This window comes from Nuphar pumila, chromosome 5 (assembly GCF_984573655.1).
Source record: "Nuphar pumila chromosome 5, dmNupPumi1.hap1.1, whole genome shotgun sequence".
Taxonomy (NCBI): Eukaryota; Viridiplantae; Streptophyta; class Magnoliopsida; order Nymphaeales; family Nymphaeaceae; genus Nuphar; species Nuphar pumila.
The window spans coordinates 39,810,349-39,882,437 of NC_143253.1; the positions used below are offsets into that span (position 1 = coordinate 39,810,349).

The following is a 72,089-nucleotide window of genomic DNA, read 5'->3' on the forward strand; positions in this document are numbered from 1 at the left end:
TGGCTTCTCAAGGTGATATCTCCTTCATCAGAGATCCGATCGACAATCTGTAATAATCAGTGGGTTCATCATCATGTCTAGTATATCCTGTAAAATTTTTAGATTTTTTATGTTGATCTCAATTTTTTCTCTGTTAGAAAGCAAAATCTATTTTACAAAACCCGTTATGCCTTGTTTAAACCGTAGATCAACTTGTGCAAATGATATCTCCCTCACCAGAGATCCGATCGATGATTTATAAAATAGAGTAGCTTTATCTGTGTGTTTACTATCATCTGAGAAAATTTTTAAATTTTTGAACATTTTTTGCTATATTTCCCTGCGCCCAAAACCGGATCTGTTTATTTTAACTCGTTATGTATTCGTTGGAATCAAGTGTATATTGTCGAAATAATATCTTCCTAACCGGAGATGATTTTTCCAATCTGTAAAAAGAAAAAATTTTGTTAATTTATCTAGTTTTTTTCTAAAAAAATTTATTATTTTTTATGGTGGTTTGATACCTAATTTGGGTCTGACACTATGACAGGTACGTGCCCATCGGTAAAATTACATATTTTTAAAGTTTTATGTACTTTTTGCATCAAAATAATCCCCAAAAAATATATTTTTAATTGCAGTTTAATTTTTGGGTTATCAGAAGTATTCATGTTGATTTTTGGGAGTTTCTGAATTTGATTGATATGTTGTTTAGTTAAATCATAAAAATGGAGTGCTTGCAGAGTTCTGATTCAATTGAAACACTGCAAATTTCATCTTCTTTTTGCATATTTTAATATTTTTGTCCATTATTTTCATATTTTTAGTATTTTATCAGGTTTATAATAATTTTAGGATGCTCTCAAACTGATTTGGCATTATTTTGAATTCATTTGAGCCTTAAATCCAAAGTTTTATAAAAATCTTTTCTAAAAACCCTAATTTCATGGTCATAGTCTTTTTTTAGGGGCATTTTTGTTATTTTTTCCCAAATTCCAAATTTCGAAGTTGCTTATTTTTATTATTTATTTTATTTTTTATCATCTTTTATTATGTTTATCTCAAAAAAACATGGAAAATGGCTTATATCTGGATAAATCCAGCAATTTCCATATATTATTGGATAAATACAGAAAAGCCAACATATGTCAACTAACAAGTTTGCTAGTTTTGCAGAGACATTCAAGATTGTATTTTCTTTATTTTTTTCTTTATTTTAATTTAATTAGTGATGTAAATTAATTATAAATTTAGAATAATAATTTACTTTTCCTGCTTAGAATAGGGTTGCATTCCATATGGTTTATTTCTTTCAATAAATATCAATTGTGTGATGGATGATGATTCATGCATATTCAAATCCACCATGGTTTACACGAATGTCACATGCACTAGCTTCTAAGGAGTTGATAAACTCAGTGGGTTTCGTATTTGTGGCCATAGTCAGAATCCGAACAAAACTCAAATTTATCATCTTCTTCTAAGCCACAAATGACTACACTCTTAGGCATTTTCAGAAATCATAGCATATTTTTCAAACTTTTCTAAGTATTTTCTTTTTTCAGAATCACATGAATTATATTCAATACATATTTGTGGCCATAGTCAGGGATATATAAAGAATCTATTTTATCTAAGTTCTATAAGGCACAAAAAAAAACTCTTTTCCAAAGATTTTCTTTAAATTCTTCAGAAAATATTTTCTCAAATTGCATTCATGCATCATCTAAGTTAGATTGCATCATGAAAAGACTTTCACAGGGCCACATGCCCATACCTTTTGATGTTTTCTAATTTAATCTCAACAAAAATCATTTTCCTCTAAGTCTATCTCCAAAATTTGATTTTCTCAAAAAGGTCTTCTTTTCTTCAAAAATCGATTTTTCTTTTCTTCATAATACTTTCTCAATGTGATTCATGATTTTCAAAGTGTCCTTTTCCAAGTATTTCAAGCAAACATTATGTTTTCAATCTGCATTTTTCAAAGTTCATAACACATGTCTGATTCTTTGTGCATTTAGGAAATAGAACATCGATTTAGATAAGTTGAGCAAAGCAAAGCACATGATTAATCCTTGGTTCGATTACCCCTGGTTATAGAGCCATGAATGATTAAACCTCGTATCGACAGGCGAGTCACATTCTTCGGAATTATTCTGCATTTTAAAACGGAGGCGAGTTATTTTCAAAATCTTTTTCAAATGTCAGTTTAACTTGCAAAAGTAAAATTTTACAACGATAACAGGTTTGGTGATCGTGATGGGACCTGTCTCCGACTAATCAATCTTGTGCTTTACTCTATTCAACTTGTTAAAATTGTGTTCTACAATGTCAGCTCTATTTCATGTGAACCTAGGAGCCTAGAATCAAACTCAGCTGACATGGAAGCATGTAGACTTAGGCATAGTTTGGTAGGACTGATTGAGGAGGCATTATTCATGCTCACTTAAACTTAAGTCAAATACTGTAAAACCCACAAAATTTTGATAATTATCAAATTAAATAAAGGATAAAATCCTTTGAAATAAATATGATAAAATGATATAGAGTCGATCCAAATGGATCTTGAAATCCAAACTGGATCAACTGAATCCAGTATTTGGATTTGGATACGATGAATGAATTCGGATTCTGGATGGATCCAAAACCCAATTAAAATCCAATTGGATCTTAAGGGATCCAAATAGGGTCGAACCTCAATCAAGATCCAGAAACGTAGTTAGAAAGTTTAGAAGATCTAAAATACAATTTTTATCCAACTCATATTTGAAATTCATCGAAAACCAATTCGTATATAAAGGAATTAAACAAGGCCAATATCGCAACTAGAGGTGATGTGGTGTAAAGAGGTCTTGCCTAGTTAGGAAGCAACCTAAGTTCAAATCTCAATAGCCAACCTCACAGATTTTTTAAAGTGGATGTGTCTTTTTATGTGAAAACTTCCATTTCAGGGATTTAGACGGATTGTCATAATAGGATAAAAGAATTTTAGTTGTAAGAAGGGGAAACTAAAGAGGAGTTGGTGCAGTGGTCAGGATGGTTGGCTCACAGGGAGGAGAACTCAAATTCAAATCCCTTGAGTGCGAGAACGTTTTTGCTAAAGAAAACGTTTTATTAATAAAATCCATTCCGCCATAACGAGGTTAAATACAATTTGGTTGCAGGGATTTGCACCAAAACAATCAATAGAGCGCTAGTGAGTCTTGTTACCCCTTAGGGAGAAGGACCATGGTTCAAATCCTCTCGTGCACCAAGAACTTTTGCAAAAACGTGAGCCTTTTTAAAAATACGTTACAGAATAGAAAAGAGCTAAATAAAATTTCGTTACAAGGAATTACAATGAAAACAATATTGGCGCACTGGTGGGGTTTGTTACCCCTTAGAAAGGAGACCGTAGTTCGAATCCCCCTGTGCGCCAACAAGGAAGAATATTTTTACAAAAATAATATATAGTAGTTTTTTTATTGAAATTGAATAAGAAAGGACGTTTCAACTTCACCATTTAAGACACTTAAATGAGGATTGGGGTGACGCCCAAGGAAAATGGGTTGGGCGGTTTCTCAAAGGAGAAACCCCACAAAAAAAAACTTAAAAATGGAAACCGTTTTGCCTTGGGAAGGTTACCATTTCCCACAGTTTTTGAAAAGGAAGAAGGGGGGGGGGGTTACGTACAGTATTGAAGATGGAGGGGTGGTGTTTTAAGAAATTTAAGAGGCTCATTTGTGGGAGGTGAAGGGGCAGCATTCAAGGGTGTAAAAAAAAATCGACTTTGGATTATTTCCCTTTAATGCTTTCCCCTCTCAGCCGTGTGGTTTTATTATTTCCTCCCTCTTCTCATTTCTTTCCCTCTTTCATGTCTTCTCCTTCTCCCTCAAGCCTACCCTCTCAAGCCAGCCATGAGACCCACCTTGGACGAGCCTTCCACCATTGCTTCTGGAAAGAAGTTAGTGCGAAAAGAATGGACATCCACCAGAGAAAAGAGGCTATTGCTGTCGGGTTCACGCTCTCACGAGGTAGGGTGCAAGATCTCTCTATGCATGTGCATAGTGCCATAGTGGCACACACACACACACACACACACATATATATATATAGGTATAGGTATAGATTATCTAATTAGATGCAAAAAAAAAGAAAAAATATTTTTGTTTGGAGTTGTTATTAGCCTTAGTTAAGGTGGATGTAGCCTATGTCTCTAGTATTTAGTTGTCTATGCCTCTACGTGTGAGAGTAAACATGAAAATTTTTTATCTCAACATAGATCTGTGCATTTTCATCATTACCATGTGATTTATTTTTTATCCATGTAAATTGAAAATAAGTATGTCTGATCAGACCTTAGCATGACATAACATGATTTAATTTGTGAACTCTCTTTCTTATTACGTGATTTTTTTTTATCCCTACAAATTAGAATTAAGTATGCCTTTCTTCCTTTTGTTTTGGCTTCCTTTGAAGTTTTGTGACATGGGTTGCTCTCTTTGGGAGTGTTTGGATGCACCCATTTTTCCAGAACATGGAGATATGCTTAGACGTGGCACTGCATTGTGAAACAAAGTCCGCTTTCTATGGATAAATTTGTGTCCTCACACGCCATTAATGGTAACAATACCTAGTGAACATCTCGTGGTTAACTTAAAATTTAACAAAGTGCCCATAATCTAGCAGGAGTGTGCTTGCATTTATTTCCATTTGTGCTTAAATCTTATTATTATTATTATTATTATTATGAGTATTTTGGATCTGTATCTAAAGATTCTAAACTATTGGTATCCCCTTTGCCATTGGGTTGTAAGATTATGCTTCCATAAATACATGTTTCAGGTTTTGATATATTCAATACTGGCACATCTTGCTTCGGACTGTTGTTTTGTCAAGTTAAACATTGAAAGTTCCTTAACCATCCATCAACCCAAAGAAGTACCAATTTATTTGCATCATATCTATTGTTTGTTGCGGTCTCTTGGGACTATTTACTCAAAGGTTTCATGTCCTCCGTCACTGTACATGTTTGGCATTTGCCTTTCTTTTCTCTAAGATTTTCTTTCATTAAAAATATATTTCTATAAATAAACCACATGCTTTATGCGCTTAGTCTCTTGCACCTGGAATACGAAAACAATGTAAACATGGAAATATTTAGAAGTCGGCCTTGTAATTTCTGTCATAAGTCATATTGTTTTTTTTTTCATGAACTGGGGATTAATTAGGCGCTCCTCCTTAGTCGTAAAGTTAGTGAGTATCCCATTTGTGCATCCTAATTTAAGGGTTTCTCTTTTCACAGGATGCATTCCTCATCCTGATCAATACAAAAAGGAAGGTTTGCAACCATTCTAATTGGTTGTCTTACACAAAAATTAACATATGTACAACACAAGCCTTGGGAACATCCTAGGCACAACTTGTTTTCCTTCCACCATCGCTTTCATTTTGTTTATCCACCATCTGTTAGGTGTAGATACAGTCATTATCACCCATTCCTTCAAGGTCAGACAAAACAAATTAAAAAAATAAATAATGCAAATCGATTATGAACACAAACCCAACCTGACAACAAGAAAATCATTTTCGAAGAAAATCATTTCTGAAAAATATGAGCCTAGAACCAGAGAAATTCTTTTGTGCTACATATGTCGAGCCTCGGCTCGAGTATATCAGCATAGCATGATTGGACACAGATGATCTAAGCTTTAGAGTTAGGGTTAGGGTCCTACAACTATTTCAAAACTTGTGCATCTAGAGTCAGCTTTTTAGGGAATGTTGTATGTACATACTTATTTTTGCAGGATGTGATTGAATGTATCTTAGTTATTTCTTTTTATTCATTTTATTTACTCCATATTTTTTTCTGAAAATACTGAACAATTTTCAAAATCCCTTATTTTCTATTTATTTTCTCATATTCTTTTTATTTCCACAAAGATTTTTATCAAGCCCTGGATGATTTTTGCAAATCCTTTGTTTTTCCTCAAAACTCCACGCAATTTTTCATCCTTCCTTTCTTCTGGATCTCGAATTTCCAACTTTATTTTGATCCTGTCTGCTATTTTCCTCAAGAAAAATCGTGTCTTTCTCACGGATTCTAATCATGTTTTTAAAATCTCTTCACTTTATTTTCTAGTGAATTCCATGATCATGGCAGTAGAAAATTATTCGCCCACCTTTCCTTTTGGGTTTACCTTAGTTGCGTACTTTCTTCATCGAAGCAATTCCAGCGGCGACCCAATCTCTGGTAATGGGATATCCTCTCGAAATTGCCAAACCTAATCTCATCAGATTTTCCTCTTCTCGTTTTTCATTCAAATTGTTTTCCTAAAAAAAAATCCTCATCCTGACCATCCCCTTTGTCCTATAGAGAGTATCAGCATTGTTGAATGGTTCAGACCAGATTAGGCAAGAAAATTGCATCATATTAGCGCGTCAGCAATATTAGCAGCGAGCAAGAAAGGATGAGTTCCCCAAGCTTGGCTAGAGGACAGGGTCAGCAAGGTGGCGATGACATCAATCCTGCCATGTATACTTTATTCCAGAAGATGATGGCCAAGATGCAATCAGATCAAGCTGAGACTAGCTCAGAAAAGGTGTCACCCAGAAAGAAAACTAAGGGCAAAACCATCAGGAAGCACATCAAAATCACCCAAAAGAAGGTTCAGCAGGACAATCAGTCTGAAGGGGCAGATTCCGAGGAAGAAGCCTCGGATAAAGAGCAAGAGGCAGAGCTTGAGTCTACCAAACAGACCAATTAGCAATCAGCAGTCAATGATCTGATCCAGCTTCAACTGAAGGAAGTGACCAGGATGGTCAAGGACCTACAGGTATGTGATAAAAGCAAGAAGGTCTACATCAGTAAAGATTTCTATGATGGCCTTGAAAGGGATGACAGTATGAAAGATCTCCCCCACAAATTTGTCAAATTCGATGAGATTGGCGATCCCAATGCTCACTTGGCCATGTTCTTCGCAGAATGTAACTGACTCAAGAGAGACAATTGGGCCTTGTTCAGATATTTTCCACGCTACTTAGAAGGCACTGCATCTAAGTGGTATTCTGAGCACATCAATCCTATCGAGCTGCAGAAGTTCGATAAGGTAGTCAATTTTTTCATCGAGTGATTCTTATTTAACACTGAGGCATTGCCAACGCTCAATCATCTATGCAATATGAAGCAGAGATAATGAAAAAGCTAAGAACTTCATCTGCAGATGGAGGTGCACTTGCAATAAAATGAGAAACCCCTTCTCAGAGGAGCACGTGCCCCAAATTATCCTCAACAACTTCTCGTAGCCCTTGAGAAGCCTTATTTTTACCTCGCCTTCCAAGTCTTTCATTGAACTTACTAAACGAGCTGAGTGGCTCGAAATGGGAATGAAGAACGGAGTCTATGAGGGTATCACCCTCATCAAGGTCAATCAAGATTCAAAGAAGAAGACAAACTTCACCCTCTCTGCCACCTTGAGCAGCAATGACAACAAAGATAGCAAGGACAACCATGCAGGTCAGAAAGAGAAGTCTTCTAAGCAGAACAACAAACATGTTCAGTCCAACTTTCAGCGGAAGGAAAAGATAAAACATGATGGTTAGGGTAACGATCGCATGTTCACTCCTCTAGAGCAGTCACTCGACGAAGTCCTTGAGTATATGCTAACCAAGGAATTAGTAAAGCTTCCAAGAGCCATAGACCCTCCCACGACCATGGGAAGATTCATGCATCACTTCTGCAAATTCCACTGGGCAGTAGGACACGACATGGACCACTACTTCATCTTCAAGAACATCGTTCAAGACTGCATCGACAAGAATGTTCTTGTTAAAGATAAAGAAGACACCAGTCAGTCGTCCTGATCGAGCTTTTTCTTGATCATTCAAGAAACTGACAATGCTAGTGCTTTCTCATTTCTGTCATTTTGAAGGGATGATGTGATCTCGTTTACTTTTTTTGATTTGTCATTCTTTCTTCAATACATCAATAAGATATCAATTTTCTTCATAGTTGACACCATCTTCTTTATATATTGTCGCCCTTTCTTCTTCTTTACAAATATCTTCTTGCAAGGAGTGACCTCTTTTAGAGTGTCTCCCGAATCGATCAAGAAGTTTGTTACCTTGTTACCCTCAGAGAGCGTTCATCAAATTCCAGTTATATACCCTTTTGTTCAATGTTTTATTCCCTAGTCACACTGGGGCATCTTTTGAAAATTCATTTTTACCTTAAAATGTCCTGTATGCAGGCAGGATCAAACAAAATCTCTCACCATTCATTGTTATCTATTCACATTCATATATTTGCATTCATTTATATTTGTTTGCATTCATTTGCTGTCATTTGCATCAAATTTATTACCTATTCAGGACAAGGGATAATCCTGAGACCCCGACAAGTTGTACAAGTCATCGTGAGGGCGAAGATTGAAAATCTCTCATCACAATCATTAAGCGCTTTTCAAACACTGATATTTTTCAAATTCAACCCTCGGGTTGAATCTTTCATCAAAACCATTTTCACCGGTCATGCCAAAATTAACCTTCGGGTTAAGCCTTTTCCTAAATCTGGTTTTTGTTGGTTAATGTTTCTAAACTCAATCCACATTGGTCTAGTTTTCCTTTAAAGATTTGAGTTCTGACTCGAATTTTTCAGTTGCCTTTAGGATTCGAGTTTCGACTCGAATTTTCTTTTCTTTAAAACCTAATTAGTTTATTTTTTCCTTCAGAATTTAAGTTTCGACTCAAATTTTCATTCCTTTAAAACTGAATTGGTTTAGTTTTTCCTTCGAAATTCGAGTTCTGACTAAAATTTTCTTTCCTTAAAACCCAAATTGGTTTAATTTTTCTTTGGGATTAGAGTTTTGACTCAGATTTTCTTTCCTTAAAACCCAAATTGGTTTAATTTTCCTTTGAGATTCGAGTTCTGACTCAAATTTTTTTCTCTTAAAACCCGAATTGGTTTGATTTTTCTTTGGGATTCGAGTTTTGACTCAAATTTTCTTTCCTTAAAACCGAATTGGTTTAGTTTTTCCTTCAAGATTCGAGTTTCGACTCGGATTTTCTTTCCTTCAAATAGAAACTTTTTAGTTTTCCTTTGAAGTCTCGAGTTATGACTCGAATTTTTCAGTTTTCCTTGCATGATTTGAGTTCTAACAAGAACGTTCGTTCAAAACCAACTAATGAGTTGGACTTACCTTCAAAATTCAACGTTATGTCAGGACTTACCTTCAGAATTCTAACTTCATATTCGATTCACCTTCAAAATTGAGCCTTATATTAGACTTTCCTCTAGAATCTCACGGATGTGTCAACTCGATGTCAAATAATTTCGTTCACTAAAGATCTCAAGAATATTTTGCCAATTTGTCATAAAAGAAAAACAATTGTTGATCTCAAAATCTTTATTGCATAAAAATTTACCTCATATTACCTTCAATATTCCCTCCAAAAGGACAAGACTTTTACGAAGAAAGAAGAAAATTCAAGCTTTTTTCTGTTGGTCAACTAAAAGGATGAAGAAAAATCCTCGATATTACCGGCAAAGGAAAAATTCAATGATGTTGAAAACTCATAAGTGAATTGATATTGATCATAACTGTGGCATATTTTTAAATACTATTCTTATGGTAATAAGGCAGTGGAAATATCCTATGTGATAAAAAGAATCCACTCAATATCTCTCATATCATTCAAGCCACAATCAATTATCTGCAAAAGGGATCTCTCAATCATTGTCAAGTTGAAGACTGGTGGATGAGTTAGACCCTCGGGGCCAAAGGAGACTCAGATCATCTCTAAGTTGAAGGAGTATGTGATGTGTTCTCCAAGGAAAAGTTTAAATCATCACCAAGTTGAAGGCAGATGCGATGAACCTCCCGCCAATCCCTAAAAGATATTTGATCACTGTTATCATAAAGAAATTTTTAATCCAATGAGACAATTTTATCAATATAATTCTTGGGACTAAAGAAAATGCAGATCATCTCCAAGTTGAAGGAGTGTGTGACGTGCCCTTTCAGGGAAAATTGGAACATCACCAAGTTGAAGGTTGATGTGATGAAATTCTTGTCAAATCCCAAGAAAACATACTTTTCATGTCTCAAAAGAGTGCAAAAAATTATCAAGAGATTTCAATTAAAGAGACAACATCAGTATAATTTCTGGGGCCAAAGAAAACTCAAATCATCTCTAAGTTGAAGGAGTATGTGATGTGTCCTTTTAGGAAAAATCAGAACATCACTAAGTTGAAGGCTGGTGTGATGAAATTCTCACCAAACCCCAAGAAAGTTCAATCTATATGTCTCAAAAGAGTGCAAAAAGATCATCATGAGTAAACCTCATATATCAAACTACCAGGACCGCCAAGAATCTTATTTACCTATGTGACATTCTTTTATCAATATCCTTTTCATAAATTGCTTTTATGATACTAAGAACATTTTTCTTTCTTTTTATATCAAAGAAATGGATAGCTTCCTTGAAGAAACACAACAACAATAATTTGATTTTTTATTCTGAATTCTACAAAGTTAGCCCAATTGAAGGTAATACTCTAGGCAGAAGAGGAAATATTTTTTGCACAGATGTGCATATTTCAATTATTTTGAATCAACTGCAGTCTTTTTTACTTTGACAATATTTTTTAGCTATTCTGATATGAAGCAGGAGCTCGATGCCCATTTTGGCACATCTTGGCATCACCTTAGGCCTCCTTAAGAGAGTTGCCCTATTCGTCTTTCGTGTTATCGAAAGATTCGCCTCACTCCTCTCCAAAAGGATAACCTTAGTCATCTTTCGCATTGTTAAAAGATTTGCCTCACTCTTCTCCGAAAAGATAGCCTTAGTCATCTTTTGCGTTGTCAAAAGATTTGCCTCACTCCTCTCTAAAAGGATAGCCTTACTTGTCTTTCGTATTATCGAAAGATTTGCTTCACTTCTCTCCAAAAGGATAGCCATAGTCGTCTTTCGCATTATCGAAAGATTAACTCACTTCTCTCTGAAAGGATAGCCTTAGTCGTCTTTCACGTTGTCAAAAGATTCACCTCACTCCTCTCCAAAAGGATAGCCTTAATCGTCTTTCGTGTTATCGAAAGATTCGTCTCACTCCTCTCTGAAAGAATAGCCTTAGTCATATTTCGCGTTGTCGAAAGATTTGTCTTACTCCTCTCTGAAAGGATAGCTTTATTTGTCTTTCACGTTGTCAAAAGATTCACCTCACTTTTCTCCAAAAGGATAGCTTTAGTCGTCTTTAGTGTTGTCAAAAGATTCGCCTCACTCCTCTCTAAAAGGATAGCCTTAGTCGTCTTTTGTGTTGTTGAAAGATTCGCCTCATTCCTCTCCAAAAGGATAGCCTTAGTCGTCTTTTGCGTTGTTGAAATATTCACCTCACTCCTCTCTGAAATGATAGCCTTAGTCATCTTTCACGTTGTTGAAAGATTCACCTCACTCATCTCTGAAAGGATAGCCTTAGTTGTCTTTCACGTTGTTGAAAGATTTGCCTCACTCCTCTCTGAAATGATAGCCTTAGTCGTCTTTCACGTTGTCGAAAGATTCGCCTCACTCCTGTCCAAAAGGATAGCCTTAGTCATCTTTCATGTTGTTGAAAAATTCGCCTCACTCCTCTCCTCTGGATAGCCTTATTCGTCTTTCGCATTGTCGAAAGAATCGCTCTGCTTTTTTCGGATTGCCTTATTCATTTTTCGCGATGTTGAAAGAATTACCACACAACGCCTTATTCATCTTTTGTGTTGTTGAAAGAATCACCCTTGCCCCTCTTTGAGAGAGTTGCTTTATTCATCTTTTGCAATAACAAAAAATTTGCCTTATACTTTTTCAAATGAACTGCCTTATTTGTCTTTTGCACTAACAAAAAATTTGCCTTATACTTCTTCAAAAAGAATTGCCTTATTCATCTTCCAAGATTGTCTCCTACAATTTCATTTTTCTTACCTTTTGCAAACCCCTCTCGAATCTATTGTGCGAATTACGAAGGTTCTATCATGGTTTCTTCATTTGAGGATTTCGTTATCCATACCCGTTCAGGTTAAGGGTTACACCTGAGCCTCCTCCGTGAGGTATCTTTCGCCTCATCCAGGTTAAGGGCTAAGCCTAAGCCTCATTTCAATGAGGTGAATTTTCTTCTCCATTCCTCAATCCCTATCTATCACTATCACCTGAATCAATTCTTTCATACCCAGTCAGATTTCCTAACTGGGGCATTTTTATAGCCCAAATTTGGTGTGCTTTTCTTTTCCACTAAGCTTGACTTTCAATCGGCTTAGTAGCAAAGAGAGGCATATGTAAACACCCCAAATTTTCCACCTTTGCTCACAAACCCTTTCCTCTTGCCATTGAGGCCCACTCTCGGAAGCCTTCAGGGAACCAACCGGACGACATTTGAGCCAGGGCTATTTAGAGCCTGAATTTTGTCCCAAATTCAAAGATTTCAAAATTCAATCTTCATTTTGGCTCAATTTCAATCATCAATTTTTGCCTTCGAACATGAATGTTCAGTTCTTTGTTTCTGCTAGGGGGGGGGACTTCAAATCCCTCATTGTGGGTCTGCATTTTGGATATCATTTCATGTCATCTCATATTATTTCATATCATTTTGTATCATTTCATTGCATTTCATGGCATTGCATGTCATTTTTGAGATCCAACACTTTGGTTTTTCAAAATCTTTAATTCAGATTCGAGTTTTAAAACCCTATTTCGAAATCAATTTCAAAAACCTGGGTTTTTAGTTCAATATTTGCCTTTTGTTAACCTCCGGGGTCTTATATTTCAAAATATCTTCCTTACAAAGCGATCTGGATTCATTTTTAAACTCAATTTTAACCGATCTCAATTCTCAAATAAGACCAATTTAGGTGGTGTCACTTCTGGAGCTCTTCTTTCATCCAAATTTCTAAAATTTTAGAGTCCTAGTTGGATCAGGATTCTATCTTTTTATATTTTTGAACCCTTTGAAAATTCTATTTTGGTTTTAAACCAAAAGAAGTCTTATTCCTAGCCTATTGCCTTTATTTTGGCCAAAATCTCAGAGTTTCAGGTAGACTAGGACTCTATCTCAGAGTTTCAGTCGAACTAGGACTCTACCCTGATTTTATCCTTTATTCCCGTTTTTCACTTGTTTTTAAAAACCTTCTCATTTGACTTTCAAAAAAATAAAAATCTTAGAGTTTCAATCGAACTATGACTCTACTATAGAGTTTCAGTCAGAATAGGACTCTGTCTTTCATCTTTATTTTCACTTGTTTTCAGCAAAATTTCTCAAAATCTTTTATTTTGGTCAAAATTTTAGAGTTTTAGTCGGACTAAGACTCTATCTCAGAGTTTCAGTCAGATTAGGTATCTATGTTTCATCTCTATTTTTACCTAATTTTAGAAAAATCTTTCAAAATCTTTTGAAAGAAGTCAAAATTTTAGAGTTTCAGTCGAATCAGGACTCTGTTCCAGAGTTTCAGTTAGATTAAGACTCTAACCCTGTCTTCATTTTTTTAGAAAATATTTCAAAAACTTCTTCATTTATCTTTCAAACAATCAAATTTCAAACTCTAGGACTTTATTGTAGAGTTTCAAAATTTTAGAACTCTGCCCCAGAGTTTTAATCGGTCTAGAACTCTACTCTGGTTTTCACATTTTACTTTTATTTTACTTGTTTTTTTAAAACAATTTCAGTTCTAAGAGTTTCAAAATTCTGAGACTCTATCCTAGAGTCCCAGTTGATTAGGACTCAGACCCTTTTCTCATATTTTGTTCATTTTTACCAATTTTTAAACAGATCTTTCAAAACCTCTTTGTTTTCTTTCAAAAAAACCCAAATTTCAAGACTTTCAAAATTTTGGGACTCTAGTCTAGAGTTTCAGTGAGTTTAGAACTCTGTTTTCAAAGCTTCTGATTCTCATCTGGTGATTTCAACTATGTTTCAAAACCCTTTTGAGTCTTTATCTCAACTTTTCAAAACCCTGGTTTGGGGCCCACACAGTTGGTGCCACATCTGGAAGAGTTTCAATTCATTTAGGACTCTAGTTGATTTAGAACTTTGATTTTATTTTCAAACTTTCTTTCAAAAAACTCTCATTTTTAAAACCCTTTATTTGAAAAACTTGATTTTTAAAGCAGTTTTCAAACTTTCTTTGAGTAGGGCCCACCCTGCTGGAGTGCAAAACCCTAATTTTCAAATTCCTTTCATTTCATATCTTTCGTATTTCAAAAAAAAAAAATATTAGTTAGTTTAGGTGGCCTTTTGAAGTTTTTGAGAAAAAACGTTTTTAACCCCTTGATTTTCAAAGTTCCAAAATCGTTTTATAAAAAACCAAGTGGGGCCCATAGTTGGTGGTGCCACATTTGAGGATATTTAAGTTAGTTCAAGTTAATTTAGGAGTTTAGAAAAATCCAAATTGATTTTAAAAACCTAACCTTTATTTTCACTTTTTAAAACCTCATTTTTAAAACCTTGAAATTAGAACTTTTAAAATCAAATGTGGGCCCACCGTAGGTGGTGCCACATTTGGATTTTTTTAGGTTAATTAGGACTCAATTAGGTTTAATTATGGTTTAATTAAAGAGTTTGAAAAGTCCAACCCCACTAGAAAAATCCCCCCCCCCCCCCCCCCCACACACACACACTAGCACTTATCTTAATTAATTAACTAGTGTTTTAAAATTTTTGAACTCTTTAATTAAGAGTTTTAAAAAGCTATAAATAGGGCCACCTAAAGGGGGTACAACCCATGCTTTCTCATCCTCTCTTCCTCTCAAAAATTTGTGATCCTCTCCAGCAACCTTCCTCTATTGCTGCAGCCCAATGTAAGTTTCTTTTCTCTCCCCTATTATTATTTTTTTTAATTTTTTATGCATTTTCAGCCATTGTCGCCCCCACCAAGCATGAGTTTCTCTATTTTTTTTACTCAAGCACTATGCTCCATGACCTAATATGATGATCTACAGATCATCCATGGTTGTTTTCAGATTTTTGATCCATCAAAATCGTTGATATTATGCTTATTATGCTAAACGCTCGAAAAAGATCAAGATTCGACTATTCGATCGATCAAATCCATCTTTTAATGGCTACATCAAATCCCAACCGTGCTTTCCCTGATTTTTTTGTTTTATTCATCATATTAATGCTTATTTTACATGTTCAAGCATCAAAAATTGATTTGTTGCATTATTTATATTTTTTATGATTTTTACATGCATAGATTAGTTTTATTCATGTGCTTTAATGATAATACGTGTTTTGATTTTGGGTATGCGGGAACAATGTTATTTCATGAGCATTTTTCGATCAATAAATTCTGATCTTTTTAGGTATAAACCGTGCATGTGTCAGTAATTTTTCATAAAAAAAATTGTTTATTTTGGGTTTTGTAACCATGCCAAAAAAATTGGAAACCGAACCGTGAAAATGCTATAGGGAATCAAGGGTGGCTTCTCAAGGTGATATCTCCCTCATCGAAGATCCGATCGACAATCCGTAAAAATCAGTGGGTTCATCATCATGTCTAGTATATCTTGTAAAAGTTTTAGATTTTTTTATGGTTTATCTTTATTTTTCTTTTATCAGAAAGCAGAATCTATTTACAGAGCCTGTTATGCCTTATTTAAACCCTAGATCAACTTGTGCAGATCATGTCTTCCTCACCAAAGATTCGATCGATGATTCATAAAAGGGAGTAGCTTCATCTATGTGTTTACTATCATCTGAGAAAATTTTATAATTTTTTAACATTGTTTGCTATATTTCTCTACACCCGAAACCGGATCTATTTATTTTAACTCGTTATGTATTCACCAGAATCAAGCGTATATTGCCGAAATGATATCTCCCTAACCAAAAATGATTTTTCCAATCTGTAAAAAGAAAAATTTTTGTTAATCTGTCTAGTTTCTTTCTATAAAATTTTATCAATTTCTATGGTGATTTGATACCTAATTTAAGTCTAACACTATGATAGGTACGTGCCCACCAACAAATTTGCATATTTTTAAAGTTTTATTTAATTTTTGTATCAAAATAATCCCCAAAAATTACATTTTTAATTGCAGTTTAATTTTAGAGTTATCAGATGCGTCCATGTCAATTTTTGTGAGTTTTTTAATTTGATTGATATGTTGTTTAGTTAAATCATAAAAATGGAGTGATCGCAGAGTTCTGATTCAACTGAAACACTGCAAATTTTATCTTCTTTTTACATATTTTAATATTCTCATCCATTATTTTTGTATTTTTAGTATTTTATTAAGTTCATAATCATGATAGGATGCTCTCAACCAGATTTGGCATTATTTTGAAACCATTTGAGTTCTAAATCTATAGTTTTACAAAAATCTTTTCTGAAAACCCTGATTTCAAGGTCATAGTCTTGTTTTTAGGGGCATTTTTGTCATTTTCCCCAAAATTCTAAATTTCAAAGTTATTTATTTTTATTATTTCTTCAATTTTGCATCATTTTTTATTATGTTTATCTCAGGAAAACATGAAAAATGACTTATATCTGGATAAATTTAGTAATTTCCAGATATTATTGGATAAATCCAAAAAAACTGACATATCTCCACTAACAAGTTTGCTAGTTTTGTAGGGTCATTTGAGATTGTATTTCTTTTATTTATTTTTTCCTTATTTTAATTTAATTAGTGATGTAAATTAATTATAAATTTGGAATAATAATTTACTTTTCCTACTTAGAATATGGTTGTATTACATATAGTTTATTTCTTTTAATAAATATTAATTGTGTGATGGATGATGATTCATGCATATTCAAATCTACCATGGTCTGCACAAATGGCACGTGCACTAGCTTCTAAGAAGTTGATAAACTCAGTGGGTTTCGTATTTGTGGGGATAGAATACAAACAAAACCTACATTTATCATCTTCTTCTAAGCCACAAATGGCCTACACTCTTAGGCATTTTTAGAAATCATAGCATATTTTTTAAACTTTTCTAAGTATTTTCTCCTTTTAAAATCACATAAATTATATTCAATACATATTTGTGGCCATAGTCAGGGATATGTAAAGAATCTATTTTATCTAAGTTCTATAGGCAAAAAAAAATCTCTTTTCCAAAGATTTTCCTCAAATTTATCAAAAAATATTTTCTCAAAATGCATTCATGCATTATCTAGGTTAGATTGCATCATGAAAAGACTTTTACAGGGCCACACACCCATACCTTTTGATGTTTTTCAATTCAATGCCAACAAAAATTGATTTCCTCTAAGTCTTTCTCCAAAATTTGATTTTCTCAAAAAGATCATCTTTTCTTCAAAAATCAATTTTCCTTTTCTTTATGATACTTTCTCAATGTGATTTACGATTTTCAAAGTGTCATTTTTCAAGTATTTTCCAAGTATTCCAAGCAAACATCATGTTTTCAATATGCATTTTCCAAAGTTTATAGCACATGCCTGATTCTTTGTGTATTTAGGAAATAAAACATCGATTTAGATAAGTTGAGCAAAGCAAAGCACATGATTAATCCTTGGTTCGATTACCCCTGGTTATGGCACCAGGAACGGTTAAACCTCGTATCGACAGGTGAGTTCCATTCTTCAGAATAATCCTACATTTTAAAACAGAGGCGAGTTATTTTCAAAATCTTTTTCGAATGTCAGTTTGACTTGCAAAAGTAAAATTTTGCAATGATAACATGTTGAATTAAAGCTATTCAAATTGCTTTATATCTTAGAGAATCTAAATTTCAAAAATCTAAATGTCGTTGAGAAATAATCTGAATTGCTTTATATCATAAAGTGAATCCGAATTTCAAAAATCTAAATGTTGTTGAATCATAGTCATTCTGATTGCTTCATATCTTAGAGTGAATTTGAATTTCAAGATTCTAAATGTTATTAATAAATAATCCAAATTGCTCATTATCATAAAGTGAATCCGAATTTCAAAAATCTAATTAATATTGTATCAAATTCATCCAAATTACTAAAATCTATCAGAATATGTCTAAAATAATTTGGATGAATTTGATACAATATTAATTAGATTTTTGAAATTCGGATTCACTTTATGATAATGAGCAATTTGGATTATTTATTAATAACATTTAGAATCTTGAAATTCAAATTCACTCTAAGATATGAAGCAATCAGAATGACTATGATTCAACAACATTTAGATTTTTGAAATTCGGATTCACTTTATGATATAAAGCAATTCAGATTATTTCTCAACGACATTTAGATTTTTGAAATTTAGATTCTCTAAGATATGAAGCAATTTGAATAGCTTTAATTCAACATGTTATCATTGCAAAATTTTACTTTTGCAAGTCAAACTGACATTCGAAAAAGTAAAAAAATCCAATTTCAAAGAAATCTAATTGTCATTGAAAAATCATTCAAATTTCTTGAATGAATCCAATTTCCAAAAATCTATTTTTCAAATCATCCAAATTACTTTAGACATATTCTGATAGATTAATCATAACTGTATGTATTTTTTAAAATTTTGTTTTCCCTAATTGCCTTTTATTTCTCCATACTAACTTAGGGGAAATTCCATAATAATCTATTTTTTCACATTCATATTGACTTCAAGAATGTATTTCATAATAAAACCTTCACACTTATTTCTAGAAAATCATCTAATTTAGGGAGAAGCATGACTCTTCTTAGGAAGGCTTGGAATCAAAATTTATGATATGCCTTATGCTTTAGAAAGTAAGAATTTTATAACATCAATGAAATTTTTTATGATAATGAACTATCAATAAAAATCTCTAATTGCTTCCTTCAAATCATGAGCATGATAAAATCATGTGACTTAAGAGAAGGAGTCATAAGATAGAAAGAATAGCAAACTTGCATATCCTTTTGTCATATCTACATGTGTTACAAAGACACATGTCTACATAGGTGAGGAGGGAAAGAGATTAGGAGACAAGAAAATTGAAAAATTATCAAAATGCATAAATAATAAATTTACTTACTTTGACTTGTAGACTTATGCTTGAACTCCTCCTTGCTTTGGATATTTCAAAGCACTAAGAAGGTAGAGAAGAGTTCCTAAGGAGGCACCCTTCACTACTCTCAAGTGAAAAAAGATGAATCTTTAAAAACATAAAAGGGAGAGAAAAACAAGAGAGAGAGGGACGAGATGAACTCTTTGATGCTTAAAACTCTCAAATTGATGGGGTATTTATAGGAGAAAGATAATGATTACTTTCTAAATAGATGGCTAAGATAAATTAAAAGGAATAGAGGGTTGAGATTAAATCATCTCAACTCTCAAAAAATTTCTCTCAAGCATAACCCTTGACCCTCATATCTCATGTTGAATTTTTTTAATATAGAAACCTATTCAAGCAGATATTTTAGCCTTTATATTCTATTTATTCCACCTATGAAATATTTAGAGATTCACATGGGATTTGATGCATCTTACTTGGATTTATGAAATATTTAGAGATTCTCAATTGGATTTAGTGCATCTTGCTTGGATTTTAAATATCCAAAATCTAATTATTAGGAAAAATTGCCCCCTCTAAATGTACTTCCTCTTAGTTAGATTCAAACTTAATTGTACTTCTTAGTTATCTTTTCTCTTTACTTTAAGTAATTATTTGATTAGCTTAAAAACTATCATTACTTCTTAGTTATCTTTTCTTTTTACTTTAGCCAACTATTATTTTATTATTTCATTTGGTTAGATTTCAAACTATCATTACTTTATGGTTATCTTTTCTCTTTACTTCAACTAACTATTATTTTATTACTTCTTAGATATTTCATTTAACAACCTCAATTAATGATAATTTCATATTGGAACTTATTTTTCTCAAAAAATTTTATTGAGTCTTTTATTTTTCAAAATTCAATTTCAAGGCTATACTTTTCAAAATTCATTTACAATGCTATATTTTTTCAAAATTCATTTATAAGGCTATATTTTTCTAAAATTTATTTACAAGGCTATATTTTTTTGAAATTCATTTACAATGCTACATTTTTTCAAAATTCATTTGCAAGGCTATATTTTTTCAAAATTCTATTTCAAGGTTATATCCTTTCAAAATTATATTTCAAGGTTATATTTTGCCAAAATTCTATTTCAAGGTAATATTTTTTTAAAATTCTATTTCAAGGTTATATTTTTCTAAAATTATAAAATGACTAATCAAATTTAATTAGTCCTACTAATGTAGCTTCCTATACTCTAGATATACAAGCAGCAGGTAGAATCAACATTTTTATATGAAAAAAAATATTAAAAATACCTGAAAATTCATGGGTCTTCCTGATGACATTAAACTTTATACTAAAAATTAGGGGTGTCAACAGGTTGGGTTTGGTTCAAACCTATGTAGAACAAGACTTGACCTTGATTCTCGGGTATGGTATCAGGTCTGGAACTGGGTCTAATTAGATCCACCATAGGAGAAATTAAACCCAGCTACATAAACCAAACAAGCCATACCTGATAAAATAATATTTTTTTTATCATTTTTAATTGAAAAAATATGGGTCTTAATCAAAACTCGGGAACAACTGGTCTGGTATAAAATTTCACAAACTATACCTAGCTCTATGTATTAATCAGACCTTTGGGTCTTGACCCAGTTCTTAATCATGTTTTCTTATTTATCACTATACCCAGACCCTATAGGGTTTGGTATGGGTCGAGTTTGGGTAAACCCGACAAGTTGATGTCCAATAAAAAATAACTATATTGTATGACAAGATGACATATTTTCTGAAATGCTTCACAATTTTTTAAATATGCAGTATAGCCATTTTTTAAACTTTGTAAGCCCTTATATGAAAGAAAAAAAGGTCTACAAATAGGTTGGTTTGTGGTTCATCTATTTTCATATCCATTTGGATGCAGTTTAATTAGGAGTAAGGTATTTGTAATTGATTTATACCTATCCTATTTGTATTGTGCACCATTCTCTCTCTCTCTCTCTCTCTATATATATATATATATACAGAAAATGACCGTGCTTGATAAAAATGATATGTTTTTCTAAACACCCCATAATTTGTGGTATTCTCCTCATGTCCAAAATCGCAAATAGCCAATGCTGGAATGTTCCTTTTAAGTTCGAAGGATATATCGCTTGGCTCTTCGGGTGCTGCATATGCCTACTTAAAATGAGGTCCGCATATTTTTTTTTCCAAAATTCATGAAGTTCACATAAAATTATATGCCAAACTTTCTGTTAAACTTGAAAAAAATGAGAAAGTCTACATATATTGTGTTCTTCAAGTTCTTCCTCAAATTTGTATAAAATATACAAGGACTTGAGGAAGTTCACACATATTTTATACTAATTTGGGAAAGTCTATATATATTTTATGTAGACTTGAGAAAGTCGTTCACATATATTTTATTAGAACTTCCTCAAGTATGTTTATATTTTATATATGTAAACTTCATCACCCTCGCCTATGTTCGTTGTTTGCATATTTAAGAAGAACAATATATCTTCTAAATAACATTTCTCCCAAATCGCTCTTTAGATCAAGGTGATCTTGGTAGCAGTGTAAAGCTAACGTCTCGATTTGTCTTTTTATTTTTTTTTTGTTTTCTGAATTTTTGATGCAGGTGGAAAGAAAATAATATAAAATAGCTATAAAATACGCAACCCTAGAGGGTGCAAAAACATGTTTTTATTCCAGTTTTGAAACTCAAAAATGTAAATACTAAAGGAGTTTGCAATTCTTATTCAAAATATGAAAGTTACAGGCCAGTGTCTCATCTTTGCAAAGATTGTGAAAACACAAAATTTTGACATTTAATCATATAAATACAATTACGAGAACAAAGATACTTTGTTAAAAAAACAGCCATATATTTGGGATGAAGTTCACATATATAAGAGAAGTTTGCATCTTCGAAGGCTAAAAAGGTTTTTTAAAATCCATATATTTATGATTTTAGATAAAAAAAATGTGTTAAAGTACTTATATAAAAATAAAGACCGAACTTAATTAGCTTTCCCACTTTTCTTCTCCCTCTCCCTTGTTCTTCTTTCCATAACTGTGGAGCATTGCTGCGACTTGAACCATACCAACGGAGGTTCGCTCTCACCAACAGAGGTTCTCTCTCGGGGCTTAACAGTCGACGGAGAGAGAGCAGCACCCTGCCGTTCTCTCTATTCATCTCTCTTGTTATCTCTGTCTCTCTCTTGTGCGAGTTCTTGCTCGCTCTCTTTTTTTTTTTGTACATCTATTTTTTGTTCTCTTTCCTGTATATCAGTCTTTTTTTTCTCTTTCTGATTCAAAACCTCTGAAAACCCTCGATCACTTGCCCACGAGGGTTCTATTAATCTGGTGGGGTTGACATGAGTTCAAAACCCACAGATGCACGGCGAATGCCTGCTGCTTCTGTGTTCAGGATCTGTGTGCTCGATGTTTTTTTTTTCAGTTGGGATAAAATGGTTGATGTTGGTCGTGTTTGTTGCATGTGATTTCCACACGTCCCTGTTTTTAGGGTTTGAACCAGTTTAGTGAGCTGGCATACCAACTGTTTGATACAATTATCAAGAGATCGAGGTTAAACCATGCTTATTTCTCTGTATATTTCTTATATAATCTAATACACTTTTGAGTCTCACTGAGGTTAAGTCTGGTATGTTTATTGACTGATATTGACCTTTCTTTGCGTCTCATATCTAAATCTCCACAGGTTGTTGTGTTTGACAGATATTCGGGATATTTTGTTTATTTGTATGGATCAACAGTTAGAATCTATGGTTAAATCCATTCGTTAAATTGGCAATTATGACTCCTTACGATGGAAGGAGTTATCCTGATAAAAATTTGTTGAAAAAACAATGAGAACTAAACTGTGATTTTTATGGATTTTTTATTTTTTTCTTTTGAATTCCATGCTTGGTTTTATAAGAACCCACCTTTGAATCGTCAGATTTTGATGCATAAACGAGGCTTTTTTAAGGCTTTAAAATCAATTGTTCATAATCTTTATAAATCTTCAAGCATTTAAAAATCATATTTTTCATCAAAAATACACTATCCATGTTGATTCCTAGCAAACTCATCATGCCAAGTTGGATTTGCAAAAAAGTGTTGTAAATGCCCTTATTTCTAATTCTCATATTCTAGTGACTCTCTCTCTCTCTCTTTATATATATATATATATATATAAAGAGAGAGAGAGAGAGATTTCCATGTGCGTAATCGGTGCACTTGTAAGCACTATGGAATACATATCAAAGTTAACAGGCTACTCCAAGTGTGCATTTAATGTTGTTGTCTTCTTTATGAAAGGAAAATTGTCCCTTGTTGGAGCCACCCTGACCGATAAAACCTCACTAGGGGATAATAAGGGGGTATCAAGTCATGGGGTGGGAACTCTGATAAGAGGCCTGGGTCAGGGTGGGCACCACCCGGCCCGACCCCACCAGGGGTTACGATGTGCTCCCACACACCGACTCTCTCTCTCTCTCTCTCCGTCTTCTTTGGCCGTCCTACCATCATCCTCCCCACCCCGTCCGGCAGCTTTCTTTGGCGCAGGCGCAGCGACGCTTCCCCTCAGGGTCAGGAATCTCTCTCTCCCAAGTCCCAAGCATGCCATCTGACATCCGGCGGGCATGCCATCTTCTTTCTTCTTTTTCTTGTGCTTTTTTTCAGGGTTTAGGACTTTAGGGCTTTTTGTATTTTTTTTAAAATTAGCAATTAGGTTTTTTATTTTGTTTTGCAAATGAGATGAATGCAATATTAAGCTCCGTGTTTTTATTTTCAATCAACATTAATTTTGATTGATGATTCCACAAGCTTGATTTATTAAAATTTTAAGGGTATTGTTTTTTATCAATTAGCATATATATGTTGACGATGTTTCTTTATGAATTAGGTTTTTGATTTAGTTTCTTTTTAAATAGCATGAGCAATGAATATTTATTAGGTTTTAGGGTTTTTTTTTTTTGCCTTTTTTTCAATTAGCATTAGGTATTTCTATGTTTTTTCCTTTCAATCAGCATTAAACGTGATTTTACATGCTTTATTTTAGTTATAAGGATTTAGGTTTTTTATTTAGTTTTAATAGCATGAATATTTGATTAGGTTTTAGTTTTTTTTGGGTTTTTTCAATTAGCATTTAGGTGTTTGATTTTATTTTTTTTAAATGACACCAATATTTAATTAGATATTTTTGTGTTTTTGTTGTTAATCAACATTAGACATGAATCCACATGCTTGATTTTAGTTAGAAACTTAGAATTTTAGGTTTTCTTTTAAAAACATGTTAGTGTAGTTTATTAGTAATTATTTTTCTTATTCATTGAGTATTTGTTTCCACTCTAGTTTAGATTCCTGGCTCCTCCAGCTGCGGCAGCGTCATTTAACCTCAGGTCTGAACCTAAAATGATGCTCCTGTTGTACCCTTTGAAATTTGAGTTTAATATCAAGGCAAATCAACCGACACTTTCACCTGATCTTATTCCATCTTATGAGCAGTCTTTCTGCATTTGTTTCTTCTACGTTGAAAGCAAATGAAAAACACTGCGTGATATGAATTGCACGCTGGTGCCAATTAAAGCCTTATTCTTCTGTTATCATCAACCTTATGGTTTCTTAATTTTTTTTGTACCGTGTTTTTATTTTATAAATAACTTTCAAAATTTTATTGCATAAAATAATAAAATAAAATACCGAGTTTGCCGAGTCATCCTAGATGACGCGCAGAGTACAAAAGTAATTATTTGCAAATTTTTTGAAAAGTTTAAAGTGTTTGTGTAATTTTTATTAGTACAGTCAGCTAAATGTAAAATGTTGATACCCTAGTCAGCTATTATAAATTTCTCAATAAAAAGAAAAGAAAAGAAAAAAAGGGGTGAGAAACGTCGGTTTTATATTCCCTTTTTCTTGTCTGAAACCTGCCACCTTGTCTCCTCTCTGAATCACGCCCTATCTGCTCACTCGGTGCATCCAACGGGCCACTGAAATCCAATCTGTTTTCAAGCATTCCCAGATGCAAGTACGGCTTTCCAGTTTGCCGATTTATGTTCATCTGTAATTTGTAATTTCTTTTTTATGCTTGATTGTGTGCAGAAATTGTATCCCTATCGGCTTGCTCTGCATTCTTCACTGTTTGAGTAATATCTTGGGCACGCACAATGGTGGGTTCCTTCTTGACTTCTTGGTTTTGTTGCATATATATGAAGAAATCAATCCTTTGAGTTGTATCTATTAGATGCTTGAATGAGGTTTTTGATACCCAATATGAGATTTTTATGGTTCTATGTCTTGTGAATAGTTTGGTAATACCCAATATGAGTTGCAACATTTTCTAGTCTGTGTAATGGATACCTGAAACATGAATGCACTCAGGTATTTTAACATCTTTATTTAGTAGATCAGTTCAAGCACTTTTCACAGAAACTGATATAGTGTGCTTTAGGAAGCATAATGTATGAGAACAATGGGCATAAGGTGTGCATCATTTTAAATTTGACATAGTAGAAATCTTTTGCTACATGCATTTAGTAGTCTTTAGTCATGCCCAGCCACACCCTTATAATGATGTGTTCTTGCTTACTAAATCTAACAGTCATCTTGTTGAATGTATTCTTGCTGGTTTTTTCAATCTCCTACCTTTTATGGCACCAAAATCTGTTTGCATAAGAGGCAAAAAACCATGGAGAGAAGCATGAAAAGATCCTGCTGCATGATCTAGTGGTCACAGCTAAATTATATTATTATCAATTTTAATGTGTCAAATTAATGGAGACATTGGAACTTTTTATCTTGAGAACTGAACAGTAGGTATCATGTTATTTAGCTTTAGCATTATTTATACTTTTAACTTTCTTTCTTCTTAGATTATATGACCGAAGCTCTTTGTTACTATCTATTCATGTACTTCCTTTTCCACATATGCTTTTGTTATTTGTTACTCTCTTTCCCCACCCCGTCTTTCCTGTGTTTGTGTTATATTTTTGTTGCTTTAATGTTAACATATATTGTCTCCTGCCATAACATGAAGATTTGATCCTGCAGGCTACTCTTGCTGATTCATTCTTGGCTGATCTTGATGAGTTATCAGATAATGAAGATGATCTTCTTGTGAGTAACCTTGTATTCTTTTTCCCGATTTTTTCCAAAGAGTGGTTCATGTGGTATCATTTAATTGTGGTGCTTCTTTGTTTTTGTGTTCATTTTCTATCATTTCCTCGTATAGTGTCATCCCATTATTCTTCTAGCAAAAATTATTGACTATCTTGGAAAATCTTTTTTTTTTTTGTAGGATGAAGAAAACAATGGTGCTGGGGAGATGGATGAAGATGTTGATGGTGATATGGCTGACATTGAGGCCCTCAATTATGATGATCTGGATAGTGTTTCAAAATTACAAAAGACACAACGTTATGCTGACATTATGCAGGTATATGCAAATGATTTTCTATAGCTTAAGTTTGTCCATGGGCGATTTATAATTGTGAAAAGAAACATTTCACCATGTTATTCTGAATATGCTTCCATTTTCAGTTTATTGTTTATATTCCACAAGTATCTAGACTGCATAGACCTCAGGATTCTGCCTTGTCAAAGTTCAAAAGCCAAAACACACCATGTCCGGGTCATACTTGGTGAGAGCTCCTTAACCTGGAAATATTATACCAACAGGGGTGGACATTGGTTCAGGTGTCTGACGGGTTTTTGGGGACCTGACCCAAGATGGTTCAGGTTTGGGCTTCATGTGCTGCCGGAAGCCTGATAAGACACAAGCCAACCCAGTCTGAACAGTAATCTAGGGCCGGTCTTGGTCTGGATGAATGACAGAAAATTTCAACGGGGCCTGGCATGATCTGACCGAGCCTGGATGGGTTGCCCATGTATATGTTCTGATAAGACTGAGGGTTTGTGTTTGGTTGTTGGCAGGTCGGATGTGTGGTCCATAGGGCTCTAATGGTCGTTGGTTTGATTTGTAGTGGTCGGGCCCAATGTCGATTCCTCCATACCAACCCTCTCAATAGACGAGGCATCTACTTTTATTAAGCTCTCTATTAAATTATATGTGGGAGATTGTACCTGGCTAGAAAATGAGAATGAATGAGAGATAACCGAAAAAATCTCTGTGGGGCGCTCGACTGAAGAAAATGATAGTATTGGCTCACATTGTGAAGGCTATAACTTTTAATGTTTCCTGGTGCTTTTCTTGTGGAAGATCTCTTTTTCTTTGTGGTCCTCTCTGCGCTTACATGTGGTATGCTTGTAAAGATTCCTATTTCCTTTCCAAGGCCAGTTCTTCAAGTTCTTTTATTTCATTGCATTGATGAATCCTGCTGGAATCAAAATCATTTTGGGTGTATCCACAATTAAGCAATTCCTCAAATGAATGGTGCTATTTCTATTAATCCATTAGGTAACCTTTTCATTGTGAGAATGGAACTGTTTTTTTATTTGTTATGAACTTTTTAATGTAAGAATTATTGTTATCGAAGGAATTCTTTCCCAGGGAATGCGGTGTTCTTTGTATGAATTAGGTCATGGTAATGGTTGCTTGTCATTATATTGCAGAAAGTTGAAGATGCACTACAAAAAGGGTCCGACATGTCTAGTCATGCAATAGTACTGGAGGATGATCCTGAATATCAGCTTATTGTTGATTGTAATGCTTTGTCCGTTGACATAGAGAATGAAATTGTTATCATTCATAATTTTATACGGGACAATTACCGTTTGAAATTTCCTGAGCTTGAGTCACTTGTACATCACCCAATCGATTATGCTAGAGTGGTGAAGAAAATTGGGAATGAAATGGATCTGACCCTCGTTGACCTGGAAGGGCTTTTGCCATCGGCAATTATTATGGTAGTTTCAGTCACTGCATCAACCACCAGTGGCAAACCACTTCCTGAAGAGAACCTCAAGAAAACAGTTGATGCATGTGATCGAGCTCTTTCTTTGGATGCAGCAAGGAAGAAAGTTCTCGACTTTGTAGAGAGCCGAATGGGATACATCGCTCCAAACCTTTGTGCTATTGTTGGTAGTGCAGTTGCTGCAAAACTAATGGGAACAGCTGGTGGTTTATCATCCTTGGCAAAAATGCCTGCTTGTAATGTTCAGCTTCTTGGGGCAAAGAGAAAGAACTTGGCTGGGTTTTCTACTGCAACTTCTCAGTTTCGTGTTGGCTATATTGAGCAAACTGAGATTATACAAAGCACACCTCCATCTTTGAGGATGCGTGCATTCCGACTTTTGGCAGCAAAGTCAACCCTTGCTGCACGAATAGATTCAACAAGAGGTGATCCAACTGGGAAGAGGGGAAGGGATTTGAGGGAGGACATACGCAAAAAAATTGAAAAATGGCAAGAGCCCCCTCCTGCTAAGCAACAAAAACCTCTTCCAGTTCCTGATTCAGATCCTAAAAAGAAAAGGGGTGGTCGTCGGCTGAGAAAGATGAAAGAAAGGTTTGTCCAATTTAGTTGTCTCTCATCTTTCATTATGCTATACATTGAATCATGTTTATGCTACTTATTCTTTGACCTTCCATATTTAATATTCGTTTTCTGCATATTTCAGATATGCAGTCACAGACATGAGAAAGCTTGCAAACAGAATGCTATTTGGTGTACCGGAGGAGAGTTCTTTAGGTAAGTCCAGTATTTTATAGCTTAATGAGGAGTTCAGAGAATTCTGTCTGTTTATTTCGTTCATGTACTGGTGCCTCACATGTATTATTATTAGGCTCTATTTTGTAAGTGGAGCTGCTTCTATATAGTAGTTCCCAACAATCATACTGTGTACTTATTCTTAGCAAGGCATTTTCTCAGGAGCGCCAAAGCATATTTTCTTGAGAAAATCTCATATGATCTTAATCTGGGAAAAAAAAGAAACTGAAAGATTAGAAAGGGAGAAATGGTGTGGTTATTATTGCCCCCCTTTCGTGGAAGTAACATAAACAAGTGGAAAGAAATTAAACTACTAAAAGAAACAGAGAAATGATTTTATCTACAACAAAAATTGAACAATAAGAAACTTCATGTTTTTTTTATGGAAAAATTCTGATAAGTACTTGGTCAGAATCATGATAAACACCTTTGAGAAAGAATTGTGAAAAACTAAAGATAATCTTGAGATGTATTCAAAAAACTTGAAATACATGTTGATGAGCTAGACATCCCAATACAAGCCTTATGACAAAATTCTGATGTATTAAAAGTACCTGGTCAAAATATCATGATAAACACCCTTAAGAAAGAATTGTGAAAAATCTAAAGATGATCTTGAGATGTATTCAAAATATGTGAAATATCTGTTGCTGAGCTAGACATCCAATACAAGCTCAACACGGACATTGCAGTTGGCAGCAGGTGAATGAACAGAATACTGAAGCCCTTTTCTAGTTACCATGTAGCCATGAAATAAGTGTTTATGTAAATTACCCATCTTAGTATGATATTGCTAGAAGACAAAGAAGACAAAACACAAGAAAATATTAATTGTTGATCAAATAAAGAACTTCTGGTACTACAACAACAAACAACAACAACTATGCCTTCATCCCAAAACAATTGGGGTCGGCGATATGAACCAACAAAGAAAATCATTCTGGGTCTTCCACATGAATCCTTCTCCTCCATTCATTTCTATCCAATGCCATGTCCTCGGTGAGGTTCAAAGCATTCATATCCTTTCCTATCACCTCCATCCATGTCTTCCTAGGCCTACCCCGACCTCTTTTAACTAATATATTTTCTCATTTCTCCATCCTTCTAACTGGAGCATCATTAGGCCTTCATCGAATATGTCCAAACCACCGTAAACGATTCTCTCGCATCTTATTTTCAATGGGTACAACACCTACCTTCTTACGTATCTCCTCGTTCTGAATCTTATCTTTTATTGTATTTCCACACATCCATCTAAGCATCCGCATCTCAGCTACACTCATTTTTTGAATATGCTGTCTCTTGGCAGCCCAACATTCCGTACCATATAGTAAATCGGGTCTAATAGTCGTCCTATAAAACTTTCCCTTCAACCGCAATGGCATTCTACGATCGCACAACACTCCAGTTGCACTTTTCCATTTCATCCACCCAACCTTTATCCTATGATTTACATCTCTATCAATTTCTCCATACTTTTGAATGATGGATCCCAAATATTTGAAATAATCATTCACCAGTATTTCTTGCTCACCAAGCTTCACTACACTCCCATCACTACTTCGTTGCTTACTAAACCGACATTCCATATATTCAGTCTTACTCTTACTCAACTTAAAACCTCTAGCTTCCAATGTATGTCTCCATAATTCTAACTTAGCATTAACCCCAGCTCTAGACTCATCAATCAAAACAATATCATCAGCAAACAACATACACCACGACACATTTTCTTGAATTGATCTCGTAAGCTCATCCATCACTATAGCAAATAGGAAAGGGCTTAAAGCAGATCCTTGATGTAACCCAACCGTTATAGGAAAATTGGTTGTCACCCCTCCACAAGTGCGGACATTGGTTACTACTCCTTCATACATATCTTTAATTATACTAATGTACTTAGAGAAACACCTTTCTTCATCATTGTCCACCAGAGAACGTTCCTAGGTACTCTATCGTAAGTCTTCTCCAAATCAATAAAAACCATATGCAAATCTTTGTTCCTCTCTCTATTTCTCTCAATAAGTTGTCTAAGAAGATGTATAGCTTCCATAGTAGATCTTCCAGGCATAAAACCAAATTGATTCTCCGATATCATGACAACCTTCCTCAACCTAGACTCAATCATCCTTTCTCAAAGTTTCATAGTATGACTCATGAGTTTTATACCACGGTAGTTTGTGCAATCTTGTATATCACCCTTATTCTTATATAGAGGCACCAAAGTACTCTTCCTCCACTCATTAGGCATCTTATTTGTCCGCCAAATCTTGTTAAAAAGATTTGTCAACCATTCTAAACCTTTCTCTCCCAAGCATTTCCAAGCCTCGATAGGTATACCATCTGGGCCAACTGCCCTTCTTGATTTCATTTTCTTCAAAGCCTCTGCAATTTCTTTCTTTTGAATCTTGCGCATGAAGTCACGATTCATCTCATGAAAAGGAATGGAAAAGTCTCCAAGATCCTGAGCATGACTTTCATTAAATAGCTTATCAAAATAATCTTTCCATCTCTCCTTAATCTCCTCATCTTTGACTAAAACCCTTTGCGTTTCATCTTTGATACATCTAACCATACCCAGATCCCTCGATTTCCTATCTCTCATTTTTGCAATCCTATAAATATCCTTCTCACCCTCTTTGGTATCCAACTTGTCATAAACCTCCTTATATACCTTATCCCTCGCGTTCTGAACTACTTTTTTAGCTTCCTTCTTTGCTATCATATACTTCTCCAAATTCTCATTATCACGACTCTTACTTAGATTTCTATAACACTCTCTTTTAACCTTAATAGCTAATTTGACATCCTCGTTCCACCACGATGTATCCTTACCTAGCGGTGCACCGCCTTTAGACTCACCCAATACCTCCTTAGCCACCTTTCTCATGCCACCCGCTATCTTATTCCACATTGATTCTGAATCCTCCTCGAGACACCAATCAACTTCCTTAACTACCCGCTCTACAAACATTCCTTGTTTAGCTCCTTTCAGTGCCCACCACTTAATTCTAGGATCTATCCTATGTCTATCCCTTTTGCGGCATTGTCTAATTCTAAGATCTAAAATTAAGACTCTATGTTGTGTAGCTACACTTTCTCCCGGTATAACCTTACAATCGATGCAACAACCCCTATCTCTCTTTTTAAGTAGGAAAAAATCTATCTGACTCGTATTAACCCCACTTTTAAATGTTACTAGGTGAGACTCCCTCTTCCTAAACCAAGTGTTTGCTAAGATCATATCATAGGACAAACCAAAATCTAAAATCCTTTCTCCACTATCGTTTCTTTCTCCTATACCATAGCCTCCATGGATACTCTCAAATCCATCCCTACTAATGCCTACATGCCCATTAAGGTCACCGCCGATGAAAAGCCTTTCTCCATAAGATATCCCTTGTACTACTCCATCTAAATCTTCCCAAAATTGACGCTTGGTGGAATCATCTAAACCTACTTGAGGTGCATAAACACTAATAATATTAATAATATTCATACCTAATACTAATTTAATAAGTAAAATCCTATCACCCTTCCTACGGACCTCAACTACATTATCTATAAACTTACGACTCATAAGAATCCCTACTCCATTCCTATTCCTATTTATTCCTGTATACCAAATCTTATATCCCCAAGGTTCTATCACTTTTGCTTTCTCACCTACCCATTTGGTCTCTTGTAGACATAAAATATCAATCTTTCTCCTACACATAACATCTACTAACTCTACCAACTTACCAGTTAAAGACCCTATGTTCCAAGTGGCTAACCTAATTTTATGGTCTTGGACTAACTTCTTTACCCCAACCCATCCAACAAAGTGAGGGAACCCTTGCCTATTTGACACCACACCCGGGCGCTGGTGTGACGCGTCGCTTCCGGACGACGACCTAGCAACCCTTGCCCATTTATCACTGCCTCCGGGCCTATAGAGTACAGCGCGTCGCTCAGTAGGGAACGCCCCAACGAAATTCTCATATTGGTTCATATCACTTTTTTTCATGTGGATTTCTTTCTCATGAGAACCTATGTCTTCATAGTTTTGCAATTACTTGAGAAGTCCATAAGCATAAAAATGAGTGTGTGCGCACGGGCACTTGCGCGTGGGTGCATGCATGCTTGTATGCATGTGTATGTGGGTGGGTGGGTGGAAAATGACCATGCTCAAGGGATATTATTACCAAGGTTGTATTGTAACCCGTATCGTTCAGGACCAAAATAAGGTACGTATCATATCTTATCATAAAAGACCATAAGTTTTGAAAAAAAACTTAACAATTCTAAAAAAAATCGTAAAAAATCAGCAAAAATTCTAAAAGATCATAACACACAAAACAATGACGAAATGCACAAAATACAACCATAAAATTACATGTGCAACATTCGTGTCTCTAGAGCTACATAACACATCATCAATCATCAAATCTCACAAGAACAATGAAAAATAGTAATATCTTCAATTAAGAACATGCCACAAGATTCATCAAAAAGTAAAAAAACCAAGTTTATGAATACTTAACAGTTACAAGTTACAATACATAACCACGTTTTTAAGAAGTATACCATCAATAATCATTATCATTGTTATCTTCTTCTTGTTCATCTTCATCTTCACCTTCTTCAACATTCAAATAATCTCCAATATACATGGGGTCTAGGTCATTTACATCATGAGCTCCCTCCACGTTTATCCATTGAATGTGTTCTTCATTCAGGAGTTCTGCTTCTTCTTGAACCCATTCATCTAATACATCAAAGTTCTCAAAACTGATGGGATCAAACTTTTCTTTGAGCCTCCTTGTTGAGAACTTTTGTATTTGCCTAAAAAGATAACATGAAAATTTAAAATTAGTCAAGTTTTGTATGCATAGAAAAACATTAAATAACACATGAATATGACAAATAAACTTTATCACTTTAAAATTACCTTTGCCTCCGTCGTAGGTCATTGAGTCTTTTGTGCTCTAATCTGTTTCTTTACTTTATATGAATATGCTCAAAGACGCTTCAATTTCTTTCACGTTCACTTGCATTGCATGTTTGACTTAGGATGCGAATAGTAAAAACTCTTAGGTTTGGAACATTACTTCTAAACCTAGTCCACCACATATCTGAAAAAAAACAAAAATATGAGAAATCAATAAGACAACAACTGATAAAAATCATATAATCATACAAAACATCATAATTAAATAATAATATGAAATTAAAATTGAAATAGACAAATAGATTACCTGAGTGCATCGTGGTACAGTTTCATATTATTGTAGGTCTCCCCATATCATACAATGCATTGTCATAAATTTTCATTTCCTTATAAATCTGATCTTGCGTGCCATAATCAGGATTCAACCTTTCAATGCAATCCAAGAGACCCTTGTTGACTTTCTCGTCCATCTTAAATGTAAAAGAGTATTTAAATGCAAAATTTAAATAATACGTTGCAGCATGAAGAGGTTGACAAAGCTGCCCAGTCCACCTATGGTCAATGATGTTTCATATAGGCAAATACAATTTTTTCTTTCTATTTAAATTATCTTTGATAACCTCTTTTGGCTTATCCATGTTCTCATTAGAGATAACCCATAATTGGTCTGTCTTCACTGTCAATCAATCGAAACACCTTCACCAAAGGTATAGTGATTCTCAACAACTTCACGCATGAATCCCAGAATTCACTTCTGAATATAATATCTAGAATTTCTCTAGCTTTCTTTTTTGGGAATGGGGATATGCATTTCACTCATCTCAATAAAACATCTTTTTAAGTGAACTTCTATTCTTTATAAGACTTTGCACTATAAAAAAATTCATAGCAATCTAGTAACTGCTCTACGAATCAACTCAATACTATTAGTATGCTTTCCCTTTGTGTTCAAAACTCATTTATAATTATAAATAAATTATATAATTTCTTAGCAGCATTCAACTGTATGTCGTATCTCATTCATGTTGCCAATGTCCTCAAGCATGAGGTCTATATAATGGGCAGGGTCCAAAATAATGACCCATAATTTTCTGTCAGTTCTTTACATGCTGTCCTATAATTCGCTGCAGTAATGAGTTTTTGTACAATATTTTGAGGTTGAACCTCTTTCACAATTTATTAAAAAACCCTCAACAATACATCTGTTGTCTTAAGTGTGTCAGATAAATCAATTGATTTTAAAAACATGGTTCTTTTGGGGCAATAGATAAGGAAAATTATCAAAGTACTTGACTTTCTGTCTCCCACCCATCTGCCATGATGCTACACCCAGTCTCTTTCCATGACTGTCCTATCTCATCACAATGTGCCTCAACATCATTCTGGTTATCATCTAAAATCTTTCCTCTCAAAGCATGATATTAAGGCATCCCACCTTACTTGATGTCTAGTTTGGTAGACCACCATGTTATGGTCATTTTTAAATTTTTGCAAGTTGCAATATAAATATGTCCAATGCTTGAAATTCAGCGCAGTGGACCTCATATGTCATCAATCTCCTTGTGTGATCAGGGAGATACCTGATCTTTTGCAACATCATTAGTGTCCTCTTAGCTTTCTCTGACTCAATGGTGGCCCATTCTCATTGCTTGTTTTTTGACAACTCTTGCTAGACCTCCTCATGCTCAAAGAATGTGAAAAAATGAAATCTTTACTTTGTTATCAGCCTCTGATACCCTTTGATGTTCAGGCTTAGGATGAATCCTCTGATACCCTCTATTGTAAAGAGAACCCTCACTAATAGGAAGTGTCCTAGACAACTTGAAGAAATCAATGCTCAAAGAAAGTTCTGAGAGCTACCCTTTGCCACATTACAGCAGATGTGTTACTCCCGGATCATTCAATAAAAAGTTAGAATTCTGGCCATTGATTCCCCATAGACCACCCCCCTCCAGATTTCCTCCACAAGAGGCACCCGTCTTCTAACCTTCACCTCCCCACCTCTGCATCACCATGATGACTGCAGGAATTTCTCCCTGCCTGCCTCGCCCATTCAGACTTCCCTGTACGTCTGTTCACATGAGTCCTCTAAGCCCTATGTCCAAATTTTTTTATCTGAAAAAATTCTGTTGATGTCAATCCTGCTCAAGTTTCTTGTCCTGAAACTATGGCTCGACTAACATCTTTTGCATTACTATCTTGCTGAAATAAATGGAATTTGTCTTTTTCAACTGATGTGCCAGGACCATTTCACTAACAGGCCTGAGTCATTCCTGACCTGTATCTTTTTATTCACTTGTACCATTTCTCACTTCTGTCTCCATATCACTTTTCAATTCTGCTTCTTAGTCCAGGAACTTCGGTTTTGATTTTTGAACCATGACCGTGTAGCTTATAAACTGAAGATTGGTGTTGAATTGAGGAATCTGGGCTGCGTGTGCTTCAAGTGGATGTTGGTAGTCATAGTTTCAGGTGCACACGAAGGATATTAGATGGAAGATTTTCCCAGCTCATGCTTTCTTACCTGCCTTTAACTAGCTCAAACAACCAAATTTGGCTTTTCAATGTGAGACTAATAAGCAGGGCTTGGACCATTTAACCTACGAGTCTGCGAGTCATGCCCGTAGGGTCTATATTGTCTGCGAGTCATGCCCATAGGGTCTATATTTGAACTTGCATCCTTCATCATAGTGACATGAGGTTTTAGATGAAAACGTTTTAATGAAAGTGAGAAATCTGCATTTTTCATTTCTCAATATTGTAAGTTAAAAATGCAAATGAAGAAAAGCAATTGTCAGGAAGTTTTCTAAACTTGAATTATGTGTAGCCATCTCTCTTCACTTTTTTTTCCCCGTTTTCTCCTGGTTGGAATTTGTAGGACATGTTGTAGATTTTGGATGCTATTGAGTTATGTGCCATATGTTGCTTTAACATATATCTCTCCCAACAGACAAGAAGGATATTCGCCATGGAAGTTGGACAAAAAAAGTGGTTACCTGAATCATCTGCAGATGCTTCGGATTACAATTGTGTTCCCGTATATGTTGTTCATGAAAAATTTGATTCCAGTGATGAAAGTCTACATGTTCTCCATATTATCTCATTCGTGGAGATGTCTTCATTAATGAATAATTCCTTCTTTGCTTTCATCAAATGATTAATTGGTTCTCTGGCATTTCCTTCTGAATATCCTTGAGCTTGAGGTTAACATTGGTGTGTCCTTCGAGTAGCTGATTTAATCTGGTTTTATTCTTATCAAATGATTATTATATTGCAGGCCAAATGTACTGATTGATTGTCTTGTTCCTCTCGTATATAGTCTGACCAATATTTTGTCATGAATTTCTTTTCACTTGTCACAGGTGATGGGCTTGGAGAAGGATATGGCATGCTTGGTCAAGCTGGTAGTGGTAAATTAAAAGTATCAGCTGTTCAGAGTAAACTTGCTTCAAAAGTAGCTAAAAGGTATAGCATTTCTTCATGCTGTTCTTTCTGTTAACTTTTCTGTTTTGTTAGCAAAGCGCTGATTGTCTCATATTGTTGTCATTGCCTGAACCTCAGGACTCAGAAAATGACCTGCCCTTCCCTGCGTGACTAGCATTGCTAGATTTGATTTTTTCACGTATCTTATTTGGCTGATACAGATTGTAACTTAAATGCTTTTAAATAACAGCCTTTTGTTTTTTCTTTTTCCCCTCCAGGTTCAAGGAGAAACGCTATGGAAGTAGTGGTGCCACATCAGGATTGACTTCAAGTCTGTCATTTACACCAGTGCAGGTGAGAGTGATGCCATTCTGACTGAGTGCAACTCCAACACTTGTTTTTGTTATACTCTTTTCTCAATTTCACCTTGGTAAAGGATCCTCTAAAATTCTTTAAGGTCTAGTAGACTTTGTCCTTGTGTCCTAGTTTTATAAGTTCCCATGATGTAGCAAGCATGTCAATGTGATCTCTTGTACCCATCTCATATGTGTGTCACAACTTAGAAGAGTACTTGAAATGTTGGAAGGGAACTTGAAATGCTTGAAGAACGATATTTCGTCCATATTCTAGGATCAGAATATGTGGGATTTTGCTATTGGAACTTATTAGGAATTTTTCTTTTGGTCAGACATTTTGCCTTCTCTTTTGGTTCTTATGGATGTAAGGTTTCTCTTAAAGCAAAAGTTTATTTCTGGTCTGCTGCTGCACTCATGGTAGAACCTATGTCACATGAGCTCGCCAAATAGGCCGCCGCACTCGCGTCGACGTGACGCAGGTGCAGCACTTGGTGTGGTCAATAAACCCTGGGTGCGATCAACCTGCACCCAGGGTTATCTTTGTCCAAAATAGACTCGATCACGAGATGGGTTCGAGTTCGGCCCGAGCTTGGATTGATCTTGCTCAAACCTGACTCGTGTCGGGTACTGAGCCTGACCTGGCCCAGCTCGTTAGCTCGTAAGGGCACAACAAACCGAGTTGAGCCCGGGCTCGGTCCGGGCTTAGCAGAGAGAGAGAGAGAGACTTCCCTTCTCTCACCCCTCAATCAAGAAGAACGAGAAAGAGAGACAGAGAGAGAGTCTTCCCCTCTCTCCCCTCAATATGGAAGAACGAGAAAGAGAGATAGAGATAGAGATAGAGAAGACCTCCTCCACCACGCTTCGTTGCTGCCGAGAGAGAGAGAGAGAGAGAGAGAGAGAGAGAGAGAGAGAGAGAGAGAGAGAGAGAGAGAGAGAGAGAGAGAGAGAGAGAGAGAGAGAGAGGTTCAAGGGCTGGGTGGGACGGGAAGGGAAGGGGAGGGTCAGGCCTTATATATACCCTCCCGCACCCGAGTTTTTTTAAAGTGCCTAATCGCCGCACCCGCACCTATATGACATAGTGTAGAACTTATTCGATGTTTTTCTTTTAAAGACATTTTACCTTCTTTTTTCAATCTTAAGGATATTAGTTTCTCCCGTGAAGGCAATTCTTATTTCCATTTGTTAGGTTGCTTCTGCTGTCCTTTTAAACATGTATCAATCCCAATACAAATCCACCTTGGGCTGAAAACCAGATATATGCAGCGTCTGTTTGGCCATACTTACATCTATCTAGAGGTGGACAAGGACGCAGGATGGTAATAGGCCTGGTACATAACCCACGTCGGAGTCCATATTTGACTAGATCCGCATGTATCTATGGCATACATGCATGCTCACAAGTATACAAGTTTAAACTTTTATATTAACGTTATGATGTTAAACTAACCTAAATTGCCAATATATACCCAAGGTGGTGGCACTTTTTTAATTCATAATGTTATTTTAAGGGTAGATTAGGTCTTTCTTGTGGAGAACAAGTAAAAGTCAAATATCAGAAAACAACAAGGGGCAGTTTAGCACTTTTAGTTGGATAAAAAAGATCAAAAGAGATTTTTTGACCTTAAAAAGTAAACAGTCTACCACCTTATGTGTAGTTTGGTCATTTAATTGTAGTAAATACTCTTTAAATGTGATATAAAAGGTTAAACTTATATATGTATATATATGGGAAAGTATTTGCTACTAATGAAGGTAAAGAACTAGTGAGCTAGAAATCATAGGTGCAAGTTGTATCTATTCAATCTAACCGCATAGATGTGTTCAGCATGGTTTGTTTGCTAAGGATCAAGCCTTGGATCATTCTTTTCTGATGTAAAAATGTGATCTTTTGAGTTATGAAATTTTGGCACATTGTGGGCTGTTGATTGTTGGACCCCTTTAAAAACCTAATTACTTGTCATAATCACATGATTCAAAACAAGTTTCCTACATCAGTAACATTTGATCTACAAAAAATTGGAAATTTTGAAGAAAAGAGTGAGTTCTACTCATTAGTTCCTTACTTTCATTAGTAGTCAATATTTACCAGTCAATATTTACCCTATATATATATATATATATATATATATATATAGAGAGAGAGAGAGAGAGAGAGAGAGAGAGAGAGAGAGAGAGAGAGAGGTTCCCACGACAAACTTGGTTTGCGAGTGTAGTTTTTACCTTCTCATTGATTTTCAATCAGATTTTATAACATAGGTGCATTTGTCATGGTTTATTTACTAGTTATCATTCGTCAATTGGACTAATTTGACCAAGAAAGTTAATTTTCTTGTTTGGTATGTTTTTATGCAATTTGGAGGACCCGTTTTTTTTTTAAACATATATTTAGGATTCATATCCATTGATGAAAAGCATGTCCCATGCTAAATGAATGTTTCTTGGAGCATGAATAGGTTCAGTTCTACTCAATTGTACCAAATTTATGTTTTGCATGTTTACACCAAAGACCCATCCACATGCATCTGGGTACAAGCATATGCACAGACATGACGTAGACACCCACATCACCAAAATTTGTGTAGCTTTTGTTAGAAAACGATAAGAATCCTAAGTCCAGAATGTAGCAGAAATTGGAAACAATCTAAAATGAAAAATTCATGTTAATATTGCAAGATGTTCTGAGAAATTCAGTCATTTTGAAAATTCTTGCTGTTTTTTATTTGTATGATTGTTTGCACACACACACACAAAGGGTCACATAACTCATCTTTGTTTTGTTCCTTTTTAGATGGAACTGCAATGTGTCATTTCACCCATGAAACACTTTTAGTCCACCATCCACCCCCCTCTGAAATAGAATAACCATGACTTTGCTGCTACACGTGATAACAAAATTTATGAAAATGCTGTCATAAGTAGTTTAGTGATTTTAGGTTAGAAGAACATTCGTACCATATTATCTGGTGGAACCCACTGGTTTAGAATCTTAAACATTAGACTGAAACTCACATCTACCTGTCTGAGGGCACTGACATCTGTTCGGGGATGTCTTTGCTTACCATGTACCAAAGTCTTTAATTAACGTTTGGAATCTGTGTGACATGATTGGATTCAAACATGCCTGATAACAACGGCACAAAAGAGAGCATGTTCTGATGGGCTCTTGATGTGCATTTTAGTTGAAACCCGTTATCAGCCATGCATGGAACATTCCCCATCTAGTACCAGCCTCTCCAGCACCTAAAAGACATTTTGGGGAAATATAGATTCTAGACCATGCTCTCTCTCTCTCTGTCTCCACTCGAAAAACAGACAAAAATAGATGCATTCAAACAAACACAAAGATGCATATGTATTTGTATGTTTGTTTGAACATCTTGTTGGCCAATATCTACTTGGGAGAAGATTTGAACCTGAGACTTGTCATCCATGTTACGGTAGTTTTACTGTTCAACCATTGCATTCATGCATATAGCATAGATGGGAATAATTTCATAGATGTTTTGCGCAAATACACACACACACACACACACACACGTACAGACACACATATGTATGTATATATGCTGGTATGTAGCTTTGTGTATAGAGAGTATCTGTATCTTACAATTTTGTTAGAACTGATTCTTATTTTTGGCTTCTGTAGGGAATTGAGCTGACAAACCCACAGGCATATGCAAATCAACTTGGTAGTGGAACTCAAAGCACCTACTTCTCTGAGATAGGAACATTCTCTAAGATCAAGAGGACATAACTAGTGATTCATGGTACTTCCAACTGTTGAATAATTGCTTTAAGCTTTAGTGATATTCTTTACAATGCACTGCCTAGTGAGCATATGAACAATCAACTTGGTAGTGGAACTCAAAGCACCTACTTCTCTGAGATAGGAACATTCTCTAAGATCAAGAGGACATAACTAGTGATTCATGGTACTTCCAACTGTTGAATAATTGCTTTAAGCTTTAGTGATATTCTTTACAATGCACTGCCTAGTGAGCATATGAACTTTGGTGTTGGTTACATCTTTTGCATTTGTAACAAACCTTTGAAGAAATCACGCATAAAGGAGAGGAGCTGGTTACATCTCAGAAATTCTAGATTTTTCCTGCATTCTGATTTCTATAATTTGTTCTTTGCTGTTTGTTTGTCTTCATATCTGTTATTGGTCTGATAATTAACCCCCCTCATGATGTATGATGGCAAACATAGATTCTGACAAATCTGCAAACATGTTGAAACCAATTTTGAATCATGATCTGAGTACATTATTTGAATAAAAAAATGATTACTTGAACCAACTACTTAAGATTAGATTTTAACATGGTGACTGATTGACTGGTATGGCATGAAACTTTACCTGGATAAGCCATATCTGCAGTATTTGGGCTTACAAATTTTTTTTTTTTCGTTCAACAATGCAGAAAAAGCTGTGCAACCTTGAAGATCGTTTTGACGGTACAAATTGACCCAGCAGATGTTATTGTAAGCTTGGTTTATGAGAAAGTTTGGTGGAAGAAATGCAAGCCTTTCACAAAAGAACACACATGAAGCAATCTTCATTTCTTCAGACTTTTTTTCTCAACTTTATGATTAGTAGTCTTTATATCTTATAATCAAAGGTTTGTGTTGATATTTTCTGATTGAATGATATAAATTTAGGTTTTGAGAAAAATGAAAGAATGCGTAAATATGTGGTATTCGGTGTAACTTGTGCATCTTCTTCCCTTCTGCACTTGGGCAAAGGAAAGAAACTCAAGGCCCTTTAGTTTCGATCTAAATAGGTGACTTGCACCTTATGTCACATGGATGTGGTTATAGTTACATGATAGGAAATTGGTATGGGATGCAGGGTACAATATTCTCTGTGACCATGTCATCATTCTGGATGAACTATGCCAAGGCTGCATTGGTTGTCGCCGGTTGTATAGAAGAGTGATGTGCAAGTTTGGCCTTGTTTCTGATTCATTTGTTCTCCAAGAACAATGGAGAAGAATCAGATGTGGATTCAGGGGACCGACTGGGTTGATATTCCTATTTATAATATCTGTGAATGCTAAACCGGGTCTTCACCCATATATAGAGAGAGTGCTGCCCCATACGTACCCAGGGAACATGGATACAGTTTAAGCATCATTTTGTTACTGTGGGTCGTGGTTTTTTGTTTTTGATAAGCAAGCTGAGAGATAAACCCTCCAAGGGCAGTTACAATGAAAACATAACATTACAAATTCAACAATAAAATGGCAACCAGTCTGGAGGTTTGTGCTTCCAAAACATTACATCCAAGTGTACGTGCAACACTAAACAGTTCCGAGGAGAACGAGAAGGGGCCCTTAGTGTGAACCGATGTTACTGAATGTTTGTCGATAAAAGGACAGTAAAAGGGGAGAGTGCAAGCTTGAAGAGAAGCCAGAAATGACACCGAGTATAACCTTTGACTAAAAATAAACTCAAGGTTGGAAAACTTGAGGGGCAAGGAGCTTAGCTGAAGGATTTCAACAGCTTCAAGCTCTGGTAATATAAGGTCATGATCAGTGAACGTCACTGGGATCCTACTGTAGCTTTGTCAAATCTACGATGTAGCAGTATACTGTACTTCCACTGTTTAGTCTGTTGGATTGACTGCAAGCTTCTTTTGGCTCTTCCTGGAAAAACCATGAAGTTAGGTGAAGAATCGTTCTGCCTCTTCTTTCCTTAATAACCTTTGGAGCTGCTCTCTACATTTTGCTGTTGTTGTGAGCCACACAACCACCGTTAGTTTTGGGTATAAAAGGTCTCCATGTGAATTGGTGCCAACCTTCAAAAAAACATGCTGTTTCACCACAAAAAGTGGGAAGCAGGACCTCTTTCATGTGAAAGAGTGTCTATTTACTACGTTTGATTAGTGGTGAAGTGAACATTGCATGAGAAGGGGTGGCAATCGGGTCGGCGACAGCGGGTTGGAGGGTCAGCATACCTCAACACGAACTCGACCCGTTTATTAAACGGGTCGGCTGTGGTAAACACGAACCCGACCCATTTATTAAACGGGTAACCCGACATGACACGGTTAACCCGTTTAATAAACGGGTCGGGTAAATGGGTTAGCGGGCAGGTTGGCGGGTCGGGTTCGGGTAAACGGGTTGGGAACGAGTAAACTGTTTGGCGGGTTGGGTTCGGGTAAACGGGTTGACCCGCCCGCCTAACCCGTTTATTAAACGGGTCAGCCAGGTTGGCATACCCCTAACACGAACTCGACCCGTTTAATAAACGGGTTAGGCGGGTCAACCCGTTTATGACACGAACCCGTTTAAGCCAAACCCGAACCCGGCTAAGAAGCGGGTTGGCAGGCCGTGTCAGATTTTGCCACCCCTACATGAGATTTTGAACGTGGGGCCCATGTCCTTCCACTCAGTAGAAAGAGAAGATTTGTACAGTAGATGCCTTCATTTCACCACAAAAAGTGGGGAACAGGGACTCTTTAATAAGAAAGAGGGCATGTTTCCCAGGTTTGGTTTGGTTTGTGGTGAAACTAATACTGCGTGATTTTGGATGTGAGGCCCCATGTCCTACAGGTGGAAACATAAAATTTATGTTGGGAAGGCCGGCCATATATGGATTTATATTTCAGAAAATCAGTGTACTTGCACTTATGATTTTTAGCTCATTAATTATGTATCATTCTTAATGAGCTCTCTCTCTCTCTCAATATATATATATATATATATATATATATATATATATATATATATATATATATATATATATATATATATATATATATATATATATATGCTACTGTCTAGTGTTTGTCAAACGTACCTGGTATATCATAGCAGATGTATGTATATGTTCATTTTTCAAAATGCCTTATTATTTTCTATATCTTTATGTTCAAACTCACAAATAGACAACTTTGTTAGTATTTTTTTTCCTTTCATATGTGCAAAACTCATAAAGTTCACACAATATATCGCTCTTGTCGCAAATTCTTACTTTAAAGGAGGTTTGCACACATTTGTTTATAATCATGAAGTTCACATAACCATATTTGTGAACATCTTATTAAACCTAAACCTCAAAACTTCACAATTATCATATATAATACAAAATTTTCATAAAAAAATATGTAAACCTCTCAAATATCTTGTTTATATATATATCTGAAGTTAAAACTGAACATGTAACTTTGTAAATACTAAACTAAAGTCGCATATATATATAGGGATCAACGCATATATACCTCATGAAGGATATTTTCACCCTTGGCACATGCAAACTTTCCTCTCAAATCTCCAAATATGCAATTTTTCTCTTTTATTTTGTAATTTTCTTTGCAAAATTTCTCCCACACATATTCAAATTTTCTTTCAAAATATAAGAATATGTGAATGTCCTCTCAAATATGCAAATGTCGTAATATATGCTTTTGAAGCATTGCTAAAAGCTTTAGCTAGGTTTTTGAAGTGTCGCTAAAGGTTCATCACACTTTTGAAGTATTGTTTTCTCCAACAAACTCATTTTACTAAAAAACGCATAAAGAGTATAGGCAGGAGGATGTTCACAAATTTGTGAGAACATTCACGTGTAAAGGTTAGGACATTCACAAACGTGAAAGCAGGTAGGAAGGCATTCTCAAATGTGTGGGAGAAAATTAGCAAATACGCGGGGGGGGGGGGAGGGGAATTAAGATACTTGGACATTTGAAAGGAAAGCTTGCATAGCTCGAGGAAATTCCTGTGTGTGAAAGGTGAAAATGTTTTTACATACAAAAAGTTGCAGTTTTGGGCATTAAGCAGATTTTGAAAATTGTAGTTTTTTGATAAACACCTTATTTTTATCGTACAATCGAGTCATTTTCTGTTGTTTTAATGTAAGTTCTATTAGGATTTTAAACTTTTATAGAGTTAGAAAGGTTATCATAAAGGCGACCTAATGGATTGATAATAATTATATATAAATTTTTTTAATCAATGTATGTTAGGTTTGAGTTATGATCAATTTGAGTTTCTGGTCTAAGACATGTCCAAGTTTGGGTACATATTTTATATTTGTTTAGGTTGGGTATGAAACAGTTTTGGATACATATGGATGCTCAAATCTGGGTATAAATTAGATTGAACCATTAGCCTCAAGTATAAAATAACGGCCGGGTTTAATTAATTTTGCATCTATAATTTTCATGTCTAGCGCCTATGCATTTTAGAAAGGGTTTTGGATTTTGGACCTAACCCAAACCCATGGGTCTACAAAATTAGGTTGGTTCCTAATCAGTTTGTGTATACCGAAGCTAGCTGCACCCCTATATTTGATTGCCCCTTCTCCTCTCTCTCTCTCTCTCTATGCATAAGAATGTATTAATTATATAAATTTTCAAGTTGACAGATTAAAAGGTGGCAATTAGTATTGTTATTTGATATTAAGCCTCTATGTATGTATTTGGATGTTTGATATGTGTACGCGTACGTTTGTGTATATTAAATAATTAAGTAAAAACTAACGGTTTTTTAATTCAATACATTCCCGTCAAAAGTAGCATTTAAAGAATCAATTTTTTGGCATGGCCTGCCCATCTTTATGCTTTTAGGTTATTTATCCTTACAATATGATATAAAATAAGGATGTACACAGGTCAAAGTTCAAATCTAGATGCCACTCGGATTGTCATCGTTTTTAGGTAATACACATCTGAATTGGGATCTTATCCAAAACAAATACTATAATATCTATTTAGATCTGGCTTGGCTTGGAATATGAGAGGCAATATTGGTTGGATGAGGTCTAACTAAACCCGTCTCAAAAGATTTTTCATGTTTTTCTCGGATCCAGTACCACACAGCCATGCATCATATCCAGCTCAAGAACTGTATCTGATATCCTAGTTTGATCCGGACCCATAACTAAACCGACTCTTCATAACTAGCTTCTTTCTTGTTCACGGGCTTGTTTTTAAAGCCTACCCTATAGTTGCCCACTAATTTTTCCCCCACAAAACACACACACACACACACACACACATATATATATATATATATATATATATATATATATATATATATATATATATATATATATATATATATATATATATATATATATATAGAGAGAGAGAGAGAGAGAGAGAGAGAGAGAGAGAGAGAGAGTGACTCCCCCCTCTCTCTCCGCCGATATCTCTGTGACGCCTCTCGATCTCGATCTGTTTCTCTTCCCCCTCTTCGATGGGTATCCTTCCCCTCCCCCGAATTCGGTTCCTAACCCTAACCGTAGTAAGCCAAAGGCGTCCCATGGACGATGTTGATGCTGAACAAGCCGACCCCCTCCTCGGCCTCGGAGTCGGCAGCCCACTCCTTCCTGGACCAACTTTGCCCCTGGCGGACATGGGTGCTCGACCCCCGCAGCGAGTTCGTCCTCCTCTGGTACAGGGTCTTCCTCGTCTCCTGCCTCGTCGCCCTCTTCCTCGACCCCCTCTATTTCCTACTCCCCACTGTCTCCAGCGACGGCTCCTGCCTCTCCAACGACCTCCGCCTCCGCATCGTCGTCACCGTCCTCCGTTCCGTCACCGACCTCTTCTACGCCTTCCACATCCTCAACAAGTTCCGCACCGCCTTCGTCTCCCGCGACTCCCGCGTCTTCGGCAGCGGCGATCTCGTCATGGACCCCAGGATGATCGCCCGCCGCTACGTCACCGCCATCTTCGCCATCGACCTCCTCGCCACGCTCCCGCTCCCTCAGGTAGCCTCCCCGCGCTGTGCCCTCTCTAAACTTGCTTTCTCTCTTTCGTCTGGATGCATGAACCAATCTCTGGTTGCTGCTTTTGGATTTTTTCTTTGTTTCTAATGGCAATGCATCTCCAATTTAATAGTTTTTTTAAATCATTAGATGACCAGTTTGTCATTGGTTGATGACTATCAGATCATTGTAAGAAGAAGAAAAAAGATTTTGATTACTTTACAAATGCATCAAATGGAAACAAAAATTAAAAAATTCTCTTGAAAAATCATTTTTTTCTTTGTTGTTTGCATGCATTGCATGTGTCCACGGAGACGGACGTAACACATTTGCCACATGTTTATACCCCTTCCAAATATTCTTTTTCTTTTAAATGTGTATGGTTGATGACAGTTAATGCATTAAATTACAATGTCAATTTGAAGTAGTGAGAGTATACATATTGTGATGAACATTTGCTAAAATATACATCCAGCAGTAGACATGAACACACACACATGCACTACTTTTTTTACCTAAAATTGATTCTTTTAGGCATTTTCTTTTGGACGTTATGTTTAAGAGTTTTCTACTTGTTTGAAATTTTTGTTTGCAGATTTTGATCTGGCTGATAATTCCAGCTCTGAAGACCTCTTCTGATGTTCATGCCAACAATAAGCTTGTTTTGATTGTTCTCTTCCAATATGTGCCTAGGTTGTTTCTTATTTTTCCATTGAATGCACGAATTGTTAAATCTACTGGGGTTGTTACCAAGACTGCTTGGGCAGGAGCTGTATACAATTTACTTCTCTATATGCTAGCTAGTCATGTACGTACCCTTTTCTCTGTCTCATCATTTGTCGGTCACTTTTTCTAGTTCTTTTATATTGACCTTAAGTTTGAAGCTATTCTAAATCCAGCATTTGACATTTTACCATCTTTTATTTTGGTGGACCAGGTGCTCGGTGCTTCTTGGTATCTCCTATCAGTTGAAAGAATGAAAACATGTTGGAGAATCGAATGCAGTAATGAGAATGGAGATCTTCACTTGCCACACTGTGATCCAATTTTTTTGGATTGCAGTAGTTTGGGACAGTTAAAGCGTCAAATTTGGCTTAACACTACCCATGTGTTTAGCAATTGCGATCCCAGAAACAGTCATATTAGCTTCAACTTTGGTGCTTTTGCTGATTCTTTGACTAATCAAGTTGTTTCATCATCATTTATTGAGAAATACTTTTATTGCCTTTGGTGGGGTTTAAGGAACTTAAGGTACAGATTCTAACTTTTTGTAGGTGTAGATGTTCTTTCTAATACCATTTGATTTTTGGAACTTGAGTGATGAGGCTGTTAACACTGTTAAAGTCTGCTAATGTGTTGGTGGGTGACTAGGAGATGAATTTATATCTCAATTTGAACTTCTTATGTATTGTTTCTGTTATTTCTTCTTTCCCTAGGGTTGAGACTTGGGAATTGGTATGGATACTTTATCATGTCTCTAAGCCGCATTTCAGTCTCCCCCCCACTCTTGGTAGCCTATGTACACTATACTGCTGGAAGGCTTTTTCTTTTTAATGAGATCATGTTGTGGAGTAGGCACTCAAACATGCACTACAGGTGCATAATTCAAGCTGGAACAGACAGAAATACATTAGCAAAAGCAAAGTCCTTTGTGCTTTACTTTCTAGCTCCAAAATGTGATGGGTGGTTGAACCTAAGAGAAATATATCCAATGTAAGGGCAGTTGTCTCTGCTGGTTGCTAAAATTGTAAGCATATTACCTCTGATGATGAAATTATGGGTAAATAACTGTATAACCTGAAGCTACCAATTATCATAGAGAAAGTGGAAAGGTGATTTTAAGTCCCTTGTTGTTGCTAAAATTGAAAGTGTATCATCGTCATCGGAATGTCCTGCCACATCTGCATAACGTTGACCTTACAACTTCCATTACCAAGTAAAATTGAATGTATTCTTCCAATGTTTTTCTTTGTTTATTGTGTTGATGCTTTTAAATACTGCTGCTAGCTTTTCTTTTGGATTCATTTCTAGGTTTCTTCCTTTTGATTCCCAGTTCATACGGACAGAATTTGTCAACAAGCACTTATATTGGGGAGACGGTATATGCTATCTTGATAAGCATTTTCGGCTTGGTTTTGTTTGCACACTTGATTGGAAACATGCAGGTATGTTTCTATTGGTGTCTAGTTAAGAACTCATAACCTTGTCTTTGTTGTATTATTGGTGTTACAATGATCGTTATAATAGTTTCTTGGCTGGTAAAGGACTGGACGTGGTCCTTGTAGGAAACTAGTAATTTTTTGATACTAATGTGCAGTATGCTTTTCCAATATTATGTTTAATCTGCATGAAATTGTCTATAGAGTAGGTATTTGAAGGCAGAGGTGAATCACATGTTTATGGTATGCGATAACTATAGCCAAGGGCTGAACCAGAAAATAAATAAATAAATAAATAAATAATATAAATAATCAAATTATATATATATATATATAAATGAAAACTGGTTCCTCTTTACCATCCATACGGCATGGATAGTGCTGATTTTTGATGTTTCATGTCATGTTTGTCAAATCTGAACCCACAGATGTGTTCAAGATGATCCATTTACTAGGAGTCTAATATTGGATCATGTTTCTTTGAGAAAAAATATGATTTTATGACTCTTTAAATTTATTAAAATTCTGAGTCATTGATTTTTTGAAGTCTTCTAAAACCTTGCTCGCACGTCATAGTTGGATGAAACAGACCATTTAGATCACATTTGTAAAGTCATATTCCAAAAAGAAATTTTAAAAGTTAAAAGATTAAGACTGCCCTTTTGCGTTAGGAGGAACCAATCACTCTATATAAAAAAGTTGCATAGAAATACTATAGGAATTACTATTCTAATCAACCCATTCATTAAATACATTGAAATAATCTCAACAATAATACAACCCTAAGAAGAGAACAAATATGACATATCACATCTATCACAATTGTATTCGACGACATTTCATTGTGTAGAAATAATTTATAATTGCATTTATTTAATATTAAAATATGGAAAATAGTTTTTATTAATTAAAATAAAAAACCGTATCCTCATATCCTATTTTTGAAAAAAAAATTTTAACTCTTGTGAGCCGAATCCTCATCCCATGTCCTTATCTCCATGGGTCTTTGTGGCACAACATACATCCTATGTCACACGGACTCGGCTACGGGGTCGACGCACCTGCATTGACATGCCCCGACACGGGTGTGACTTCGGACATGGTCAACCAAGTGTTGGACTCAGTGTTATTAAAAACACGCCTCAAGGCGCAAAAAGCGAGCCTCGCCTCAAGGCGAGGGGCTTTGTGCCTTGAGGCGCAGGCATAAGGCGCAATACCCTTAAGGCGTGCGCCTCATAGGCCTTGAGGCGCACACCTTGAGGCGAGGCGCGCCTCAGACTGAGGCGCACACGCCTCAATTTATTTGGTCAAATGAGGGTCAAAACCCTCATTCAACCAAAAAAATAGGGCTTAAACAAAGCCCTACCGACCCCTTTTATGTTTTTTTTTTCTCACCTCCTATCTCCCTCTGCCTTCCATCTCCCTCTCGTTTTCGTGCATGACAACAGGACCACCATCGCCAGCGACCTCCTTCTCGCAACAACAGCAGCCCCAAACGCCGGTTAAGGTAGGATCTCTGCATAGTCTTCTTCCTCGTGTTCACACATAATGCATTTGCTGGCCACATGAATCTCTCTTTTTAAGGTTAAACTGGGTTGTCAAGAGAGACCAACCATGAAAACATGCGAGCTCTAGGGGAAGTCTCAGCACTTAATAAGGCATGTTTGGAAACCACCCAATGCCAGATCTTGTCTTCAGTGCATCACACCCACCCCCAGTCTGTCAGCAGGGCTCTGTTCAAGACATCTAACCTGGTGATGCCTAGTCCACCTTTGTCTATTGGGGAGGTGACCAGTGCTCATTCAACTATCTGTCTTTCCTGGCTTCAGTAACACCATACCAAATGAAGGCCTGCATCAATTCAGAATTACAAATTCCAGTGACATAGGTATTATTGTATTTCTGGGCAATGTATATAGAAAGAGATCCCCAGCCACACCCAATATCCAGAATTGTCTGCCCATCTTTTACATATGCTCTCTCACAATATGTCTCCAGCATTGCTCTCTCAGCTTCCTCTAATGTGTTAGACTTATTTATGAAGTAACAGCAGCTGCAAAATACAGTTCATAATATTTCAATTTGTTTAAACTGGGTCAGAAAGACCTGGTATAAGAAAGAACCAAGAGTAGCACACTTCAACAAACAGTTCTCGTGCATTCTTATTTTTGGCATTCTTGGGTCCTAGCAAACAAAGTGTTCTATGTTGATTACATAGGATTTCATTTTTCAACTTAGATTTATTTGATTGATTGCATGTTTTCGGTTTTGATGATTTTTTGTATTAAGGATATTGACAGAAATTTATTTATGTTAAGTTCCATGACAGGATATAGATGTATTAAGCCTAATGACAGTTTTGAATTTTTGTATTAAGCACATTGACAGATCATACAATTTCGAATTTCTGTATTAAGCACATTGACAAAAAGTGATCTATGTGTTAAGTTCCAGGGCAGTTTTGATTCTTTTTAGAAAAGAATAATTCGTTTGTTTTTTGTCCACAAGGATGCTTACTGATATTCTATGCTGCAGTTCATGCACAGATGTACGTGTTTATCTTTTTTTTAAAATTTTTCTATTTTTTTTTTAATTCAAGAAAGCATGCAGCTGTAGAAAGTGAAACGATTTTTAATTTAATGAATGCCCATGTTTTATTTTTTAGATACTTACATAGATTAAGTTGTTGCATTAATGTTACTTTTACATGTTAATCTCATTTTTTTCAGTATTTATTTGAGAATTTTTATTTCCTGTTGGTTGTTGCTTCATCAATAAAGATTTTTTATTTATTTATAATTTTAGATATTTTTTATAGTTTTTTTAAGTTAAAAAAAAAACTTTGAGGCTTACGCTTTACGCCTCGAGGCTTACACCTCGCCTCAGATTTTGGTGGAGCGCCTCGCTACGCCTCAACGCTTTTCACAACACTGGTTGGACTCGGTCAACGCACCAGGGTCGAGTCCGTCCATATTTTTGACTCGGTCAACTTTGATCAAGTCTATTTTTGTTCATTTTAGAGCAAAAAACAAATTTTTTATATTTTTTAATATATATATATATATATATATATATATATATATATATATAGCCAGACTCTGTGCACAGTCACAGACTGTGCACTTTTTTTAAAAAAAAAAAAAAAATATATATATATATATATATATATATATATATATATATATATATATATATATATATATATATATATATATATATATATATATATATATATATATATATATATATATATATATATATATATAGCCGAGTCCCCCGTGTCCAAAATTTTTGAAATTGCGCCGCACCCGTGTCACACCCGCACCCATGTGACATAGCATACATTCCATGCCAATAATATTATTTTCAATATAATATAAAATTTATGACAGTATTTTCAAAGGCAGCATAATCCCAAAAAATCAAATATTTTTATTTTAGTGTTCTAGCAAGGTCAAACCTAAATAAGCCAAACATTCCAATCAAATAAGGTCTTTTTTGCCATTTCTCTAAGGGGCCGCCATTCTAATGGAGTGGGACGATCTGGCCTTGGACAACAAATTTAAGAAATTATATTTCACAAGTGGTCAAAGAAAATCTTTTATATTTTGAGGTTCATGATGCAAAAAAGCTTTGAAGAGGCCCTTTCATGCAAACTACGGGAACAATGTCTTCTGCTGCAAATTTCCCTAATATTGATTGTGAAAACCAATGTCCTCTCCTACTACTGAGAGAGAGAGAGAGAGAGAGATTTTGGAGTCTCCTTGTGGGGGATTTTGATTTATTTTCCATCGCCATTAAGGATGCAAAGAGGTCCTTATTGCACCAACTCTACTTCTTGGTGTGAGGGAGCAAAAGAGACCAAGGAGTTCATGGTGTAGGATGTTGACATTATTCTGATCTCTATTAAACTATGAAGTTTTTAAGGGTAGTCACTGGCTGCACGAACATTATCCTTTTCATTTCTTCCATCTCCAAATTGTCTTATTAGTGTTATATTTTAATCGCACACATGGAGTTGCCCCATTGTTACATAGATGTCATATATACATATGTATATATACATGGGAAAATATAAGGTGGTTCTGTACCATGATACCATACGGTGGTACACACTCTTGTTTGCATGGATCTAGCCACCAAATAGTAGATCTAAACATATAGATGTGTTTAGCATGGTTTATTTACTATGTTAGAAGGTTTTATCATGTCTAATACATCATAAGATCCTATTTTTGAGACTGAAAATTGACAACTAACAATTTATGAAAATAACGGTGGTCTAGAAATGATATAAAACATCATATTTCAGTCAACTTTAACACATGAAAATAATAAAATAACATGTTAAACATGATCCAAAGGTATATATATATATACATATATATATATATATATATATATATATATATATATATATATATATATATATATATATATACTTGGGCACCTGGTCACCCACCTCTTGGTTCTGCCCCCTTACTATAGCATTATGTTTATATGTATATATATATCATAGTCACCTATAGCGTTCAAGGTATTATCTCGGGGAGGGCATTTCTTGGAAAGATTTTCAAAAGTTGAAAAATCTCGGGAGTTTGCCAAGGTTTTCTTAGGCATATCTTGAAGGAGTTCAAGAGTATGGTTTTGATGAACTGTTATATGATTGGTGGAGGAAGGTAGTGTTAATTGCAAGTTGAATTGAATATTTATTTTCTTCTAGTTAATTTGTCCGATAACCTTTTTAACATTCCCTGGTTAATTTCTTTATTTATGGGCTGCTGCTTGTGTTCTTTGATCTCCATAGCTCGTACAATGCTTATCTATTTTGTTTCTATATTCAATATCAATAATTTGGTTAACCCTTAATCGTCTGTTTGGCTAATTATAGTATTTGGGTCAATAGTCAATCAGCAATCTGTACTCGAGGAATAATTCTAAACTCAGTTTTTATATAATCTTTTGTTAATTTTCTTATGAAGCAATGTATTCTTCCTGTCGTTGTCTAGTAAGAATTAGTTACTTTAATGTTGCAGTCTGGACGAGCTATGGTGTTGGAATGGTGCACCTTTATCATGCTTGTTTGCTTCCATTACTATTCATGCATATTTTGTAGTGGCATATTGGTCCTTTCCTGGTATACTTGTTATGGTAACTAATAGAAAAATTTCCTGATTTTCTTGAAGACATATTTGCAATCAATTACTGTGAAAGTTGAAGAATGGCGAGTAAGGCAAAGAGATACTGAGGAGTGGATGAGACACCGTCAATTGCCTGAAGATTTGCAAGAACGCGTGAGGCGCTTTATTCATTCTAAATGGCTTACTACGAGGGGAGTTGATGAAGAAGCCATGTTACGTTCTTTACCTTTGGACCTCCGCCGTGAAATTCACCGACATCTATGCCTTGGCCTCGTTCGCCGTGTAAGAGTTTTTACTGTTTCATTTGGGTGTATTTGATGTTTACAATGATTTTAAATGGTCGCTCTGTTTTCAAAACATGCGTCTGTACTTCCAAGAAATGCTGTTATTTAATGTATTTTCTAGTTCTCTTCAGCAATATTTCAAAATGTTTAGGTACTAAGGTGGATATTTCTGTTTGGAACTGTAGTTCCTAGCATAATGGTCTGCCTGTTTTATGCTGTAGGTCCCCTTCTTTTCTCATATGGATGACCAACTTCTAGATGCTATATGTGAACGCCTGGTGTCATCATTGAGCATCAAAGACACATACATTGTTCGTGAGGGTGACCCAGTCAATGAGATGCTTTTCATAATTAGAGGTAAACTTGAAAGCTCTACAACCAACGGTGGCAGAAACGGCTTTTTCAATTCCATCACTCTTGGGTCTAGTGACTTCTGCGGTGAGGAGTTACTGACTTGGGCTTTGCTTCCTACCTCGACCTTAAACTTGCCATTGTCAACTCGTACGGTTCGTTCCTTGGAGGAGGTCGAGGCATTTGCTTTGCGAGCAGAAGACTTGAAATTTGTTGCCAATCAGTTTAAGCGTTTGCACAACAAGAAACTGCAACACACCTTTAGGTTTTACTCTCACCAGTGGAGGACATGGGCAGCTTGCTTTATACAAGCTGCTTGGCGTCGCCACAATAAGAGGAAGTTGGCAAAGGAGCTGGAAATGCATGAGAGCTTATTCTATGTGTCTGTTGATCCGACAGATGAACAGCTAATTGATGCAAATACTGGGGACAGCTTGGGCGTTACGGATCCTTCCGTAGAAGGTTCTAACAATTTTCCACATCTTGGAGCTACTATATTGGCTTCTAGGTTTGCTGCAAATACAAGAAGAGGCGTCTACCAAAAGATCAAGGACACAGACCGTAATGAGGGTAACGTCCCATTGCCAAAGATTCGCAAGCCTGACGAACCTGATTTCTCAATAGATCTTGATCATGATGAATGAAGAGAGTAATCAGTGCACAGAAAAAGCGGTATCTAAGATGAAGAATTACACTCTGTTTTTGCTACTCTTGATTAAACGAGCTATCAAGAAGCGTATGGATGAGGACCCAGGATAGACACCATTGCATGGAGATTGTCGTATGGAATGGCAGGAACCTTGGCAGTTTGTGTAAAAGTGAGAACAGAAATTGGTCTCTCGACAGAAAAACCTCTGTAGTTCTGGTTTCTGTAAGGGGAAGAGGTGGGAGTGGAGTATATCTTTACTATTGGTGGAGTTTATGATAATTGATCTTATGGGCCCTCGTTCATTTTAAGATGGGATTGAGGCTGTTGATGGGAAGGCTATGTTTGAATCCAAAGAGCTGATCAATTCTCTTTTTCAGATATGAACCACCGATTGTCTGTTAAGAGTGTTGTACAGCATGCGTTTTCACAGCGGCTGCAATGATTCAACTTGTGTACTCAGATCTACATGCTCATGATTTATTCCAACATTTTGAAATTTAGTGTGGACATACCGAAAATCCATTTTTAAGAAACTTCCAGCAGTGCCGATTTTCTATGGTTGTTAGGCATGCCTTATTTCCAGGACTTGGTGCTAAAACTTTTTCAACTGGTTTCTGGGTTTTTGTTTTTTGTTTTTTTGGGGGCTCTAAGACTCGGAAAAATCTCCCCACCACCGACCACATTGTGAGGCCTCCCTCCCATTAAAATCTTTGCGGTCTCCAAGCCGACTTGAGAATACACCCAGCTTTGACCTTGTGGGTTTCGGACTCATGACATCCCATCAACTTGGTGAAGTAAACCGTCGCCCCTACCATAAAAACCGAGTTTTTTATCCATTGCCAAAAGCCAAATCAGTAATGAAAGTGTTCATCCAGGTCGGGGTGGAATTCCCATTTCTTTCTTATTTAAGTAATGATGTTTGATGGGTTCTTTTAACTTTACCTAGACACACCCACGGGTGGAAGATTGCCTAGAAAAATATCTCATTCTTTTGCTTGGATATTTATGAAGACAAATGCCTCCCAATACATCTTATTAGAGCTGTCAACGGGGACCCATCAGGGTGTACTCAAACTCGCCCAGATAGTAAATTATCAGGTTGGTGATCGAGTTTTGCCGGGTCATTAAAATGAAATTTCAACCTGGATTTGTATAAAATTCACAAGTTTACTTTCACTAAAAATTCATATAAAACAATGGGAGTGGATCGGGTACTTACTAAAAACCATAACGCATACTGCTTGGATAGGGTTCAGGTTGGCACCTTTTACACTCATACCCAAAAATTTTAGTTTGGGTCAGATCAGGTACCGGATACCAAACTGATCCATTGACAGCTCTACATCCTGGTGTAAATCGATTGCCCGATTTATGAGAAAATGCAAGTAACAACGAGATTATCTAGAAAAACTAAGAAATTGCATTAAAATGCAGAAAATAAAATAAAAAAACAAAAAATTAAGAAAAGAAAATAAACTGATTTCATATCCAACTCTACATAAACATTTAAATTTTTCATAGAATTCCTAATCACAATAAAAACAAACTCTAATTAAGATAAGTTTTTATCTTAATTAACTTTCTAATTAAATATGGATTTCACATAGATCCAATATCCAAAATACAATCTGAAAAAAAATAAAACAAGAAGAAAAGGAATCTAAAATGCACTCGATGCTTCAGTTCTTGCATCATTCTCCTCTGGTAGGAGAAGACTCGGCCTCAAATCCATACTCTACTTGCCTTTCTTCCAACCCTACTAGACTTGTAAGAACCACGAAAGTGATGCAATCCCCAACATGTGTGGCTCTATTAAGCACCCATCTAGAGAAGTTAACTGGTAGGATCCGTTTTGTTGATGATCCAAATAAGGAGAACACCTGTACCCTGTTTCTCCTTTGGTGAATGGTATAAAAGAACTCCAAATTAATCCACTTTTAACCTGTGGTACCTTTTGTGCATTTGTGGGATGGTGGGTAGGAACCGGTCCATCAGCCATCTCTTTCGTCAATGCAATCATTTGTCTCGTCTCTGTAGGAACCGGTCCATCAGCCATCTCTTTCATCAATGCAATCATTTGTCTCGTCTCTTCGAACTTTTCGATCCACTTTCACATCATAAACAATCGTTCGTTGTGTGACTCTAATACCAAATTGATTGACCGATTTATGAGAAAATCTAAGTAATTACATATTATCTAGAAAAGAAAAAAAACAAAAAATTACAAGAAAATGCACGAAATAAAAGAAACTAAAAAATAACTAAAACTTAAAGCAATAAAATAAAATGATTTCATATCCAACTCTGTATAAACATTAAATAAATAACTAAAACTTAGATTTAAAATAAAAAAGAGGCCCTTACTTTTCCTTAAATTCATTTAAAATGCATTGAATAGCAACATTTTCAAGTGAATAAATTCTCATTAAACTATCTTTTAATTCATCTCTCTTATTTAATAGTAACAAAACTCACTCTCATCCACCAAAAACACAATAAAACTAGTTTCTCAACAAGGCAGTTTTGGAAAATGTTGATAATAGAAAATGGTTGCCTAAAATCTATCTTGAAAATTAAAAGCTTTAAATGCATTGAGTATAAGAAAGGTCTCCTAATGTCCAACGTGTAAATTAAACCCATATTTAGAAGTTTTTAATGATTTTATTTTGAAGTTTCAATTCTGGACAAGATCTCAAACTAAACCCATGTCTTTTTAATTTTTTATTTTGCCCCATATTTATTAAATATTAATTAATTTATTTTTAGCTAATATTTTTCCAAAAAAAACTCGAGATAAATACACGTTTCTCCATAAGTCTGGACTCTGAGAAAGGTTGAGACTTATATGCCATTTTGCCTCTATATCTCATGACCATTGTTCGTTGTGAATAGGCCCGAATCGACCAATTCGATACACAATATTTTTTTTTTGACATAGAAGGCTGGGGTTAGGCAGACCCCTACCAGTTATACAACAATACCATTTGACCATTTGGGGTTCGAACTTGCAACCTCCCACACAAGGTCGGAGCCCCCAATGGTTACACAATCGATTTTAAAATGACTGATTCGGTTTAATATTTATAATTGTTAATCTTTTTAAGGCCATTTTAAAATGTTTTAATATTTATTTTTTTTATTTTTCATTGACATTTGATGTGATATAAAAAATTGACATATTCCTATTGGTTTGGTTCGATTCTGAATCAGCTATTCTTTGAATCGTCTTCAAAATTGATTCAGACGTGAAGCCGATTTTCACAATACTGCTCATGATCTTTATATAAAAAAAATGCTGAAAATCTTTGCTCAAATCGATAATCTCGAAGTCGTCACACACACACACACACACACACACAAAAGTCTCATCATACTTTAAATATGAAAAAAAGTATGATGACACAACAAACAAGTAAAAACAAGGAACTAGTTTGATTAGATCCCACCATGTCTCTGTCTAATTAAGCAGGGTATCCAATAATAGGGCTTTCAAACGAGTAGGTCTTAACCTACTAACTTGATGTCCAACCGATAGTGCCAGGTAAACCCACAAAAGCAGGGTCTTCTTTGAAAGTTATAGTGACAAATATCATGGATGTTTCTGAACATATCGCTAAAAACTTATTATTTCTGTATCCGTTTTAAAAGAGAAAAATGTCATCAAAATGTTTTTGTTTTTAGAGAAATATCATGATGATATCGTGATATTTACGTTTATGTTGGCTATAATATCTTGAGAGAAAACCAAGCTATTTTGAACACATTTATTTATAATATTTTTCCTATTTTACATCTATTTTTTGAAATTATTTACTTTTGTCCGTATTCTTTCAATAAAATACAAGAAAAAAATCAAATTTCTCACAAGAATTTGGACACCAATTTTTTCTTTGTTATCTTATAGTTTTGTGAACATGAAGTTAGGTGACTAGAAATCGATGCAAAACTCACTCATAGATTCATGGTTCTAAACCATCAACTTGAATTAAGATATGTATTCACATGAATCAATCCTAGATTTAAACCTATTTGATAAGAGATCTCCTATACCTTTTTCACAAAAATCTCACATTCTACGATTTTGCATAGCTAAAACAATTTACGACCAAACGAAAACACCCGATTAAAGTCATCAAATCTTGAACTAAGGTTGAAACCTAAAATACAAGAGATTACAAATAGGGTACTCACCTATATCAGATCAACTGTTGAATTCTCCTAAGTATGCATCACTGGCATGCATCCACCACCAAATCAGCTTTCTCTTCCCAAAGAGAAGAGTGTGTTGGAGGAAGAAGGAAGAAAGAAAGAAAGAAAGAGATAGAGGATAGGTTGGCAATAGAGAGAGAAAAAATCCAAGGGTTATGTGGGGTGAGAGAGGAAACTCCCCTTTTTAAAGTCTCATATGAGATTTTCCCGTATTTTGGAAAAAAACTGGAAAAATATGGAAAAATAAGATGGAAATGAATATCATCATTCAATCACAAACAATTATGCACATACAACATTCTCTAAGAAGCTGACTCTAAATGCATCAGTTTTAAAAGAGTTTTCGGACCCTAATCCTGACTCTAGGCTCAGATCAACTGTGTCCGATCATGCTATGCCGATATACTCGAGCCGAGGCTCAATGTACGTGACATAAAAATTCATTTTCGGTTCTAAGCTTGTGTTTTCCCAACATCCTTGAGCATCTGCCGATATACGTTGGACTATGGCCCTTGGTGCATGACAGGGGGGCGTTAGCCCAAATAAGTGGCCTAGTTGTGAGACTCTGTCCCGAACTATGGTTCTGGAAGAGATCCCAGCAACGTGAAGACTGAGTAGACATAGGTGGAGTGGTTTTTGTAAACATGAGCACATGCAGGCAAACAGAGGGCTCTAAGTCCTAAAGAGATAGAATTTTGAAATATTTGAAAAAGCAAACATTGTTTTCATACAAATCCTAGATTGAGAAGTGTTGTATTTCAGACCTAAGTCTAAGTGAGCATGCATAATTCTCCTTAATTGGTCCTACCAAACCATACCTAGTCTATATGCAATCCATGTCAGCTGAGTTCAAATCTAGGCTAGGTTCACACGATATCAGAAAATAAAGCTGACATTTTGTAGAGCACGATTTTGATAATTGAGCTAAGTCAAGGCACACAATTGATCAGACGAAGTCAGGCCCCATCTCGGTCGCCAAACCTGTTATCATCACAAAAAATTTTCCCCTCCCTCTGCGAGAGAGAGAAAAATGATTCTGCGAGTCAAACTCGACCAAAGTTTTGAAAATGGTTTTGAAAATTACTCGCCTCCGTTTTGAAATTTTGCGAAAAAATTCCGTGGAATGGGATCTGCCTGTCGGTACGAGGTTCAACCGTTCTTGGCGCCTTTACCAGAGGTAATCGAACCAAGGATCAAATATATTTTTTGACTAAGTTAAATTATCTAAATTATGCAAATTTGAATCTACAACCTAAAAAATGTGCAATCGCCTGCATGTGTGGCCCTTGAATCACTTTTTATTATAGTTGAAGCAGAGACCCTTTTCAATGTGCTCATCCTGCTGTGCATATGAGATTTGGTCCACTTTAGGGGCTGCTGCAATCCCCTTGGTTGCACCTAACTTGTTTGGTCCACTTGAAGATCGTGTAGGGAATTGGCAAATTTATTCAGTCTTTGCATTGCTTGCAGCTTTCATTGCTTTTCATTGAAGAGTTTGGCCACCTTATAGACCACTTTTGGGTCCCTAACTATTACAGTAAGAACCTCAATGCAAAGGTCCTTCCTTAGCCCTCTAACATAGGAATTGAGCAACGTCTGTTCATCTATGTGGAAAAGAAGAGTGCAATTTTTTTTTAATTCATCTTGGTACTCCTCTAAGTTTTCATGTTGCTTAAGATTCTTCAAGTTGACATAATGGTTCATAAGAACCGTAGGGCCGAATCTCTCCATAACTCTTTACATAAAAAATAAACCCAAGACGACTTTGCATGTATGGTGTTCAATCACTCGTACCATCGAAGGGCACCACCCTTTAGCGGGCGACCACTTTGAAAACTCTTGTCTCCATCGGCACATTGTGACACGTGAAGTAGTGTTTCTGTGATGCTTCAAAAGTTTAGAAATATTTTTTTTAACTCTTTTCAAAACATAATGAAAGTCATTTTTTTTGAAGAGTTGAACCCGTGTTAACCTTAGGCGCATGTAAACACCCCAAATTTTCTCATCCATTTTCAAACACACCCATCGTGTAGTGCCAACTCTGGTAGGTCAGTGTAGGAGTCAAACCCCGAGTCTGTTTTAGAAAACTAGCATTTTACCAACTTTCATTAGGAAAATTATCATTTTACCCCTAGGTCATCCCGGACCCCAGTCAGTCGGAGTCAACCAAGCTCATTGGTCAGTTCAGAACAGTTAGAATATCAGTTATTTCAAGCTCGTCTGAGCTCACGGTGAAAAGGCCACTTTCATTTCTGACCATTACTGCCAAAATGGGATCATTTCTTCAGAAATGAGCCCATTTCTCACTCAAAACCAAGCCAATTGTCTCTGAGTCAGTCATTCTCAGTCAATCTTATTCCTTAGAGTCTAGCTTAAGCTCACCAGAAGTTCAAGTATTCCAGTTTCAGTTCAAAACCATTTCCAAGTGTCCAAGAGCCCATTTTAGCTCTTTCAGCTGAAATTGAGCTGAGCCTAGTCAATTGAGCTAGTGTTTGAGCTTCGATTTCAGTTCATCTCAGTACTACTGACCTTTGTTCTAGCTCAAACCAGCTCATATTCGTAATTCACTTCACTCCAGTGACCATTGCGTACTATTTTTCTAAAAATGACAACTTTTCTTGAAAATTTAGTCGGAAAGGTTAGTTGAGTCAGTGTCTTGTCAGTTTAGTTGAGTTCTGAAACCCTAGAACCCAGCTCAATCTGTTTCATTTTAATTCAAATTAATTCAAACCCCAATTTTCAGTCACTCTGGCCTGGTAGAGCCCAAAAACCATTTCTTGAACCATTTTGCGATTTTTATCAATTTTAACACTTTTTGAGCTGGTACAAGTGCCAATCGAGGCCCAATGTCCAAAATTCTTCATTCAAGGTTAGCATTTTGGGTGACATTTCATGTCATTTCTTATCATTTTATATCATTTCTCAGCATTTCATAACATTTCATCACATTTCATTTCATTTTTGAAGTCCAGAACTCCAGTTTTATAAATTCCAATCCAGATTGAGTTTTAAAAGTTTTTAGAAATCAATTTCAAACCCTGGGTTTCCAAAATTGATATTTTTACCCCCAGGATTCTAAATTTGGAAATATTTTTGCGAGAAAAACAATTTGGATTTCTTTCAAAATCAAAATTTTAAATTCTACATTGGATTTGCTTTGCAACGAGGTATTGAACTTCAAATTTCAAGCTCGTTTCAAAAACTGCCAAAAATAATTCGTTTCGTCCGAGAAATTTTCTAAAAAGACTATTCTACCCCTCTAATCTTCAAAATGAATTTCAAATTTTGAAATTGAGCCCACTTTGAGATGGCTTATTAATTTACATTTCCTTTTTATTTAAAAAAATGTTTCTTTCATTCCCTTTCAATTTTCTTTTTATTTGTTTGTTTTTGTTTTTTTTTTTATTTTATTTTACATTTTTAGAGAGGTGGGACCCACAAGGAGAACGACCAGCCCCTTTCCTCCACTTTCCTCTTTTTCCGATTTCTTTTGCCTTTTCCCTCCTTCTTTTTTTCCTTTCTTTTTCATTTTTCTTCCTTTTCCTTTTCTTTCTTTCTTTCCCTCTTTTTCTTCCTCTTTCTTTCTTCTTTCCCTTCTCCTTCCACTAATGTACAACCCCCTCCTTCCTCTTTTCTTTCCCTCTTTCTTCTTCTTCCTTCTTCCCCTTTTCTTTCCTTTTCCTTCCCTTCCATCTTTCCCTTTTCTTTTTTTTTCCCTCTTACTATTCCCCATAGGGCCATACTGGGGAGGTTCACGCCTATTGCATTCTCCTTTTCATTGGCCTCCCATTCTCTTCTCAAGCCCTAAGTATCTTCTTGATTAAAACCTAAGTTTTGGTTTTTATCAAGGAGGATCACAGGGCTGCCTCTCTCTCTCTCTCTCTCACTCACTCAGCCCATTCATCTCATGGTGGGCTGACCTCTCTCCCTCAAGTCCTATTGTTGCAGCCATCCCCACTACAGGTGTTGCTCCAGCCACACCACAACTCCAACAAGCAAGAAGCCATCACCACCAGCTGGTACATCATCTTGTTGTCTTATCCTTCAAGCAGCTGTCTCCTTCGAACGATCCAGCCTGCAGCCACCTACCTTCATTGTCCCCATCACAGCCAGTTACACCATTAATCAGCAGCAACCGACCCAAACCTTCTCCATTGGAAACCAGCACCACCCAAGGTAAAGCTCTTATCTTTAACCTTGATTTTGCAAAAACTAAAAGGATGGTCATGATATAGCAGGGTTTTCGTGGGGTATTTTCATGGATTAGTTTGAAACCAGTTCAAAAAAATTGGATTGGTATGGTTGAAAATCTCACTTGTGAATTTATGGACATTGATTATTCATGTTGAGGCTATGTGGAGGAAGGGACCCGTCCAACGAATGGATCGGATCCCCCTCGATTCAATGGCCAATAAAAAAAATGGATCATATTTCCCTGTGTATTTTGATTTAGTTTTATGTGATTTTTATGTTTAAACATGGCATTTAATCTTATCACATTATCTCACATTCGTTTCATTAGTCTCATTAAAATTTTATTAGATAGTGTTAGATATTGATATTAGGCGCACAATCCAATTATGATTTCATGCTCAAATTTTTGTTTATAATTTCTGAGCTTTTCATGATAGATGTACTTATGTGTTTGAGATTTCATGTAAAAAATCCAGATTGATTTGACAACTGCAATTCTATTTTAAAGATCAAACTCCAAAACTGGATTTTACCCTTCTGGAATTTCCAGAATTCATTTTAGCAGACAAGAACCTCCGAGATCTCCTAGATGGATGATCTAAATTTCCGTCAAAAAATAACAGTGAGTCTCTATTAGAGTCTACTATTTCTTAGTAAATTTTTAGACTTTTCTAGCAAGATTTAGGTTCTGCCAAAAATCAATTTTTCCAAACCTTTGGGAAAATCCCACTTTTTCCATGTCAGGGTCTAGACCGACCCTAATTTGCTGTGATGACTCAACCTGTAGTCCAAATGCTAAAACTTCCAACATAGAAGTTGTTTCTAACCATTCCCTCTGTCGTTTTCCAAAATTTGGGAATTTTTAGAATAACCTAAGTATTTTTCCTAGAATTAATTTTTTTGTCTATCAGATTCCCATGTCTGAGAATTTCAGAGATCCAGGTCTCTTATAATCCTCTGCTCTTTTTCAAATCGTAACTTGAATCTCAATACTGTAAAAAAAGGAAATTTGCCTATGTTTGTCAGAAACACTTTTACGGAATTTCAGCAATTTTCTCATATGTCTGCTATTTTTCCCATAATTGTTCCCGAAACCTATCTGTCTACCCTAAATCCTAGAGTCGCTGGATTCCGATCCGACTTGCTGGAGCTGTCCAGCTCCGACCATAGGTCAAAACTAGAATCTGTAAAAGGAATTTTTTTTTGCCTAACTGTACTATATCACCCCATAAAATTTAGGAAATTTTAATAGAAGTTTAGTATCCGAAATCCCATTTAGAATAAGCATTTTTGGCAAATTTTTGATTTTAGGATTTTGAGTTATTTTTTACATTAAAAAATAACAAAAAAAAAGATTTTTGAGCTTCATTCTGTTTTTAGGATTAGTCTAGGTGTCCATGCCAAATTTGGCTCAATTTCAAGTTCATTTGCTTTGTGTGTTAGTTTATTTTTAAATTTAGAGGCGAAAATCAAGTCAAATTTGATATTTTATGATATTTTTGCCATTTTAAGGTTTTTATCATATAAATAAGCATGTCATGTCATATTAGGGTTAATTTCAATGTCATTTGCATTTTAATTTCTCATTTTTGCAAAATGTATTTCAGAAAACCCTGGTTTCAAGGCCATAGTCTTGTTATCAGGGGCATTTTGGTTATTTTGACCTCAATTTCGAAATTCCAAATTTTCATGCATTTCATCATATTATGTTTGATTTTATTTGATTTGATTTTTAAATTTCCAAATTTTACAAAAATTCTCTCAGAAACCTATGATTTCAAAGTCATTAGGGGCATTTTGGTAATTTTGTCCCCAATTTCGAATTTCCAAGTTTATTTTTTAATTTTATTACTTATTTCTCATGTTTATATCAAATGGGGTATGAATTTGGGTTTATATCTGAATAATATCCGATAATTTTCAATATTTTCGGATAAATTCAGAAAAACCTACATTTATGTACTAATATGTTTTCTAGTTTTGCAGAAACATTCAAGAAGAAGACTTTTATTTGCTTATTTTATTCAATTTAATGTAATATCAATTTGTAATAATTTGGAATAAGAGTTCCTTTTCAAGTTAGAATAGGATTGCATTGCATATAGTTTAATTTCTGAAAAATTCAATATCTGATGTATGATTCATATGCATATTTTCCAAAATCACTATGGTTGACACGAATGACACGTGCACAAGCTCTTAGGGAGTTCATAAACTTGGTGGGATTCATATTTATGGCCATAGTCAGAATACGAAGAAAACCAAGATTTATGATCTTCGTATTAGCCACATTCAGCTTACACTCTTAAGCTAACTTCAAAAAAATGCACTGCATTTCTCAAAACCCAAAAGGATTCTCTCAATTCCTCAATGAAATATCTTTCAAATTCATATTCATTCATTCAATTTGCATCATTTTCAAACTCTTTTCCCAATTCCATTTCAGAGAAATCGATTTTCCCAAAAATTTTCAAGTCTTTCTCAGGATTTGATTTTCTCAGAACTCTGAATTTTCAAATGAGATTTCAAAGTATTTTTCAAGTTCAAATCATGATTTTCCAAAGGTTTCCACATTCTCAATTTCATTTTCAAATCCCAAAATCGATTCTCTCAAAAACTTTGAATTATTTCTGAAATTGATTTTCCTAGAATTCTCAAATCCTATTCAGAAATCGATTTTCTTAGAATGAGCTATTCCAGTCTCCAAAAATTGATTTTCTCAGATTTCCCGTTTTTCTGAGAATCCATTTTCCATTTCAAAATCATTTTCCATTTCAAAATCATTTTCCAATGAACTTCCTAATTTTCTCAAGATTCTCAAATCCATTTCCTCAGAAAAGCAATCCAAATCTCAAAATCGATTTTCCCAAAGTTCAAGTTTTCCTGAGAATTCATTTCTCAATGCAAATTTTTGATTTCCAAGGAAATTCAATGATTTTCCTAGGAATTCCATTTTCAAGCACTTTTCCAATCATTTTTCAAAGTACATCTTAATTTTCCAAAGCAAACATCATATTTCTCAAACTTGCATCTTTTCCAAAATTTCATAGCACATGCCTGATTCTATATGCATTCTAGGATTACAGTCGAAACCAGGTGCAATTTTTTCTTCACCAAATTTTGTAGAGTACATTAGTTCTGAACTAAACACCAGTAATCACAATAACATGTCATTTACAAAATTAAGCATCCACTTTTGGGTGACATGTAATGCTATGAGCTAGATACACCCTGGTGGAAAAGTCTATTGTGTGGTCTTACATATCCCACATGGTTACCAACTACCACTCCAACCCAACAAAGATGACACAAAAGCAGAGTCCAAGTAGGAGGCGTCTATACAAACCCTATGCATGTCAAGTGAAGGATTTGCTTCCTACATCTTAGCAAACTGCACCGCCTTTTAAACTCATATAAATACCCATACCAACCATTATCATCTCCATGAAAGCCAGGATGTCGAAACAATAAAAAAAAGACCAAACAACAGGATAAAACATAATATACAAATATGGCAACAATTGAGATCGTTTGGTTGTTTTATTGTTTCCCTTTGAATTTTCATTTACGTTGATATGTGCTTTATGTATGTAATTTAAGACTTGTTTTTGGACAAGGTCATCCTTTCCTCTCTCTGCAACTAACAGATTCAGCAGTTCCATTATAGTTACTAAAGTCGCTTGGCTGTTTTACTGTTTTCCTTTGAATTTTCATTTATGACGATATGCACTTTATGTCTGTAATTTAAGACTTGTTTTTGTACAGGGTCATCCTTTCCTCTCTCTGTGACTAACAACTTTGACATTTTCATTATAGTTACTTACGTCAGTGTGATATATATAGCTCGATCATCCAACGGATAGCCAACTTAGAAACCTAGCCTCTAGGGAACATCTGGTCTGATTCCATTGGTACAATCCTTTTTCTTTATATGGATCTAACACACATCTCATCATCATTATACTTAGTGTCTTTACTGCCATATGCGTAGATCAATAAGCCAATATAGGATGTAGGTGTAAACCAAATGATCAAACATGATAAGCGAAGAAAAGCAGTCCAAGGTGAAAACAAAAATATAGAAGACCCAAAACTAGTCCCATTAAATGTGTTGCAACCACATATGAACAATTTCACTATCAAATGTGACATACTTTACAAATCACTGGTTATTCAATACAAGACTGGAACAAACGAGAGGAGTATAATGAAACTCATACTCGCTGATAGAGAGGTACGTTTGTTGCTATGCTCTTGTAGTTGGATTGTAAAACCCAAGATTTTTCTTCGATTAAGTGAATAAATGATGAATTATTATTGTATTTATGACTATAGTTATGAATTCTTGATTTTCTTGATATTCTTGATTTTTTTATTTTCTTGATTTTTTTTTATTTTCGATTAATTACAAAACTTTGTCTCAAGTTATGAAGATTATTTTAAGAATAATTGAAAAAGCTAAAAAATATGAATTAAACAAGAGAGTAAATGATTTGTATATTTTTAGATTTTGGATTTTGGATTTTGGATTTGGATCTAATCTTTTTGGATTGGATCAATAGAATCAGATGTCATTATTATTTTGACAAAATTTTTGGCTGATCAATGACTCATCTATTAAATCGAAGTTAACCTTGACGTTTTTCATTTTGAGGGCATCAAAATTGACTATCTACATGCAGAAATTGGTGTTGATTTGAGCATTTTATCATCGATCGAAATTCATGCCTAATTATAGGTCAAAAATTTAATTAATTAGGTCTCATAATTTATTTTTTATATTTTATTAATAAAAAAATTAATAAATATTAACTTCTTATATTAGAGATGGGACTCTTGTCTAAGCCCATCTATAAATAGATGCCCTTATGAGCAGGATTAATAAGGCTAGTTCTCTCTCTTTCTTTATCTCTTCTTTTTTATTTTTGTTTTGAGATTTCTCTCTCCTTTAAAACATGTAGGAGCTTTGGAGAAACCTTTTGCAGCCATTAGACCTACACTTAGTCATTAGGTGGTGGTGGAATAGGAGTTGGATTGTTCGTTTCTTCATTCTAACCGTGAAAATCGATCGTAGAGAGATAAGATTTACATAGCTGATGTTTTTACACCCTTGGAGCATGTATGATTGAAGTATTTTGATTTTTAGCAACTATTAATATGTTCTTGATCTGTTCTACATGTTTTCTTGGTGAAAAAAACTGTTTCTTGAATCAAAAAATATAAATATTCATTTTTTGCCAAAAACAAATTTGAGAAACATGTGAAATTAAAGCTTTGTTATTATTTCATATTAGATCTAATCATAGTATGATTATTTATGGTGTTACTCATGTATTAACCTGTATTAAGTTAGATCAAATAAAAAATAATCAGATTCTAAAGGTTTTATAATCCTAAAAGGGTTTTTACAAAATCATTTTCTGAGAAACCCAAAGCTATGATGTCTGATAAATTTTTCCTAACCAGTTTTGGAAAAAAAATGATAACTCTATGAATACTAGTTTGAAAAATCTAAATAAAATAACTATGATCATCTACACATCTTGATCTTGAATTTAAAATCTTGTTTCGCTTGTATTGATATAGATATGCCTATTTTAATAGAGCCCTAATTTTTGGCATTGTTTATAGGATGATTTTAACTCATCTTTGATAAACATTATAAATGCCTATGAAAAATAACTACAAATATTTTATAAACATTTTGGGTGAATCTTAATACCTAATATCAGACTATGTAAAAAGGGTTTTGTAAAAAATATTCTGAAAAAAAAAATCAAGAAATACCTTAATATGATTAAAATCTTGCATATTACAAATTTTGGACCAAAACTCTATCAGAACAGAGTTTCATAAAAGATTTTTAGTTATTTGTGTATTTAATTTTTTTATAAATGATTTGTTAGGTTGTATTCTTGACATATACATGTGACCATATTAAAAATATCATGATTTTATCAATCTTTGTTATTCTCGATAGATTTTACAAAATTGGGTTACCAGAGATCCAAATTTGTTTCAACAACTTATACTTATTTTTAATTAGCAACGTGTTAGAAGCTTATGATTTTGATATATTTCTGACATGTATTGTATATTATTAATGATTTTATGTTATATTGCATCAATATTAATGAGCTAGCCATGCGAGAAGATCTGATTGGGATATTTATGTGAATCGTACATGTAATACACGACTCCTTTCATATTGTTTTGCAAATATATTATTCTGATTGATTCTAAAAGGCATATTTCATTGAGATATGAATTATTGGTAGTTTGTATGGCATGAACTAAGTTTAAGTAATGTGTATTCATCTTGTTTAATCATTATTACAATTGAACATAATTAAAAATATGTGGGTCTTTCCGGTTTAGGCTTATGGAAACTTGAATCAGGAAAAACGACTTATGTGTTTTTAGTTATGAGCCAGTTGTAATGAGTTTCATAATGTGAATGATACCATAAATATTTTAATTAGGTTTAATATGATTTGAGGACTGAAAGTTTAAAATATTAATTATAGTCATATCGATTTGATTTGTAAGGGTTTATGAGAGCTCTTATCGAGAAAGTCGAGTTAATGACTTTGATTATGTTTTGATGTTTTCTTTAAAATTTTCATAAATTCAGTGCTTGAATCACATTTGATCTGAGATAAATATTTGTGATAGAGTTAATAGTAAGATTTATTGTTTCTATACATGTCGCATGTGAGATTTATGAACCTGTTTAATTATAGCAGTTTGATTATGTGATTTTTATGACAAATCGATTATTAGCATGATTGTAATTGCAAAGCATATGAAAAAAATAAATAGTGAGCATGTTAATGTTGTTTCATGTTGGCAATGGATGTGGATGAATAATGATGTATATGTGATATTGTTGCATATTTATCCTAGAATATTGAAAATAATATGATACTGCATGAGTGGATTGTTATATGACATGTTAACATGATTTCGGACTTTTGAGAATGCATGTTATGATTTTAATATGCGGTATTTGTAAATACATGCAAGAAGTATGATATCCCACATGGTTTAATCGGCACTTGGTGTGATTGATGAAATTAAGATAATAATAGTTCCATGAGAGGAAACAATGAGATAGAAAGTGCACTAGCCTAAATGGTAGTTGCATGTTACCTATGGCCTAAGATAAAGATACCCTGTTATAGTCCTTCCGTGTATGCCGTATTTCATCAACGTATGCTTAACCGATTGCTTGGCAGCGATCTACCTTAGAGAAGGTAGAAGGTATGAAATTTTTTGAACCCTTCAGTTTGACTCGCGAGAGGCATTTCCTCGCCAGGTCCTTCAGCCAGAGAGATTAGGGGGACCAGGACTGTCAATTCATCCTAGGTGGCAGTTCCCAAGTACTTCTATAGAAGTGAGTGATCATGATCATCGTTGTGACGCTGGTGTAACGCCTCCGAGTAGAGTTTTCTTAAAGCGATCGTTTTCTCTCACGGTTTTGAGCTTCGTCCTTGGGGGATACGACTCAGGAGGCTACTCGAGCATAATAAACACTCGAGCTAGTCAGCCTATTTTGGGTTGGTCTACGTCATACCTAAGTAGACCAGGAAATCAAGATGAAACATAAATTACTTGCTCACATTACTTTATTGCATTTTGCTTTACTTTGCTTTATATTACTGCAAATTGTTCTTGTTCTTGAAAATTGGTAAATTCATTCTCATTGATATATGTCTTGTTCTCATTTGGAGTTTGATGTTAGCATATTTAAGATTGTTATTCCATATTTGCCTTGTTGATAGTTAATGCAAATTCTGAGATACTTATATCATGCAACCTTTATGTATTGTACATTGCATTTGCTGTGTGAGTTTTACTGAGACTTTTCAAAGTCTCATTCTTTTAAAATAAAAATATTTTTTAGGAGATGTGATGGCCAGAGTGAGTGCAGGAAGCTGGAGGGGGTTGTGCACATTGACATTTTCAATGATCCTAAGGGCTTCTTATTTTATTTGAATTTTAATACTTTCTAAATTACTAAAGTAATCTTTAATTGGACATTTGATTATTAGTTTAATTCTGAATTTCAGTTACTTTATGCATAGTCAATGTCTATTCAGA

At 35.2% G+C, this 72,089-nt stretch overlaps 2 protein-coding genes across 4 annotated transcripts; both read left to right on the plus strand.

Moving 5' to 3' along the window:
• Nucleotides 1-23,356: 23,356 nt before the first annotated feature.
• On the plus strand, nucleotides 23,357-41,963 carry LOC149837413 (U4/U6 small nuclear ribonucleoprotein Prp31 homolog). Of its 3 annotated transcripts, none has more exons than XR_016431908.1 (10): nucleotides 23,357-23,500; nucleotides 25,014-25,081; nucleotides 25,962-26,027; nucleotides 26,209-26,346; nucleotides 27,483-28,375; nucleotides 28,488-28,558; nucleotides 36,872-36,974; nucleotides 37,211-37,286; nucleotides 40,935-41,220; nucleotides 41,713-41,963. XR_016431908.1 is itself a non-coding variant. In XM_090006021.1 (10 exons), the coding sequence occupies exons 3-10, from the start codon at nucleotides 25,079-25,081 to the stop codon at nucleotides 41,040-41,042; spliced, it is 1,458 nt and encodes a 485-aa protein (XP_089862147.1). In that variant the 5' UTR covers nucleotides 23,405-23,500; nucleotides 24,272-24,313; nucleotides 25,014-25,078; the 3' UTR covers nucleotides 41,043-41,068. The 3 variants fall into 3 exon arrangements, 2 of the variants coding, with proteins under 2 accessions (XP_089862147.1, XP_089862148.1); XM_090006021.1 differs by lacking the exon at nucleotides 41,713-41,963 and adding an exon at nucleotides 24,272-24,313 and having other exon boundaries at nucleotides 23,405-23,500; nucleotides 40,935-41,068; XM_090006022.1 differs by lacking the exons at nucleotides 23,357-23,500; nucleotides 41,713-41,963 and adding an exon at nucleotides 24,910-24,939 and having other exon boundaries at nucleotides 40,935-41,068.
• Nucleotides 41,964-46,396: 4,433 nt separating this feature from the next.
• On the plus strand, nucleotides 46,397-56,125 carry LOC149837414 (putative cyclic nucleotide-gated ion channel 14). Its single transcript, XM_090007368.1, has 6 exons — nucleotides 46,397-47,002; nucleotides 47,595-47,807; nucleotides 47,937-48,250; nucleotides 49,053-49,164; nucleotides 54,345-54,581; nucleotides 54,805-56,125. The coding sequence occupies exons 1-6, from the start codon at nucleotides 46,562-46,564 to the stop codon at nucleotides 55,576-55,578; spliced, it is 2,091 nt and encodes a 696-aa protein (XP_089863494.1). The 5' UTR covers nucleotides 46,397-46,561; the 3' UTR covers nucleotides 55,579-56,125.
• The last annotated feature ends 15,964 nt before the right edge of the window (nucleotides 56,126-72,089 follow it).

Excerpts from the sequence above, each read along its gene's own strand:
- LOC149837413 (XM_090006021.1), top strand. Across the intron at positions 26,347-27,482 it reads GTTATGCTGACATTATGCAG|AAAGTTGAAGATGCACTACA; the intron begins GTATATGCAAAT and ends ATTATATTGCAG. Across the intron at positions 28,559-36,871 it reads ACCGGAGGAGAGTTCTTTAG|GTGATGGGCTTGGAGAAGGA; the intron begins GTAAGTCCAGTA and ends CACTTGTCACAG.
- LOC149837414 (XM_090007368.1), top strand. The coding sequence starts at position 46,562 with ATGTTGATGCTGAACAAGCCGACCCCCTCCTCGGCCTCGGAGTCGGCA. Across the intron at positions 47,808-47,936 it reads TCTATATGCTAGCTAGTCAT|GTGCTCGGTGCTTCTTGGTA; the intron begins GTACGTACCCTT and ends TTGGTGGACCAG. Across the intron at positions 49,165-54,344 it reads ACTTGATTGGAAACATGCAG|ACATATTTGCAATCAATTAC; the intron begins GTATGTTTCTAT and ends ATTTTCTTGAAG.